Source organism: Lynx rufus, unplaced genomic scaffold (assembly GCF_022079265.1).
Source record: "Lynx rufus isolate CCGP_SWC_20201006 ecotype Redwood Valley unplaced genomic scaffold, mLynRuf1.p SCAF_14, whole genome shotgun sequence".
NCBI classification, from domain to species: Eukaryota; Metazoa; Chordata; class Mammalia; order Carnivora; family Felidae; genus Lynx; species Lynx rufus.
Genome location: NW_025814828.1, coordinates 42102286 through 42171603, shown reverse-complemented (window position 1 = coordinate 42171603; position 69318 = coordinate 42102286). Strand labels below are relative to the sequence as shown.

The window sequence follows — 69318 nt, the reverse complement described above, 5'->3', positions numbered from 1 at the left end:
TTTCTTCACTGGATTATTTGTTTTTCGGGTGTGGAGTTTGGTGTGTTCTTTATAGATTTTGGAGACTAGCCCTTTGTCTGATATGTCATTTGCAAATATCTTTTCCCATTCCATCAGTTGCCCTTTAGTTTTGTGGATTGTTTCCTTTGCAGTGCGGAAGCTTTTTATCTTCATGAGGTTCCAATAGTTCATTTTTGCTTTTAATTCCCTTGCCTTTAGATGTGTGTCGAGTGAGAAATTGCTACGGCTGAGGTCAAAGAGGTTTTTTTCCTGCTTTCTCCTCTAGGGTTTTGATGATTTCCTGTCTCACATTCAGGTCCTTTATCCATTTTGAGGGTTTTTTTTTTTTGTGAATGGTGTAAGAATGTTGTCTAGTTTCATTTTTCTGCATGTTGCTGTCCAGTTTTCCCAGCACCATTTGTTAAAGAGACTGTCTTTTTTCCATTGGATATTCTTTCCTGCTTTGTCAAAGATTAGTTGGCCATACGTTTGTGGGTCCAGTTCTGGAGTCTCTATTCTATTCCATTGGTCTATATGTCTGTTTTTGTGCCAATACCATGCTGTCTTGATGATTACAGCTTTGTAGTAGAGGCTAAAGTCTGGGATTGTGATGCCTCCCACTTTGGTCATCTTCTTCAATATTACTTTGGCTATTCGGGGTCTTTTGTGGTTCCATACAAATTTTAGGATTGCTTGTTCTAGCTTCGAGAAGAATGCTGGTGCAATTTTGACTGGGATTGCAGTGAATGTGTAGATTGCTTTGGGTAGCATTGACATTTTAACAATATTTATTCTTCCAATTCATGAGCACGGAATGTTTTTCCATTTCTTTGTATCTTCTTCAATTTCCTTCATAAGCTTTCTATAGTTTTCAGCATGCAGATCTTTTACATCTTTGGTTAGGTTTATTCCTAGGTATTTGATGATTCTTGGTGCAATTGTGAATGGGATCAGTTTCTTTATTTGTCTTTCTGTTGCTTCGTTATTAGTGTATAAGAATGCAACTGATTTCTGTACATTAATTTTGTATCCTGCGACTTTGCTGAATTCATGTATCAGTTCTAGCAGACTCTTGGTGGAGTCTGTCAGGTTTTCCATGTATAATATCATGTCATCTGAAAACAGTGAAAGCTTGACTTCATCTTTGCCAATTTTGATGCCTTTGATTTCCTTTTGTTGTCTGATTGCTGATCCTAGAACTTCCAACACTATGTTAAACAACAGCGGTGAGAGTGGACAGTAAGTAGTAAGTCATACAGAGAAAGACAGATACCGTATGTTTTCACTCTTATGTGGATCCTGAGAAAGTTAACAGAAGACCATGGGGAGGGGAAGGAAAAAAAAAGTTAGAGAGGGAGGGAGCCAAACCATAAGAGACTCTTAAAAACTGAGAATAGGGGCGCCTGGGTGGCTCAGTTGGTTAAGCGTCCGACTTCAGCTCAGGTCACGATCTCGCGGTTGGGAGTTCGAGCCCCGCGTCGGGCTCTGTGCTGACTGCTCAGAGCCTGGAGCCTGTTTCAGATTCGGTGTCTCCCTCTCTCTCTGACCCTCCCCCGTTCATGCTCTGTCTCTCCCTATCTCAAAAATAAATAAACGTTAAAAAAAAATAAAAAAAACAACAACTGAGAATAACCTGAGGGTTGATTGGGAGCGGGAGGGTGGGGAGGGTGGGTGATGGGCATTGAGGAGGGCACCTGTCAGGAAGAGCACTGGGTGTTATATGGAAACCAATTTGACAATAAATTTCATATAAAAAAATTAAAAATAGAATTACCCTACAATACAGCAATAGCACTACTAGGAATTTATCCAAACAATACAGGCATGCTGATTAATAGGGCACATGTACTCCAATTTTTATAGCAGCACTTTCAACAAATTATGGAAAGAGCCCAAATGTCCATCAACTGATGAATGAATAAAGAAAATGTGGTTTACTGAGGGTTGATGGGGGGTGGGAGGGAGGGGAGGGTGGGTGATGGGTATTGAGGAGGGCACCTTTTGGGATGAGCACTGGGTGTTGTATGGAAACCAATTTGTCAATAAATTTCATATATATATAAAAAAAAAAGAAAAGAAAATGTGGTTTATATATACAATGGAATACTACTTGGCAATGAGAAAGAATGAAATCCTACCATTTGCAACAACGTGATTGGACCTGGAGGGTATTATGCTAAGTGAAATAAGTCAGTCAGAGAAAGTCATATATATGTTTTCAGTCATATGTGGAACTTAAGAAACTTAACAGAAGACCATGGAGGAAGGGAAGGGAAAAAAAGACTTTCAAACAAAGAGGGAGGCAAACCATAAGAGACTCTTAAATACAGAGAACAAACTGAGGGTTGATGGCAGGTTGGGGGGGGGGGAGGCGGGGAAGAGGGGAAAATGGATGATGGGCATTGAGGAGAGCACTTGTTGGGATGAGCACTGAGTATTGTATGTAAGCGATGAATAATGGGAATCTACACCTAAAGCCAAGAGCACTGTATACACTGTATGTTAGCTAACTGAATGATAAAATATATTTAAAATAAGTAAACAATGTTTTAAAAAATTTAAAAAAAAAGGAAGGCACATTCAATGTATCCATTGACCGAAATGCCTAATGGTGAATTTGGCCCCATGAAGGTTCCATTTTCCTTGTAAGATTTTAAGCAAACAAAAAGGACATGGGCAAATTTGCAGACAATCCTGATCAATATACAGAAGTGTTCCAAAACCTAACTCAGGTTGCTGGAGAAAAACACAGGCCATCCCTAACGAAGGGGACTCTAATACTCTATCTCTCTCTCACTGTTTCTCCTAATACACTCTGGTTACTCTAACTGTATGTGAGGGCTTCTCCCTCATCCATTTCCTGGGTCAATGACTATGATGATTAGGGCCAACTGTCTCTGGTTGGTCTACCTCGGGATGCAGACTTTAAGGAATGTTCCTAAACATCTGCCGAAAATCGTTTTGTTTCGGGGAAGTTCCCTGTCTTCTCTAGCCTAACATGGACTGCCTAATTCCACTCTTTGGTGGGAAAAAACCTGGTGTCTGCTCATCTGTTTGAGTGGACAGGCTTTAAGACCAGGAGACCTCTCTCTCTCTACCCTCTGGGCTTTTATTTGCCTTCAGGCTTTAGGTCAAATCTGGCCTCTTCTGCCTTCCTCTCCCCCTCCTCCTCCTTCTGCACCACCTTGGGTGCAGCCTGCATAACTGATTCCACTACCATCCTCAGTGCCTCAGGCACCATAGGCTCCTCCTCCCACCCTCAAGGTCAAGGAGCAAAGAACACTCCCTTGGACTGCCCACTTCAGATTTCCCATTGGTGTCCCAGGTAAAAACTAATAATGGGGAACAAATTGACTTTTAAATGGACGTGGGTGGGACGTATTTGGCATTTAAACTAATTTAAGTTTATTGGTTTAATTAAGTTATCAGCATTAAATATGAAACTTATTCTACCTAGGTTTGCTAAAGGTTAAATAAGTTCATGTTGTCTCTGTTGCAATTTGTTAGCAAAAAGTTGACTTAAAATAATGGTTAATTTTGTCTGTCTCAACATTTTCAAGGGTAATTCTTAAGATAACTTTCAGGGTCTTTGGTAACCTAAAATTTTAAAGTTTTACTTGCATAATAAATGGCATTGAATTCATTGGACATCTAGGTCTTTTCCAAATAGAATGGAATGCTAAAGAATTGCTTAAGCATAGGTTTCTGTTTTTGGCTTCTTATGGCAAAAAAAAAAAAAATACCTAAGCATATTTAAATCTGTTAAAAAAAACATGCTTTATGGTTAATGGATTCATAATTTGCCATCTAAAAAAAATTCTGATGTAGCACAGAGTTAACAGTTGGTTACTACTTAGTTTTCACTGGAGACTAAGGTTTCTAAGAGTTAAAATTCTGCTAAGCATAATTAAGACTAATAAAAATAATGAAAGTAATTCTGTAGGTAGAAAAGTAGGAGATATGTAAGAAAGATATATGGAATGGGAATACCTTTTTGTTCAAAGTAAAAGAAAGTAATTTTGTCCTAAATGAGTCTGGTTGTTTGGAGAAAAAGGGCTTAGGTCAAAATCTGAAAGCAAAGGAATTTTATATGTGGTCAGGATGGACTAAGGTTAAAATAAATGGATTTTACAAGAGCACTAGTATAAGATTAAAATTCTGCTTTACTTTCTGGTAAAAAGGCAAAGTTTTCGTGGGTTGTTGGTATATTTTTGATAAAAGAAACAGGTAAAAAAAGACTTTTTCTGCCCCAAAAGATGGAAAAAATATGATTTTAACCAAAAGTGCAGGGCAGCATGCCCTTGAGTGTTTTACGCAAGCCTTGGTTGAAATTGCCCTTGAAATTGTCCTTGAATTGCCCCTGAAATTGTCCTGTGATCCAAAGGCTGGGGAGCCCTTGACGATGTCCTTGCTGCCAGCCTCCAAATGCTCCACATTTGTGTTGTTTCTGTTTAGCAAAGGAATGGATGCATGTGCCATATAAGGAATACATGACTATGATATATAAAAGACTTTCACTGGAATACATAGGAGCCATTTTGCTACACTTAGCCCAGTGTGTACCAATTTGTAACAACCCAGATACTAAAAAACAGATAGCCACATGGCTGAAACATATTTATGTGGGCATTGCTGAAAAAGGCAAGGGAATAGACCTCAACTTTGGCAGTTTTAGCCCCCTTGATGGCCAATTTTATCCTTTCAAAAAATGGTTTTCACCAGCCTTTTAAAACATAGTTGTAAAGAGGATTACTGTTGGGCCAAAATGAAATTAGTGCATCCTTCTACAACTAGGGAAGTCCTGCTTGGGCATAGTCGATACCCTCAACGTCCTGCAGATGAAAAAATAGAGGGATAGGAGAAATCAGGGAAGACAAGGTCAGCTCTCAGAGGTAGGGTCAAGCCTGGATAAGAGCAACTGCTCCCAGCACCTCATGAGACTGACAAAGCTTTTGGCTGCCAGTTGAATAACCAGCCAAAATGCAGGGCCAGGAGATGAGGTTTCTACTGGCCAGCTATGGAAAATTAAGATAAGGGACACTTCTTCCTCCTTTTTCCTTAGATGGGTAATTCCCCAACCAGGCCAACACTCCTTTGGGATGCATTCTAAAAAGCTGGGATAATTTTGATCCATAAGCTCCGAAAAAAACCACAAACAACTCATTAATTATCTTGGGGGCTGGATGCCCTCTAGGGAACTTCCAGTTTCCCACCGGGGCCCAGGGAGTTTCATCCCAAGATCCTAATTGGGACTATGACCATCCCATTAAGAAATGGTAGCGCCGGGGTGCCTGGGTGACTCAGTTGGTTAAACATCTCACTTCAGCCTTGGTCATGATCTCACCATTATGAGTTCAGGCCCCGCATCAGGCTCTGTGCTGACAGCTCAGAGCCTGGAGCCTGTTTCAGGTTCTGTGTCTCCCTCTCTCTCTGCCCCTTCCCCACTCTCACTCTCTCTCAAAAATAAATACACGTTAAAAAAATTTTTTTTAAAGAAATGGTAGTGCCATGGCACAAAAACAGACACTCAGATCAATGGAACAGAATAGAGAACTCAGAAATGGACACACACAAGCATATGGGCAACTAATCTTTGGCAAAGCAGGAAAGAATATCCAATGGAATAAAGATAGTCTCTTCAGCAAGTGGTGCTGGGAAAACTGGACAGTGACATGTGTAAAAATGAACCTGGACCACTTTCTTACACCATGCACAAAAATAAACTCAAAATGGATGAAAGACCTCAATGTAAGACAGGAAGCCATCAAAATCCTCGAGGAGAAAGCAGGCAAAAACCTCTTTGACCGTGGCTGCAGCAACTTCTTACTCAACATGTCTCTGGAGGCAAGGGAAACAAAAGCAAAAATGAACTACTGGGACCTCATCAAAATAAAAAGCTTCTGCACAGTGAAGGAAGCAATCAGCCAAACTAAAAGGCAACTGACGGAATAGGAGAAGATATGTGCAAATGACATATCAGATAAAGGGTTAGTATCCAAAATCTATAAAGAACACACCAAACTCCACACCCGAAAAACAAATACTCCAGTGAAGAAATGGGCAAAAGACATGAATAGACACTTTTCCAAAGAAGACATCCAGATGGCCAACCGACACATGAAAAAAATGCTCCACATCACTCATCATCAGGGAAACACAAATCAAAACCACAATGAGTTATGACCTCACATCTGTCAGAATGGCTAACTAACAACTCAGGCCACAACAGATGTTGGTGAGGATACGGAGAAAGAGGATCTCTTTTGCACTGCTGGTGGGAATGCAAACTGGTGTAGCCACTCTGGAAAACAGTATGGAGGTTCCTCAAAAAACTAAAAATAGAACTACCCTACGACCCAGCAACGGCACTACTAGGCATTTATCTGCAGGATACAGGGATGCTGTTTCAAAGGGGCACATGCACCCCAATGTTTATAGCAGCACTATCAACAATAGCCAAAGTATGGAAAGAGCCCAAATGTCCATTGATGGATGAACGGATAAAGAAGATGTGGTGTATATATACAATGGAGCATTACTCGGCAATCAAAAAGAATGAAATCTTGCCATTTGCAACAACCTGGATGGAACTGGAGGGTATTATGCTAAGTGAAATTAGTCAGAGAAAGACAAATATCATATGACTTCACTCATATGAGGACTTTAAGATGCAAAACAGATGAACATAAGGGAAGGGAAGCAAAATTAACAAAAGAGGGAGGGGGACAAACCATACGAGACTCATAAATATTGAGAACAAACAGGGTTACTGGAGGGGTTGTGGGAGGGGGGATGGGCTAAATAGGTAGGGGCATTAAGGAATCTACTCCTGAAGTCATTGTTGCACTAGATGCTAACTAATTTGGATGTAAATTAAGAAAACAAAATAAGATTAAAAAAAAATGGTAGTGCCACCACTTCTAAGCTTGTGCTTTAGAGAAATTAAGGAGGTCTAACATTAAGCTCTAAAATTATGCTAAATTAGTCACTATTTTAGAAACACAAAATGAGAGCCTGATGGACTTCCTGGAGAGGTAGAGGGAGGCTCTCATTAAATATATGGCTATCTGCCCTGACACCCCTAAGTCTGAGATGATTTTGAAGGACAAATTTGTCACTCAATCAGCCCTAGATATTCAGAGGACATGCAAAAATTGGCTGTTGGCCTGGAAGGGACCTTGGAGGATCTCTTACAAGCTGCCAATCGGGTAGGTTACACCCAAGATCAAAATTAAAAAAAAAAAAAAAAAACGGAAAAGGAGGCTTAAGAAAAATCTGGGGGCACCTGGGTGGCCCAGCCGGTTGAGAGACCAACTTTGGCTCAGGTCATGATCTCACGGCTCATGAGTTTGAGCCCCACATTGGGCTCTGTGCTGACAGCTCAGAGCCTGGTGCCTGTTTCATATTCTGGGTCTCCCTCTCTCTCTCTGCCCCTCTCCTGCTCATGCTGTCTCTCTCTGTCTCTCAAAAATAAACAAACATTAAAAAAAGAAAAAGAAAAATCTGAGGCCGGGGGCACCTGGGTGGCTCAGTGGGTTAAGTGTCCGACTTTGGCTCAGATCATGATCTCATGGTTTGTGGGTTTGAGCCCCACATCGGGCTCTGTGCTGACAGCCTGGAGCCTGCTTCGGATTCTGTGTCTCCCTCTCTCTTTGCCCGCCCCCCCCCCCAACTTGCATTCTGTCTCCCTCTCTCTCAAAAGTAAATAAACATTAAAAAAAAAGGAAAGAAAAATCTGAGGCCTTACACTCTATGTCAGACCAAACTTCCTGAGGTCCTGGCACCAAATGCCACTTATGTGGCCAGTCGGGACACTGGAAACGAGACTGCCCTCAGAAGGGACAACAGAAGTCAAAGCCCTGTAAGCCATGCCCCTTGTGTGCAGACAATCACTGGAGGTCTGAATGCCCTCGGGGACCTCTATCTGCAAGGGCTCAGATAACCAGTGTCCCTGAAAGGGACTGATGGGTTCTGAGACTCTTCAAGGTGGCTTCGGGAGCCAACTGTCTATTGGAAGCCCAGACCCTCGGGGAACTCTGGAAAACTCAGGTAACTAAAAAGCTGGTTCGTTTCCTTCTTGATACCGGAGCCACCTTTTCAGTCTTCCTTTCCACTCCAGGCCAACTATACAGACACGGTATACTGATTAGAGTCATTTCCAGAACACTTATGTCTAAATTTTTCTCTCAGCCCCTGGGCTGCATACAGCGAAAACTAACTTTCTCTCATTCTTTCTTGATAATGCCAGAGAGCCTTACTCCCTTGCTAGGAAGGGACATTATAACTGAATTAGCGACTATAGTGCTACTAACTCCAGGACAGAAAATCGTGTGAGTTTGGGGGAGTTACTGGATATTGTAGGCTGTGGATACCAGGGTTCAGGAAAATAGCTCACCCGCTCTATCAATTATTAAAGGAGACTCAATCCCACCTACTCTCCCAAGGAAATGAACTGGGGCTGCCTCCTAGATACTGTCTCCAGCCCTCGGGATGGTTACAAACAGAGCCGGGCAATTACTAATACCGAGCTCCCAGAGCTGGAAGAGCATTAAAGCACTGCATCAGGCCTTTCATTTAGGGAGGGATAAAACTTATCAAATGGCCCAAAGGATGTTTACTGGGAAAAATTTGTCAAGGACAGTTCGGCAAGTAGTAGCGGCCTGTGAAGTCTGTCCTAGAAGCAATCTTCTCAACCACAGACTTGCTCTCCTGGGCAATCAAGGACCTGGAGGCTATCCAGGGAAGACTGACAATTAGATTTCACTCACATGCCAAGGTCAAAGAGGTCCCAACATCTGTTGGTACGGGTTGATACTTTTACTAATTGAGTAGAGGCCTTCCCCTGCGAGACAGAAAAGGTGCAAGACGTAATAAAAGCTGTGCTTTATAAAACAAATTTTTAGGCCGGGTTCAGTTTACCTACAAATTTGCAAAGTGATAATGGTAAATGGCTGTCTTGGCTCTTTCTCCTGGTAGGACTCCCGGCTTTTGGAAAAGTTTTACACTGCAAAATAGAGCAAACTGTCTGCTTGCTCAGCAGAACACCAAATGACACCTCACAAGCATTAGATGCTTTAAATCAAGAATGAAACGAAGTTAGGGGCAGACTCTTGGAAAATCGAGCCACCACTGATTACTTACTGCTCCTCCATCGCCTGGGTGGTGAGAGATTCCCTGACGTGTGTTGTTTCAAGATGACCAATAATTCCCGTAATCTCACCGCTGATAGATGACATTTGGACACAATTAGGCAAAGTTAGGGTCTCTCCTGGATTGTTTGACCGGTTTGGGAACTGGGGACATCTCAGAGGTGTCATCTTGGTGGTCCGTGTAATCTTTAGTTTGTGTTTTCCTCTTTGTGTCTGCCATTGTTTGTGCCGCCTCCTGCCTGCCAGCCTTCCTGTAGATCCACACCGTGGGCCACCCGACATACCCTTGAGTAGACTCTGACTGCTGTACCCCCACACTGTCCCTTGTCAGCTTGAAGAAGCCAGAGCAGTCATCATCCCTGTTCTCTAATGGCAGTTAGGGACCCTATTCCAGGGGGGAGAAACGAGTAGGGAAAGGGTTACATTAGGCAGGGGGAGATAAGGGACCTTCAGGGAAGCAGGCTGCAGCTACAGGTGGGAGGCTGAGGGAGCAGTGGGGTTTGAAGGGGGGAAAAAAAGGGATAAAAGTGTTCTGGACTCGCCTGGGCTAGGTGCCATGCGTGGAGTCTCACTGACTTTCTGATAAGGTCCCAATAAAAAGCCAGGGACAGAAATCCTCAGCGGCTACCCAGTTGGGACCCCTGTCACTCTTGAGAGCTTTATACTTGCTTCCAATAAACTCTATGGCTCTGCTCACTCTCTGTTGTCCGTGAAATTCATTCTTTGACTCTGTGACAGACAAGGACCAGCGTCTCTCCCACCCTCCTGTAACACTAGGAGTGGTGCCAGTCAGCTGACCATTTTTGTTTGCAAAGCCTCAGAGAACGGTATGGTACAAAGGGGAAATTTTACTGTATGTAAAATATACCTCAATTAGGGCGCCTGGGTGGCTCAGTCAGTTGAGTGTCCGACTCTTGATTTGGTTCAGGTCATGTCCCAGGGTCGTGGGGTCCAGCCCCACATTGGGCTCTGCACTGACCATGGAGCCTGCTTGAGATTCTTTCTCTCTCTCTCTCTCTCTCTCTCTGTCTCTCTCTCTCTCGCTCAACTTTTTTTATACCACAATCTACACTTCCTCTCTGCCCCTAACTCCTTATCATATAACATGTCGAATCTAACATACCACATAATTCATGAGCATATTTCCTGTTTATTGTCTGTGGGCATGTACACTTCTCTAGGATGGGGATCTCTGTTTTATTCATGAATTATCTCAAGCATGTAGAGCACATAGCAGGTGTTCGATAAGTGCTGTGAATCAATGAATTAAAGACTAGAGAGAATCTACACATTTTCCACAAAACTGATTAGAGGCAAATCTTCAAATGCAGGTACCAAAACAGAGATTTATTGTAAGGATCTTCTCTAAAGGTGAAACCAGAAAAGCTAAGCAAATCAAGCAAAACTAGGTCTTTAGGTTGTTACTTTTGAACTCAGAGAAATCCATATTACGACAATTTTTACTTCCAATAAGATTACAGCATAAGAACAAAATTTATAGGTGTGGAATTTTATGGTGCTGATACAAAAAAAACATACGTTGACTAAGAACAAGCTTGTATTTGTATTTCTCAGTATTTTATTGCCTTGGCCAGGATGTCAACTAACTATATAAATTTCAAACATTTAAGAGGTACAAATTAACTCACTAAAATATCTGTCAGAGCTTTCTGCATTAATCAAATTTGATGTATTATAACCTACAGGGGAAAAATATGTGTGACAGAAACTCAAAAATAATTGAATGAGCATAATATTCAAAAGCATGTACTTGAATTATTACGCTTAAGTGAAGAGAAAAAGAGCAATTTCCTACATGTGGTGAAAGATTTTAATCCAATTGGACACCCTCAAGTTATATTAAAAATATGTTTCAGTCTCTTCCAATTGCTTTAAAGAATAGTTGTAAGTTCAACACTCAATGCTCACTAATTTTTTCAGTATTTATTAATTTTGTAAAAATTATTTTAAGTTTTGACCAAAGATAATTCCTCAATTTGAATAAGCAGTTTCTCTCTTTAGCCAAGAACCAACATTATGTTTGATGGTGAAACACCAAAGGCATTTCCATTAAAATTTTCAAGCAAGAAAAGTAAAGGATGTCCCATCTCAAATATTATATAACATTTTCTGAATATTCTGGCAAACTCATAAGGTATGAAATAGAAATAAGAGACCTAAGTAGTGGAAGGAGGAGAGGAATTATTATTTTTAATCAAAAAAATGATATAATTGGCCGGTGAAAATCTCTTAGAATCTTTAAGAATTTCACTAAAGTGTTGGTAAAATGCAAAAACTTACTATTGTAAATAAATATAAAAATGCTAAAAATATCAAAAAAATTCTCTCTCTCTCTCTCTCTTTCTCCCTCTCTCTCTCTTGGCACTTGGGTGGCTCAGTCAGTTAAGTGTCCAACTCTTGGTTTTGGCTCAAGTCATGATCTTGCAGTTCATGAGTCTGAGCCCCAAATTGGGCTCTGTTCTGGTGGTGTGGAGCCTGCTTGGGATTCTCTCTCTCTCTCTCTCTCTCTCTCTCTCTCTCTCTCTCTCCCCCCCTTTCTGCCCCTCTCTCAAAATAAATAAACATTAAAAAATATTCTCTCTTTACCCCCTCTGCCCCTCTCCCCTGCTCATGCTCTCTCTCTCTCTCTCTCTCTCTCTCTCTCAAATAAAAATAATATGGGGTGCCTGGTTCAGTCGGTTAAGCGTCCAACTTCAGCTCATGTTTTGATCTCGCAGTTCATGAGTTCGAGCCCCGCATTGGGCTCTGTGCTAACATCTCAGAGCCTGGCGCCTGCTTCAGATTCTGTCTCTCCCTCTCTCTCTCTGCCCCTCCCCCACTCACGCTCTGTCTCTCTCTTTCTCTCTCAAAAATAAATATTTAAAAAATTTTTGAATAATAATAATAAAGTATACCTCAATAAATGTAACTTCTCATATGCAATATTTTGCAAGCAATAGAGAGTTCTTTGTCTATAAAGAGGGCACTCGTGGGATACCTGGCTGGCTCAGTCAGTAGAGCATGTGACTCTTGATCTCAGGGCCATGAATTCAAGCCCCACGTCAGACACAGAGATCACTTAAAAAATAAATAAAGATTTTTTTTAAAGGGCACTTGTGATGAGCACTGGGTGTTGTATGGAAGTGTTGAATCACTATATTGTACACCTGAAACTATTATTAAACCGTATGTTAACTAACTGGAATTTAAATAAAATCTTTAAAAAGGGGAGGGGTGCTGTGATTGTGCCTCATCTCCACGTGGTTTCTGCACAGACCTGTCTCAGGAATGCACCTGAGGAAAAGAAGGAGCCGTGGTCATACTGCTGCAACTCAACATAGTGCTTTGTTGACTATCAGGACCTGAATTGTGCCCCCTGTACCAAAAAAAATTCATATGTTGGGGCCCTAACCCCCAACATGACTATATTTGGAGATCAGGCTTTTAAAGAGGTAATAAAGATTAAATGGGGTCATAAGGGGGGGGCCCTAATGTTATAGGGCTGGTGGCCTTATAAGGGAAGTGAAAGAAATCCCCAGGCACTTTTTCTGCACACACGGGCACAGAGGAAAGACCATGTGAGGTCAAAGCTAGAAGGTTGCCGTCTACAAGCCAGGAAGAGAAGCCTCACCAGAACCAACCCCGATGGCACCTTGACCTTGGATTTTCCAGCCTCCAGAACTATGAGGAAATAAATGTCTGTTGTTTAAGCCACCCAGTCTGTGGTATTTTGTTATGGCGGCCCAAGCAAACCAATACATTGCTTCTCAGTTTCGGATCTGACTTCAGAAGACTCATCTTGGCCACATGCGAGGGCAGCAGTGTTCAAGTGGAAGAAGAAAGATGTGACATATCTTCCTTGTCTAGGTATGAAGGGGCCACTGGAGCTCAGAGAGGGGATGTACAGCCCCGGGGGAAGCCCAGGGATGAAATCCGCAGCACTCTCGTGGATCAGTTTCCAGGAGCTGTGTCCACACAACATCCTGGGCCATGCTGCAGTATGCGTAAGAATGGTTTGGGAGATCTCAGAACTGCCCCAAGTCTCCCTCTAAAGCCCCACCCAAAACTGGATCATGCCAGACTGTTCTCCCGCAGAACACATGTGCAGTTTTAAAGCCATCAATGCCTTGCTTCAGGAGAGTAGCCATGATGCTGTGATCTCAGGCCTGGTGGGAGCCCAACGGACGGGACTAATGTTGGAGTCTCTCTAGGTGACAGGCAGGGGCTGGGGAAAGCTGGAGTGAATCGTGGGTCACATCTCATGTGAAACTTCTGCCAGATGCAGGATCTGGGACCGATTACCAGCTGGGCTGGGCTGGGCTGGTGAATGAGAGGCTCAAAGGGCAATTGGGTGTGTGCGTGCCTGCATGGATGTGTGTCTGGGTGTGTGTGCATATCAGCATGTGTAACGTTATGCGCGTATGTGCATGGTGCACTTATGCCTCTGTGTGCATATTTATAATGCTTCCATACGTGTATGCGTATGTGGTACGTGTGTGCGTTAAAGCTGTGCTGCTTTGGCTACAGGAGATGCTAGGGTGCAGAAAAGGCCAGCAGATACAAACGGGCCTGTATCCTGACAAGGGTGTTTGTGAAAAGCAATTGTGCATAGGCATGAGGACATGCTTGTGCATGAGATTCCAGTTCAAACCCCTATGGCCACGGATGCACGCCTGAGTGTCTGTGTCTAGGTGTGTACACGTGTACCCGAGGGTGCACATGCATGGCTATGTATGAGCACACAGGTGCAGGGGAGCCCAGTGGCCCAGGCTTATGTGTCTAGGGTCTGGGCACGTATACCCTGGGCGGCCAAGCGTGTGCAAACGTGAGTAAACAGGTGCATACGGCGGGGTGGAAATGGATGTGGGTACACATGTGGCCCTGGGAGCCTGTGTAAGGGCACGGGTGTGGCATGGTTGCAAGTCATTGTTTATTTATTTATTCATTCATTCATTCATTCATTCATATATTTTAATCTAATTTAACTTATTTGTTTTTTAATTTAAATCCAAGTTAGTTAACATACAGCGTAATAATGATTTCAGGAATAGAATCCAGTGATTCATCCCTCACATAGGACACCCAGTGCTCATCCCAACAAGCGCCCTCTTTAATGCCGATCACCCATTCAGCCCATCCCCCCACCCAACACCCCACCAGCAGCCCTCAGTTTGTTCTTTGTATTTAAGAGTCTCTTATGGTTTGTCTCCCTCTCTGTTTTTATATTTCCTTCCCCTCACCTATGTCCATCTGTTTTGTTCTCTTAAATCCCACCTGTGAGTGAAATCATATGATGTCTGTCCTTCTCTGACTGACTTATTTCACTTAGCATAATACACTCTAGTTCCATCCATGTTGTTGCAGATGGCAAGATTTCATTCTTTTTGATCACCGAATAATACTCCATTGTGTGTGTGTGTGTGTGTATATATATATATATATATATATATATACCACATTTTCTTTATCCATTCATCCATCGATGGACATTTGGGCTCTTTCCATACTTTGGCTATTGTTGATAGTGCTGCTATAAACATGGGGGTGCATGTGCCCTGTCAAAACAGCACACCTAGGGGTGCCTGGGTGGCTCAGTCAGTTAAGCGTCCGACTTTGGCTCAGGTCATGAGTCCACCATTTGTGAGTTCGAGCCCTGCGTCGGGCTCTGTGCTGACAGCTCAGAGCCTGGAGCCTGTTTCAGATCCTGTGTTTCCCTTTCTGTCCTTCCCCTGCTTGCACTGTCTCTCTCAAAAAAATGAATGTTAAATTTTTTTTTTTTAAATGTCAGAGTTTGGTTAGCGTTGCTGAGCTGTTGGGGGAAAGGAGGAGGGATGGGAAATAAGTTTAAGCTAGAACCTGAATGAAAAGGAGCCAGATACACACAGCTCTGCAGGCTGAATGTGCAGATAAGGTCGGTGAAGCTGGTGAATGACTGACTCAGAGAGGAGGCAGAAATCACTTCACAGGACTAGAAATGGGGTCCCTATGCTCTCAAGATCTCAATTCCATTTACTTGGTGAAGGATTTGTGGCCAGATCATGGGCTTGGGAGAGACTGGACCCTGGGTTTAGGTACCTCAGTCCTCGGCAATATAGGTAAATAGTCCCTGGCCTTGCTTCTTCTTGTTTGTTCTGTTAATACACTGAACTACATCTCATTGCTTTTCAAAATGTCAAGGCACCCCAGCCAGGTTTTGGGGACAGCCTGAACTTACCAGGCTCTGACTACATCCATCTTCTGTAACTGTCACAACCTCCCCAATGAGAAAGGTGTGACATTTAGCGCCACTTTGAAGATGAGGGAAGTGCACCCTGGAGGGGTTTACCGTCTGTGGTTACAGAAGTTGAAGACATGAGAACTAGCATTTGGACTCAGGCAAGAAGTCGAACTGGATTAATTTTCTTATCCTGGATACTGGAGACCACCAACCCCTGGTAACCAGCCGGCAGTGTTGATGGAGTGCTCCATTCTTCTCCTTTCTCTGTACATCCCCAACAGCAAGTCTCAAGTCCATTTCCACTCCTGTCTCTTTGACCTCCTGCGCTGGTAGGTCCACACTGAAACCCACAATGGCTCCTAGCTGCTCTCAGACTTCCTCTGCAACTTTGCCTCTTGTTGTTCTTCCTCTATCAGGTTAGGTTCCAGCCATTGTGTTTCTTGCACATCCTTCAAAAACTGCTCAAACTGTAAAATTGCTACATCCCTTCTATTACCTGTCACACTTAACAAATGCTAACATTTATTGACCACATCTAACTACCACTGTTCTAGGTGCTTCCTGTATCTTAACTCATTTAATGGGCTACCTTTATTATCTCCATTTTATAGGCCAGGAGAGAGTTTTTTTAAGTTGATTCATTTATTATTTCTGAGAGAGAGAAAGCAATCACAAGCAGGGGATGGGCAGACAGAGACAAAGAATCCAAAGCAGGCTCCAGGCTCTGAGCTGCCGGCACAGAGCCCAATGTGGGACTCGAACTCACAAACTGCGAGATCATGCCATGAGCCGAAGTCGGACGCTTAACCGACTGAGTCCCCCAGGCGCCACGAGGCGAGGAGAGAAGTTTTAAGAGTTCATCGGTATGGGGCGCCTGGGTGGCTCAGTTGGTTAAGCAACTGACTTCAGCTCAGGTCATGATCTCATGGTTGGTGGGTTCGAGCCTCACATCGGGCTCTGTGCTGACAGCTCAGAGCTTGGAGCCTTCTTCAGATTCTGTGTCTCCCTCTCTCTCTGCCCCTCCCCTGCTCACGCTCTGTGTCTGTCTCTCAATAATGAAAAATAAACGTTAAAAAAAAAGAGTTCGTCGGTATGGAGGTTGGAAGGCAGGACCTCTAGGGCTGGGCAAAAAGGTAGTGCTTCTGACTGGAAAAGCCACAGAGGTCCTGAGATCTGTGATTGAGGGCAGGGAACAGGATGGGGTTCTAGGGCCAGTATCTGGAAAATAACAATGTCAGATGCGAAGAAAAGGAAGCTAGTAGGGAGAAAGGGAGGGGGGAGAGAAGACGGGGGATAGAAAGAGAGAGAGAGACAGAGAGAGAGAGAGAGAGAGAGAGAGAGAGAGAGAGAGAGAGAATATATCCCAAGCAGGCTCTGCACTGACAGGGTAGACGCAGGGCTCAATCTCACAAACCGACTTGTGTGCTCTCTCCCTCTGAAAGTAAATAAACTTAAAAAAAAGATACCATAAAGTAGGAAACACCAGGAACTCTGCACATTTCATTCACTCAACCTTTCTTCCACTACATAGACCAATGGGAAGACTGGACTCCAATGAAGAAAAATATACCTCTTATTATGGATTACAATCATAAAGGTTAAAATAGAGACTGCAAATTGTGGGTTCAGATGACTATTAAGAACTTAAAAAAGTAAAGGAAATTTCCAAAGAGTTTTACTTAAAGAAAGCTTAAGGGTGCCTGGGTGGCTCAGTTGGTTCAGCATCCAACTTCAGCTCAGGTCATGCTCTCCTAGTTCGTGGGTTTGAGCCCCGTGTCGGGCTCTGTGCCAACAGCTCAGAGCCTGGAGTCTCCCTTTCTCTCTACCCCTCCCCTGCTCATGCTCTCTCTCTCGCTCCCAAAGATAAAATAAAAACATTTAAAAAATAAAAAATACAAAATTTAAAGGTTAAAAAATTTAACTCAACACTGTACTAAGAATGTTTACACAGAACACCATGGACTGTTTTTAACAATTTAGAAGCCTTAACTTTCTTTGTGCATTCATTGTATGTGAAGACCATGCAATAGAATCTAGGGTAGCTGTCCATAATCAAACTTTTCTGCAGTGTATTGTATGCATATTCACGCTAACTGGAAAAAATAAAGGTTATCAAAAGCTCTGGGGCACCTGGCTGGCTCAGTCAGAAGAGCATGCGACTCGTCACCTTGGAGTTGTGAATTTGAGCCCCTCATTGGGTGTAGAGATTACTTAAAAAATAAACTTAAAAAAGAAAAAGATTACGGGGTGCCTGGGTGGCTCAGTCAGTGGGGCATCTGATTCGGCTCAAGTCATGATCTCATGGTTCGTAAGTTCGAGCCCCACATCGGGCTCTCTTCTGTCAGCACGGAACCCACTTCAGATCCTCTGTCCCCCCTCTCTGCCCTTCCCCTGCGAGTTCTCTCTCAAAATAAATAAACTTGTTAAAAAAAAAAATTAAGAAAAGCTCCAAGTCAGGTCTTGTACCAAATTTGAAAAAAAAAAAAACCCCAAAACCAAAAAACACCTGCTTCTAGTTTCTCAGATCTTTGTGCACTCTGAATGGTAAAGGATCACAGCCTTTATGTTAGCCTGGGGAGGGATGATGGGGTGAAGATGGAGCCTGGCAGGGACTGTAGGTTTTGTCCTGAGAAGCAGAGTGGTAGAACACTGGCTAGTGATCATTATCTAATATGTCTTTTTACGTCCCTGAAGTATTCACAGCAACTTACTTTGAAAAACCTTTTGGGGGTGCCTGGGTGGCTCAGTCGCTTGAGTCTGACCTCGGCTCAGGTCATGATGTTGCGGTTTGGGAGTACCAGCCCCGCATCAGGCTCTGTGCCAACAGCTCAGAGCCTGGAGCCTGCTTTGGATTCTGTCTCCTCTCTCTGCCCCTCCCTTACTTGCTTTCCCTCAAAAAAACAAACATTAAAAAATATTTAATTGAAAAGAAAAACCTTTTAAAAGTTTCCTACACCTGGGGTGCCTGGGTAGCTCAGTTAGTTAAGCGTCCAACTCTTGGTTTTGGCTCAGGTCATGATCTCATGGTTTGTGATTTGAGCCCTGCATTGGGCTGACAGCTTGGAGCCTGCTTGGGATCCTCTCTCCCTCTCTGTCCCTCCCCTGCTCTCAAAATAAACAAATTTCCTACACCCCCAAATCCAGAGTGCATGGGGGCATGGGTGTGGGTGTACTATCAGTAATTTGCCATGTTCTAAAAGTCCATGAAGTGGGCATTATCATTTCCCATTTTACACCTGTTGAGCCTGAGGCAGAGAAATTTAAACTGTGAAGCAAGATCTGAAAACAGTTTTTAGCCCACATGGAGTGGGAAGAGCAGGGCCTTGGATTTATTCTTGGAAGGGGTAAGGAGGCAGGGTGTCTAAAGTAGAGGTTTGTATCAAAATTTGGGGTATAGGCAAGATCCAAGGCTTGAAATATTTGCAAGCCAGGGACTTACTTGGCCTTCACGGGCCTTAGGACAGAGGTTTCCAAGGCACCTCTGCATTGGAGTTTCTGGTCTCCATGGGTTCTTGAGGAACTTGCACACTAGAGAACACTAGGTAACTTCTGGTCAAACTGAAAGCAGAGGACTGACTGATAGGTCTGCATCCCATTACCTGGGAATTTGGATTGGCAATTACAAAGAAAACCAACAGGAGTCCTCTTAAGCCTTTTTCTTTAGAGCAAATAAACAGCAAGAGACTGGGCCTCCCTGGGCTTGATTACAAGGCACCTTCTGTTTTAAGTAAGCTCTACGCCCAATGTGGGGCTTGAACTCACAACCCCGAGATTGAGTCACATGCTGTACAGACTGGAGCCAGCCAAGACACCCCTGTTAAGGTACCTTCTAACATCAGATCAGGTCAACCAAGTTTTTTAGGTGTAGGAAGCTATGGTCTTCATGGGTTTCACTTAGATCACTTTGTTGCAGTAACTTTGTGGTAGGTTATGGGATCCTATCTTGGGACACGTCAAGGGTGAGGACGTTTTACTTCCTGACAGGCAGGGAGCAGAGGTGCCCCCTGCTGTAGCCTATCTACAAGGCAGTAGTGGTATTCTTCCTGCCAGCCTCCACTGCCTTAGTCCTCCAAAGACCCAGCACAGAATATCTCCTCAAATACCCAATATCCAAGTGGTGGTGGTAGCCATGCCTTTACCTGGTCCTGGCTCAGTGGGCCAGACAGCTCTGAGAAGTTCTCCACCTGCTAAAGAAGATTCACAAGTGCTTGGGTGAAATGGTCCTTGAGGCCTGTCCCAACTAGCTGGGACCAGAAGGCTTCCACTACTGGGACTCTCACAATACAGGGACCCATAGTCTGTCAGGGTGCTGTAACAATACCAGACTGGGTGGTTTATAAACTCAGTTCTGGAGGCTGAAGTCTGAGTTCAGGGTACCAGCTCAGTTTAGCTATGGTGAAAGCCCTCTTCTTGTATCCTCACATGGCTGAGAACAGAAGAGGGAAGGCACCACCCTTTATGACTGCACCTAATCTTAACCACCCAAGGGCCTCACCTCTGAATACCATCATATTGGGGAGGGCAGAATTTTAACATAGGACTTTTGAGGGAACACACAGAGTTCACTAACACTCTGCATAAATGAGGGAATAAGGCTGTTCATGATGTTCTGGAACCTACAATCTGGTGGTACTTGGCTTTCTATCAGCCAGGTGGAAGCCACAGACTCACTGGAATCAGGACTGAGGAATGAAGACGAGCTAAGGTACAAAAGCAGACCAGACTGGGGCACCTGGGTAGCTCAGTGGGTTAGGCATCAACTCTGGATTTTGGCTCAGGTTATAATCTCCAGATTCATGAGTTTGAGCCCTGTGTCTGCCTCTTCGCCGACAGCAGAGCCTGCTTGGGATTCTTGCCCTCTCTGCCCACCCCTGTGCTCTCAAAATAAACTTTCAACATTTCAAAGAAACCGGAAATGCTGTTTATGCCAATGTTTAAATCCCATCTGATGCTTTAATTCTCAGAACAATCCTGTGATGGCACCCACCTGATGCTCAGAGAAACTAGGGAGATGCAAACCCAAGCAGTCTGATTCCCAAGCTGACAGTATTTAAAACAATGGGAAGAGGTCATCTCAGGGACCCACCCCCACACTTCATGTATATATATCCGAACCAAACTCAGAGACTCTTTTGGCAACCACTGCTTACCCCCCAACTAAATTCCTTCCTGAAAGCCTCCCCTCTTGATCTCCTATTTTAAGTTTGAAAACTAGGTTGAACAAAGAAAAAGCACTATCAGTATCAGTTTGTTTTCACATTTCAACTTTTTAATCAGCTCCGTGAAAGACATCCTAAATGCTAAGTGAAACACAACAGAGTATTTTTTCTTCCAGTATTAAAGAAAAGGACATTCACAAGTTCTAAGAAACTTCTGTGTATCAGGGTGGTGACCTTGAATAAAAACAAAAAAACCCCAAATCACCTCTAATCATGTTATTGCAGCTGCATTTAGAAATTGCTTCCTAATCACAATAAACATTGTATACAGGTTTTTAAAATGTCCCTAAATGCACATCATTTGAAAAAAAAAAAGTGACCAAACATTTTTTGCCATAGCCCGTAATCCTGAGAGCCCAAACTAAAAAACTGGTAAAAAGAAAAATACTCAGACTCTACAAATGTCCCAGGACTTGTCTTTAAATGGGAGGAAAAACTTTAAAAGACATATGGAACTTTCTAAAAGGTCTTTGTAACAAGCTACCTTGGGAGCTCAATTCAAAAATAGAAGTTGATGTACTAAACAGATTTTTCAGTGCAGCTCCAAAAATCTTTATAAATACAGCCATTTGGAAGGATGATCCTGGATCAGAAGTTTTATTCCTTGTGTATCTGAGAACAGTAAGAAGGGGGAGAATTGTAATGTTGGGAAGGCACAGGCAAACATGCTCACCTCCCAGGGTTGACAAGGAGTGCTGAAGGCTGGACAACAGCAATACCGCTTCATCTCCTCCATGCCCAGCAAGTGTAGATTATAGGGGAGACAAGTTTTTAGACATGCCCCACCCCCAGCAGACTAGCCCTGACAAGGCACCTGAGAACAAAGAGGCCTAGGAATGGTGTCAGGTGGGACAGGTGAAGAATGTGCAGGCAGAAGGGGAGTGAACGAACAGGACAGGGCTGGTGGACAGAGGTCTGCTCAGTGGCAACATATAAGCCTCACCTACATTAGGTGCACATGCCTCATCTCAGTTGTCATAATTGTCTCTGTAATTTCCTCCTGAGTAGCGGTCATAACCGCCCTGGCTTCTGGGAAAAAACACACGTCAGCATTAACAAGAATGTATTATATACACCTTGATATTAACAATCATACTTATTTACATATCCTGTCATTTTTGACGTATTATAACATACGCTTCAGTGTGTAAAATGGGATATATTCAAGCACATGAATACCGTATAGAAATCACATTACGTGTAGGATACTTACAGCATAAATGCAATATACACAACTAACAAATGATATGTGTTATGTACATTATGTCTACGCCATCTTACAATTAATGCGCTATACAGAACCCAGAATGTGTTAAATTTCATATTTATACTTTCATTGCATTTTGTAGAAATAAATACTAGTAACATTAAAATGGGCACGTATGAACTCTCAGGCAGCTGAGCTCTTAAGAAGGAAGCAGCGCCACCAGAGTACCCCAGTCCCTTGGCTACCCACCTGCCACCATAGTCTCTGGACCTTCCATATCCATATCCATATCCATACCCATATCCTCCAGGTCGACTGTCGTATCTGCCACTCCCATAGCCCTGGTCCCCACCACCTACAGCAGATCAAGAAAAAGTTAAAAGGCAGTTGTCCAGACAGAGGTCACTAACAAGTGGCTCCCTCCCATACCCAAACTTACCACTGCACCTACCTCTAGAGTAGCCGCGACCACGCCCATGGGCCCCAAAGGCACCCCCTCTAGCTCCCCTGGCCGACTTGCCCGCGTGATCCACACGGATCTGGCGACCATCCAGAGACTAGGTGTGGGGAGACACAAGGAGGATGGATTGGTGGTCAGACAGGACAGTGGTAAGGGAAGAATGGGTAGGGCAGGCGGGCAAAAGAGCCCAGAAACTCCTGCTGGGCACCAGGTTCTGGGTGCCATGTTCCAGAACAAGCTCCTTTGACCGCAATGGCTTTATCAGGAGCTATAGAACCCCACAAAATGACCTGAATCCACCGTGTTCCCCCTGCTACTACTTACATCTTGACTGAACTCAGGCCGAGTTCTCCTCCCCACTCCTATAAGCTGCCCCACTATTAGGGCTAGACAGACACCTCTCTTGGTTTGAGACTTCAGAGTCCATCCCAGAAGACTCACGAGGTCCTCTCCGGGCCAGGCCCGCAGGTCTGCAGACTCTACTACCTAAGCCCAGGGCAGGTCAACCATCCACAGGTGGCTTCTCGGCCTCATGCAGGACCAGTCGTCGCCTCCCAGGCAGCCCGGCTCTGTCTGCCGCTGCCCTCCACCCCCTAGAACAGAAGGCAGTCACGCTCCTGTGAGTGGGCACTGCGGGGTTTGGTGGCCGCGCTGCCCCTAGCAGACACAGAAGGAAAAACAGAAAGAATGCTGGAAGTGGCAGATGGGGGCAGGGCCCCTATGCAGGCAGGAGGCCTCACCTCTCCATTCATGGCTCTCATGGCATCTGAGGCATGCTCTGGGTTGGTGAAGGTGATGAAACCAAAACCCCGGGATCGCTGAGTCTCCCGGTCTTTGACAACGACCACTGGGGGAAAGGAGAGAGAATGTGAGTAAAAAGAAATGAAAGCGACAAAAGACCATCGGGTAGACAATGAACATCTCCCACCAATCCTCAATTGAAAACTATGGAATTCCTGTAAAACTACACCTTAGGCCTAGCAACAGGAAAAGCAAAATGTAAAAGCCTAGGGTCCTGATTTTTCTTGTATTTCTTGAAATGCAAGGCTCCCAAGACTTTCACAAATACCCCACTCATCACGCATCTGGCTCATGTCTCACCTTCAGAAATAGGACCGAAGCTGCTGAAGTGGTCTTCCAGAGCCTGCTCATCAGTGTTGAAATTGAGCCCTCCGACGAAAAGCTTCCCTTCTTCAGAAGACATGGCAGTCAATTCGGGTACTACGGGGAATATGAAAAAAAGGTGGGAGAAACCGTGGACATGGGAAGAAAAAAACTGAAAATAAGAAAGAACGGGAAAAAAAAAAGGGAGCAATAAAAAGTAGACAGTAAACAAGAGGCAACTAAAGAGAGAACACGAGCAGAAAAGGCGGGAATCCGCGGCATTGAACCAGGCAAGCGGCCATTTGCGGGCCGCCTTCGCGCATGCCCAGACCACCCTCCACCACCACGCCCGTCATTTTGTCCCGTTGCGCAGGCCCACAACATCCCCGCGTTCCCTCAGTGCCCGGAGAACAAGATGGCGCCGGTCACGTGGGGGAAGAGGAGCCCACAAACTTGACTGTCGCGCGGCCACTACCGCCACAAACGTCGCCAACCCCTCCCAGCATTCCTCGCACTCGGATATAGGACACCAGCCTCCCACCAACAGCAAAGTTTCACTCCTGAGCACGGGACCCGCCCACTCGGGAGAAGACCAAGCCTACGTGTCAGAAGCCGCTGCTCTCCCCACTCGTGCACCTCGCTCCTAGCCGGCACGGCAAACATCAGTGAGGCGAGGAGCAGCTAGCCCGCAAGACATGCACTGCTTACCTGCAAGTTAAGCAAAAAGACCAGAAGAACAGCTACCGCCGTGGAGAAGAGAGACTGGGAAGACTGCCGCGCGGGAAGACGCTTGATAAAGCCTACGTAGCGAGTACGTCACGGAACGTCCCCCGCGCGCACGAGCGTGCATGTTCATTGGCTGAAGCCAGCAAGGGCGGGGTAAAGGGGGGGTGCGAAGAGTAAGGGGGCGTGGAAAGGGGTGGGAGGAAGGTACGGCAGAGCAAACGGACCAATATCCTCAGCACGCTTCCGGGCTTGGAGGCAAGCTTCCTGTAATTGATGCGCCCTGCGGTCCACATCCCTTCACTGGCCCAGCGGTCTCCATCCCTTTTGCACTCGGACCTTTCGCTTATACCCCTTTCCGTCCGTGACATCACCCTCGCTATCCTTGACCTGATTTTCCCCCTTGGTTCCGACGTGTCCCTCGCCATCTCAATCGTCTTCCTGAAGGGCCCTGACGACATAATTACCATCTTCAGATAACTTCCTTCACCTCTCAGTCCTCTCATATACCTGAAGGGCCCGATGTTTTATCCCTCACTGTCCCTGCCGTTCTAACCCTTCACAGTCCTTAACGTCAGACCCTGCGATTTCTCAGTGTCTAATCCTGATCCCTATTTTTACTTCTTTGTACCCAACAGCTAGCTGCCTGTCGTGGGATCCTTTTTCCTGGCGTCATTACTTCTCATTTGACTTGAGCCCTCCTCCTTATCTGACAGCTTCCTGAAGCCAGTCTCTTGATTTCCCTGCTAGTAGACTGCCTGCGATACCTTCTACAAGACAGGATGCTCCAATCTTCAGAGGGAATAAATCCCAATCCACAGAACCATTTTTGCTATCACTCAGGGTTCCCGAGCCCTTGATCCGCAGAAAGGACTTTCACAGTACACAGTGGAATTATCTAAAGCAGAGGCTGAGCTCACTGCTCATGATTTGGTCTTTTCCAGCCTTCAGGGTGTCTGAGCTCTGCATCAAGGAGGACCGGGTTAGTCTGCTCTCAGAAACTAAATTTCTTATCCATAGAATGAACCCCTTCTGAGGGTCAGCCCTCCCAACACAGACTAGATTTGTTAACTTTCAGATTACGGTATGGTACACATCCACAAAATGGACTTGTCTGGCTTTTGCCATATCCAGACCTCCTATGCCCGGGATGGATATGAATAGATTTCACATTGGCCACATATATAATGGCCTTAGATAGCCCTCAGAGAATCTGAACCCCCATGAAAAAAGAAGTACTTGTTTGCCTTTCAAAGTGTCTGATCTCTGATCATATTCTTACAGTTCATGACACATCCTCCTTGTTGTTCCATGCAAACCCCTCATTTTATTTATTCTTTTAATCCTGCACCCAACTGTTGTTCTCTTCCTCCCACAAGTAATCATTTTATTGGACTTAAAGTGTGTATTTTTCAACTTCTCTTTCCTGATAAAAGTATTGAAAGCTATAGGTTTCTCTTATTAACTGATTTTGCTGTGTGCTACAATTTTTTTTTCGGGTAGTGTTATATTATTTAGCTGTAAATATTTCTTTTTTAACATTTTATTTATTTATATTTTTAAGTAAGCTCTATGCCCAATGTGGGGCTTGAACTCTCAATGCCAAGATCAAGAGTTTCATGCTCTACTGACTGAGCCAGCCAGGTGCCCCTAGTTGTAATTTTTTTTTTTTTGAGAGAAAGAGTGTGGGCACGCGGGGGGGGGGGTGGGGAGGGGCAGAGGGAGAGAGAGAATCTTAAGCAAGCTCCATGCCCAGTGCAGAGCCCAACAAGGGCTCCATCTCACAACTGTGAGATCATGACATGATGAGCTGAAATCCAGACTCAGATGCTTAACTGACTAAGCCACTCCGGAGCCCCTGTAAACATTTCTAAGGTTTCTTTATGATTTCTTCTTTCATCCAAGGGTTATTTAATAATGTTTGTTTCCAAAACTGGGGGCTTTTTTTTTTTTTTAGCTTTTTGATGTTTCTAACTTTATTGTATTATGGTCAGAGATAATGCTTAATATTGATACTTTTGAACTCATTGAACTTTTCTTTGTGCCCTATCGTGGTCTATTTTTGTAATTGTTAAGTATAAGCATAAAAGGAGTCTTCTCCGTTTGTTAAGTGGTGGGTTATACAGGAATGTGTTTTTATAGGGGCACCTGGGTGGCTCAGTCAGTTGAGCATCCGACTTCAGCTCAGGTCATGATCTCAAGCCCCATATCGGGCTCACAGCCTGCTTCAGATCCTCTGTCCCCTTCTCTCTGCCCCTTCCCTGCTTGGGCTCTCCCAAAAATAAATGAATATTTTAAAAAAAGAAAGAAAAGGAATGTGTTTTATATATATGTAATGACTATATATCGAGCTTAAAAATGTATTGTTCAGCACTCCTTAGGAGTATATGTGTTTATGGTAGACGTATCTTCCTTGTCAATCAGTCTATGTCCTTCTCTTTTGTGATCTTAAATTGTATTGTTAGCTATTGGGATGGTTAGCCCAGCTTTCTTTGGGTTATTAGTCTGCCGTATCCTTTCTTCATCCTTTCATTTTCAACATTTCTTAATCTTTGTGTATGTTGTTGGACCTTTTTTTTTTTTCAACGTTTATTTATTTTTGGGACAGAGAGAGACAGAGCATGAACGGGGGAGGGGCAGAGAGAGAGGGAGACACAGAATTGGAAACAGGCTCCAGGCTCTGAGCCATCAGCCCAGAGCCCGACGCGGGGCTCGAACTCACGGACCGCGAGATCGTGACCTGGCTGAAGTCGGACGCTTAACCGACTGCGCCACCCAGGCGCTCCATGGACCTTTTTTTTTTTTTAATCCAATGAGTGTCTGTGTTCTAAATATTTGTGTTATTGCTATTATATTAAAACTTCTGACATCCCATTTCATATTCTCCATTTACAGTATTTTTCTGTTCCTTTTTTCCTATCATACTCATACCTAATATTTTCTTTGGGTCCTTTTTATATCACTTGTTCTGGTTTTATTTTTTCTTTTAAAAAATTTAAAAAATTTGAGAGAGAGAGAGAGCGAGCGCATGAGCAGAGGAGGGGCAGAGAGAGATGGAAACACAGAATCCGAAGCAGGTTCCAGGCTCTGAGCTGTCAGCACAGAGCTGGACATGGGGCTTGAACCCATGAACCCAGAGATCATGACCTGAGCCTAAGGTCGGATGCTTAACCAACTGAGCCCCCCCAGGCGCCCCACTTGTTCTGGTTTTATATTCTAATATTGTCTCTTATTTATTGTACTTAAAATTCTTCATGTCTGTTCCAGTACTTCTGCTTCAGATATTATATGTCATCCAGTATGGTAGCCAGCCTCTAATATAGCCCCCAGTGATCCGTGCCTGATGGTATTCACATCCTGTGTAGTTCCCTCCAATGTTGTACCAGGGTTGGTCTGAGTGACCAAGAAAATACAGCAGAAGTGATGGTATGTCATTTCTGGGGTTAGGTTATAATAGCCACTACAGTTCTGTCTTGGTCGTGGTCTCTTGCCTGCTTGTTGGGCCCACGTGTTGTGAGAAGCTGCATGGAGAAGCTCAGGTGGTGAAAGACCGAAGCCCCCTGCCAACAGCCTCATGAGTGGGCTACATTGGAAGTGGGTCATTCAGCCACGTCACACATTCGGCTGACTGCAGTTTGGGCTGACAATTTGACTGAAGCCTCAGATGAGACCCTGAGTCAAAACCACCCAGCTGAGTGGCTCCCAGATTCCGGACACTCAGAAAATGAGAAAATAAATGTTTGTTTTAAGCTGTGAAGTTTTGGGGGTAATTTGTTATATGTCAATGGCTAACAAATACATCCAGTTTATTGTTCTCTGGAGGCAGTTATGCTACCCTGGTGTCTAGTTGCTTTGGTGGTGAGCTCTTGTTCTCCTGATGTAAGTGGCTGTTCTGGCATATACAGCATATTGAGGGAAGGCTGAAGGCCAGATTCAACTCTGCTCAGTCACCTGGAGTGAGTCAAGTGGTGTCCCTTCTAGCACACCACTTGACAATTCCTCTGAGAGGTTTCATCTTTAAACCCCAAGAGGAGCCCATCTCCCTAGGTGTCACCACCAGCTCTGGTGTCTGAAGGGGGGCGGGTGGAGGGGTGATTGCCTCTGGCTGCTCATTTCTTCCCCTCAACAGGGTTCTTGCTGCCCTGATGGTAGCTCCCCAGTCAACTGTAAGTGGTTTGGATGATGTCTGCAATGAGGGGCATAGAAGAGCCTTCCCAACACAACATGGGGGAGAGGTAAGAGCCAGAATTTAAACCTATCCCATATTTGCTGCCTGCAGCCATCGCCACTCAAAACATAGTCCATTTAGAGACAGCCTTCCATTTTCCCATAGGTCTTCATAGCTGTGCTGTGGTTTCTGGAACTCATGTTTCCCTCTAGTTACTCCAGGGTTGCTTTCAGGCAAGGGAGTCAGTGGCTTGTGCTGTTTGCCACCTTGGCAGGGACGAGAAACCTCAAGTGTCCTCCGGGACTAATAGAGGTTTCTGCCCTTCAGGGTATCCGAGCTTCCTATTCACAGAAAGGACCCCTCTGACCCTCAGAGGTCCCAAGCTGCTATACACAAAATTGACTTGTCTGACTCCTCAGATATCTGAGCTCATTACTCACAGAATGCACCCAAAGGGTATCAGCTGGTGACTGACAAAGGGGACATTTCAGGTCCTCAGAGGGCCAGATGCTCAATCTTGGATAGCCCTTGGATGGCATATGTCTGAGCACCTTATCTGCACTTGGGAGTACCCTAGACACAGAATGGTCTTGTCCTGTTTTTCCGGTGCCTGAGCCCTCATCAGAGTAATGGTCAGCTTCCCCTCCAAATACCGGGTCATGATGGGAACCTTTTAAGGGTGATCTCCAGCTTTATATGGCATTCTTGAGGGAGACAGATGAGAGGATGGCTGCCCCAATGCCTCTCATCTCAGCCTAGTGCAGCAACTTCTGGCCAGGACCTGAAGGAACCCAGTTGCCTAACCCATCATTTGCCATGTCCTTTGGGGAGGACAGCAACTGGCCTACAGAAGAATCCACCTTCTGAGAAAGTAAGTGGGGAAAAGGGCCTTCTTTTGATCATTATCTTCTCAAATAAGTGGGTGACTTCTTTTAGGGCCTGAGTTTTATCAGTGCTTGATTTGTGTGCCAACAGAAGTGGGAGAGAGAAAGCTGAGGAGTGGTTTCTATTGCTAACTTGTTAAGACAGGCCCTCGTGAGCTGGAAACCCAATTTAGGGCTTAGAGCCCGAGGCATGGCAAGGCCACAGTCCCTCAGGCTGGTCCCAAAGCAAGTGACAAGAATAGCCTCAGCCCCCTGCCCAGGACTGCCAGCAGTAAGACTCACAGGGGAGGGTCTGGATCCTAGAGATGGTGACATGTGGAATGGCAGAAGTGGCTGGCCCAACATTTCTAAGTAGCCTATACCGTCCAGTCTGTGTGATGAGTCTTGCCCTTTTGGAGTCAGGAACTAACTCTCTCATCCCTCATTTGGGGCCTGTCCTGAAAACATACATTCACAGCCATAATCCAGTCGCTCCCAGGCAGACAGATGTACCACAAAATAGCCTCAGGCCATCTCCAGGCAGTCCTTGACCTGGGCTCTCCTTTGAGAACCAAGCCTCAGCACCCACTCTCCTGCCACTGGGGGAGCAGGAACCACCCTCCACCAAGTGAAGTTATTTCAGCTCCATCAGGTTAAGAGCCCCTGGGGACTCCATCTATAACAAAAACCAGGGAGAGGGCGGAGAAATACACAAGACCACAGCAACGTTCATGTGTGCAAAGTATAGTTGTTAAAAATGAAACAACATAAACTGAGAAAAGAGGCCGTGGCCTCCACGGGGCAGTGCCAAAGCATAGTCCCATACTCTCAGACCTGGGGAGAGAGGACCCTGCACTCCAACAGGTCAAGGGCTGACAGGCAGGGAGGTGGCGTCTTATGTGTAGGCCCTCATGGCAAAGAACAGAGACCAGGTGGGGCTGATAGTAGGCTGCAAGCAACCTGATCAAGATGGGGCTGTGGCCTCAGCCCCCTCCTCTGAGTCCCACACCTCTGACTGCAGGTAATCAGCGAAGAGAGACTTGGCCCGGCGAAGGACACGCCCCAGGTGGTGTTTTCGCACGAGGCGGTCAAAGTGCATGGCCAGCTCATTGTAATCTAGCCCGTTGCGCATGATGTGGTCGCGGTGCTCCAGCAGGATGGCGAGGCAGAGGAAGAGCATGAATGGGTTCCCCCGACCAAACTCCTGGGGTGGGGGCAGGCCCAGTGGGGGTGGGGGTGGCAGGGACTTCCCAGGTTCTTGTGGGGAGCCCAACTCTGGCATCAAGGGGGATCCTGCAGCCACATCACCAGCAGGAGAGGCCTCTTGGGTGGATGGTGGAGATGAGGAGGATGGGGAATCAGGGTGGGAAGAGGAGGAGAGCAGTGGGTCTGAGGAGTTCAATAAGGGCTCGGAGAGGGACTTAGAGCTGATAAGGGCAGCTGGGTGGGGCAGCTGGACCCGAGGGTCCCTCCTGGAGCCCGTGTTATCCCTGAGTTGCTGAAGGTCATCCAGACTGGCTTGTCTCAGGAGACGCCCCCCGCCACCAGGCCCCTGGCTGGTCGTGACCAAGTGGTCAACAGCATCTTCAAAAGCACTGCTTCCTCCACCAGCAGGCCTCAGCATGTGCCTCTGTCGCATGGGCCTTCCCCTGTGGCCACTGAAGCCAGTGTCTGCCACTTGACTGGGGGGTCCGACGAGCTCTACTTCATGTTCAGGAGGATCGGGTGGCAGCGAACTCCAGGTGACCTCAAGCATGCGGAGGGCATCATCAAAGGCGAACTCACGCTTCAGTTCAAGCAACAACCAGCGGTAACAGAAGAACAGGTCATCAGCACCAGCTTCTTGTAGGTACTGATAAAAGTCAGGGTCAGCGTGTTGCAGCAGCAGCTTAAGGTGGGCGAACTTGGTGGCCATGGCTCGGCCGTCAGGATGGAAGTTCGCGGCCAGGCGCTTCATGATGCCACAAAAGCAGACGAAGGCATGGCCTTCATGGTCCATGACGGCGAGGATGGGCGAGGCAAGGTCGCTCATGCCCTGGCAGTAGGACACCTGTGGGTGGGTAACGGCATAGGTGGTGAGCAAGTCGTGCAGTGCCCGCAGGTGCGGGCCATCCTCAGGCCCCGCATAGTAGGGGTGGGCCCGGTCCGTACGCAGCACATCCTTGAGGACTGTGCTGCGTATGAATTCCAAGTCCTCAGGGCTTGCTCGCTGTGCCCACTCGCTCTTGAGCTGTTCATACTCGCGACTCTTGCGTTTCATGTAGTCCATCCGCTCGCGGCCTGTCAGCCCATCTGGGTACACATTCAACAGGTACCGCCACACCACCTGGCCAGGGACAAAAGGGATAAGGCTGAGGTTCTACAAACGAGCCACCACATCCCAGTGTATATCCGATACCATCCACCCTGTGGCCTTGGGGCCTTTGTCTTCCTTCAGAAAAGTCTGCCTTCCCACCTCTGCCTCTAGCCCTCCTGAAGGAGAGCTTGCTGCTCTGGAACATGTCCATGCCATCCCATGATGGCATGGTCCGCTGCATGTGTCTCATGTGCTGTTCACGACTGCACAAGTGATGGATCTGATGAGTGACCGAGGCGGCTCACCTTTCGCAGGGAGGGTTCAACACCACCGTGATAGATCCGCAGGCGTAACTCCTCGGGGCGGGAGAGCTGGCCCTCGTGGTTCAGGTATGTGTGAAACTCAGCATCGCTCAGGGGTGGCTTGAAGGGCTTGACATCTTCCCCATATGACCAGCTCAGCACCTGTTGGACCTTAGACAAGGTGCGGCCCACCTGTGAAGGAAGGAGGGGGAAAGGCCACCTGTCAGCTGGGCAGGTGCCAAACAGCATGCTCAGAGTCTGGGGCGCCAGCTACAGCTGGCCACAGGGGTCCCTGAAACCACCTGAGAGAGGATAGACTGCGTGAAGGGCAGGGCAGCTGTCGTCAGCGATGACCGTTTCTCAGCCAGCAGCACATCAGAACCAATGACATCTTTGGGGCTGATTATGTCCCAGTCTTCCAGCAGCGGGCCTAGGCACACAGAATGACACAATATGAGAATGGGGGTCAGAGTCCCAGACCGCAGGGCTGGGTTCCTCTCCTACTACAGCCAGGCTACCCACGGGGCAATGAATGACTCCCACCTTCTCTTCCCATGTCATCCAAATCAGGCGAAAATTAAACCATGAATAATTCTTTTGTAACGGTCTCACAAAATGGCTGGGTAGACTCTAAGCAATATTTTAATGTATGAAGTCATAGTTATTGAGCACTTACTGTGTGCCAGGCACTGTGACAAGGGCTTAAGTTTAATAGAAATAATAAGAACACTAGATAACATTACCAGTTCCATGGTGCTAAGTGCCAGGAAGTATTCTGAGCCCTTTGCAAATATTGACTCATTTAACATTCACATCCATAGTCTCTAAGTTAGGCACCATTATTATCATGATTCTTTCTATGAGGGAACAGGCACAATCAATAGAAGATAGTTACCCAAGGCCTCACAGCTAGTGAGTGAACTGAAATTTGAAGCCCAGGCCCAAAGCTCAAGAGCCCAAACTCTTTTTTTTTTTAAATGATTATTTATTTATTTTGAGAGAGAGCACGTGAGCAAGGGGGGGGGGGAGGGAGAGAGAGGGGGAGAGAGAGAGAGAGACAGAGAGACAGAGAATCCCAAGCAGGCTCTGCTCTGCCAGTGCAGAGCCTGTCATGGGGCTCGAACCCACAAACGTGAGATCATGACCTGAGCCAAAATCAAGAGTCAGACCCCTAACTAACTGAGCCACTCAGGTACCCCAAGAGCCCAAACTCTTTTTAAAAAATGTTTAGTTATTTTTGAGAGGGAGAGTGAGTGAGCGAGCATGGGAGGAGGAGAGAGAGAGATAGGAAGACACAGAATCTGAAGCAGGCTCCAGGCTCTGAGCTGTCAGCACAGAGCCGGATGCGGGGCTCAAACTCACAAACTGCAAGATCATGACCTGGGCCCAAGGCGGACGTTTAACCAACTGTGAGCCACCCGGGTGCCCCCAAACTCTTAATCTTCTATTCACAGTAGCCTTCACCCCACAATCGGTAGAGATTACCATGATGATTCTCATTTTGTAGATGGTGACAAAAAAGGTTGGAACAGTAATTGGCCAAGACTTGACAGCCAGGAAACGGTACGGCTGGATCTGAATCTTGTTTACCGGACTCCAGAGCCCAGACAGATTTTAGAGAAAGTATTTGTGTCTTAGAGGAAATAGCGCTATACTGGCTCTCTCCAGTTTTGACCCTTGGAATATCAATAGAAATTTGTCTCTTTCCTCTCTTCTTTACTTCCCCTCACATCCTGTCTTCCTACCACAAATGTGATGTGGTGGCTGAAGTGGCAGTGGCCACATGAAGGGAAGTTTGAGAAACTTAAGAGATGTCAGCCCTGGAACCACAGAGCTGCTAAACTCACAACAGCAATGTCAAACTCTATAAACTCTACAATATGAAATCTTACAATACTTGATACAATATCAAACTCTACAATATGAAGCAAATCAACTTTGGTTTGTTTAAGCCATTGTAATTTGCAGGCAAATGCTGTCCCTAAGCAGCATGTCCATGGAGTCCACTGTGCCTTCTGCCACACAGCTGAGGGAGGAGCAAACTCGAGGCCCTATTTGGATGTCACTGCCTCTCCCTGGATGTCTCATAGAGCACTGAAAACCTAAGGGATCCAAAAAGAGAACCCAAGATCCACTTGCGACACGACCTCCTCCTCTGCTCCTCATGTGAATAGACAGTGTCTCTATCTGTTCATCTGCTTGAGCCAGAAACCTGAGAGACATCCCTGCAGCCTCCCACTCTCAACTCCCAGGGCCAAACTGTCACTAAGTCCTGTGGCTTCTGCCCGCAGAACATACTTAAATTCCACCTCTTCTCTCATCTTGGCTTTGTAGCCTGAACCACCACATCTCTCACCTGAAACTCCCTCTTTGTTCCTCTCCACTCTCTCCCAACAGCTGCCAGAGTGGTCTTTCCAAGGCATGAAAACACTTAACAGGTAAAATGATGAAGGTCAAACCAATGATCTGAAAGACCAAATATTAAAAAAAAAGAAAGAAAAAGAAAAACAAGGGGCACCTGGGTGGCTCAGTCAGTTAAGCATCCAACTCTTGGTTTCAGTTTAGGTCATGATCTCATGGTTCGTGGGTTTGAGCCCCACATCGGGCTATGCGCTGGCAGCACAGAGCCTGCTTGGGATTCTCTCTCTGCCCCCCTCACTACCCCTTCTCTGTTCGTTCACTCTCTCTCTCAAAATAAATAAACATTTTTTTTTAATGTAAGACAAAACAGAAGAACCCCTTCAAGGTGCAGAGCTCGAGCTTGACGATTTGAGTAAAAAAAGTAGAGATACCTGGAGGACTAAGATGCAAATAGTTCTGTTCCTCAACTCTGGAAGCAAGAAGACAGTGGCCTGTAGCACCCAAGGAGCGCTGAGAAGAAACGCTTGAGATGCATGGGCCCCCCACCCAGGCAAGACAGCACATATCAATCAAGGCCAAAGAAAGACATTTTTGGTCAGAGGAGTACATGTAACCTGTGCACCTTATTGGAGAATAAGAAGTTCTCTAAGCAAATGACTACTGAATAACTTCAGGGGATCAAAGTGGGGGAAGGCAAAAGGGAGAGTAAATAGTGACAGGCCACCAGTTTTTAATATGTATAGTGAAACGTGAAATGACAAAGATACCACTGATGAGGGAAACAAAGGCAATAGAAAATGTAGCTTCAATTAAATCTCCTTACAGCTTGCAGCCCACTGATAGATATCTGAAACATGCAGGGTGACCCTGTCCAAGGAACTCATGGATGCCTTACTTCCTTCATGTTTTTGTCTAATTAAAGACTAAAAGTAACCTTATGTTAACAGCAGCTAGCCCCTCAAGGTCCTAAAAGCTTTACTTTCAAATTCCTTAGAGACTTACACTATCCCTAACTCCCATTAACTTAAAAGTGTATAGTCAGTCACTTCTCACAACCCCAGTGCAGCTCTTTTTGCCCATGGGTCCTGTCCCTGTGCTTTAGCAAAATCCCCTTTTTGCACTAAAGACGTTTCACGAATTTTTAGCCGTTCGCTCAAGAACCCCATCGCAATGATTGGGAGTTTGTAATATTAAGTGTTACATTAGGATTCCTGGGACACAAGTGACCTACTATAAAGAAAATATAATGATAGCCTAGAATTTAAAAAGAAATTACTGGGGCGCCTAGGTGGCTCAGTTGGTTGAGCGTCTGACTTCAGCTCAGGTCATGATCTCATTCATGGTTCATGGGTTCGAGTCCGTGTCGGGCTCTGTGCTGACAGCTCAGAGCCTGGAGCCTGCTTCAAATTTTGTCTCCATCTCTCTGCCGCTCCCCTGCTCACACTCTGTCTCTCTCTCAAATATAAAATAAAACATAAAAAAAATTTATAAAAAGAAATTACTAACTAACCGAAACCCAGAGGTTAAAAGTTAGGGAAAAGAGGAAAAATAAGAATTAAAAGTGTCCCAAAGCTTCCATTTCAAGGGCCTGTGAGGGTGGGAGAGACTGGAGGAGAAAAGATTTCACTGTCAATTGTGTAAAAAAAAGCATAAATCCTGCTATGGGGTTTCTATGAGAGACATACCTAAAACTAAATGATAGAGGAAGGCTGAAAATTGAAGAAATCTAAAGGTATATGTGGTAAACACTAACAAACAGAAAGGAAGTGCAGCCATGTGAATGTCAGAAAAAGCACTGTTCAAGACCAAACATATTACAGGAAAAGAGAGAGATATCCTATATTGACCAAAAAAAGAAAGAAAGAACCCATTAATAGAATGAGCAAAGGATTTCTATGAGCACAAACTTATCCCGTGGTAAAGCCTGATCTGAACTGCCATGAGACTATATATAGTCTTTATGTAATCTACTAAGTGGGAATGCGCACACATTTCCCTGAAGAAGCATCCAAGTGTTTCATTATGGGGTGCTGTTCCAGGCTCTGCTTGTGGTATTACATAATATATGGTATGCGTACTACATTTTCTTATAAACTTGTCAAACTTCCCAAACCCTGAATTAATATACAAATTCTGTGCAATGCCAATCAGAAGCCTAACAGGGTTTTTCCTGGAATTGGATACAATTATTTTAAGGATCATATGAAAGAATTCACATTTTTTAAGAATAGTTAAGAAAAAGAAGAGCCAAGAAAAAGCACAGTGGGAGGATGGCAATGCTTGCCTTATCAAAATTAACCACAAAACCAATGTGATAAAAATATGGTGTTAGCACAGCAATATAAAAATGGAGCCAATTAGTAGAATGTGATAGAAAGCCCAGAAATCCAAGTACACATGAGAATTCAGTGTATGATAAAAGTGTCATTTCAAATCAGTGTAAAAAAGGTGTATCTTTAATAAATGATACTGGCATAATTAACTGTTTATCTGGCATTTTTTAAGAGCTAAGTGTACTTACCACAGTGTTCACAGAGTAGAGATTTATATGCAAAAAATGAAAATAATGAGCAGGGGCACCTGGGTGGCTCAGTTGGTTGCATGACTTCAGCTCAGATCATGATCTCACGGTTCATAGGTTCAAGCCCTGCGTTGGGCTCTGTGCTAACAGCTCAGAGCCTAGAGCCTGCTTCAGATTCTGTGTCTCCCTCTCTCTCTGCCCCTCCCCTGCTCGTGCTGTGTCTCTCTCTCTCTCAAAAATGAATAAACATTGAAAAAATTTTTTAAAGAAAATAATAAGCATATAAGAATAAAATGTAGGAGAATATTTGTATAAGCTTGTGGATGGGGAAGATGTTCCAAAGTAAGAGGTGATACTCAGAAATCATACAGGTGTGTGTGTGCATATATATATCTCCACTGTTATTCAACATAGTGTTGGAAATCCTAGCCTCAGCAATAAGAAAACACAAAGAAATAAAAGGCATCCAAATCAGCAGGAGGAAGTCAAACTTTCACTCTTCGCAGTCAACGTGATACTCTATGTGGAAAACCCAAATGACTCCACCAAAAAACTGCTAGAGCTGATTCATGAATTCAGCAAAGTCGCAGGACATAAAATCAATGTACAGAAATTGGTTGCATTTCTATACACCAATAATGAAGCAGCAGAAAGAGAAATCAAGGAATCAATCCCATTTACAACTGCACCAAAAACCATGAAATACCCAAGAAGAAACTTAAACAAAGAGGTGAAAAATCTATACACTGAGAACTATAGAAAGCTTATGAAAGAAATTGAAGAAGACACAAAAAAACAGAAAAACATTCCATGTTCATGGATTGAAAAAACAAATATTGTTAAAATGTCAATACTACTCAAAGCAATATACATACTCAATGCAAACCCTATCAAAATAACACCAGCATTCTTCACAGAGCTAGAATAAACAATCCTAAAATTTCTAAGGAATCAGAAAAGACCCCCAAAAAGCCAAAGCAATCCTGAAAAAGAAAACCAAAGCTGGAGGCATCACAATTCAAGACTCCAAATTATATTACCAAGCTGTAATCATCAAGACAGTATGGTACTGGCACAAAAACAGACACATAGATCACTGGAACCTAGAAATGGACCCACAAACGTATGGCCAACTAATCTTTGATAAAGCAGGAAAGAATATCCAGGAAAAAAGATAGTCTCTTGGGGGCACCTGCTGGCTCAGTTGGTTAAGCATCCCAGTTCGGCTCAGGTCACGATCTCACAGTTGGTGAGTTGGAGCCCCGCATCAGGTTCTGTGCTGACAGCTCAGAGCCTGGAACCTGCTTCGGATTCTGTGTCTCCCTTTCTCTCTGCTCCCTCTCAAAAATAAATAAAACATAAAAAAAAGAAAAGAGAAAAAGACAGTCTCTTCAGCAAATGGTGTTAGGAAAACTGGACAGCAGCAACATGCAGAAGAATGAACCTGGACCACTTTCTTACACCATACACAAAAATAAACTCAAAATGGATGAAAGACCTAACTGTAAGACAGGAAGCCATCAAAATCCTATAGAAAACAGGCAACAGCCCCTTTGACCTTGGCCGCAGCAACTTCTTACTTGACATGTGTCCAGAGTTAAGGGAAACAAAAGCAAAAATGAACTATTGGGATCTCATCAAGATAAAAAGCTTCTGCACAGCAAAGGAAACAGTCAGCAAAACTAAAAGGCAACCGATGGAATGGGAGAAGATATTTGCAAACGACATCAGATAAAGGGTTAGTATCCAAAATCTATAAAGAATTTATCAAACTCAATACCCAAAAAACAAATAATCCAGTGAAGAAATGGGCAAAAGACATGAATAGACACTTTTCCAAAGAAGACATCCAGATGGGGGCGCTTGGGTGGCTCAGCTGGTTAAGCGTCAGACTTTGGCTTAGGTCATGATCTCATGGTTCACGGATTGAAGCCCCTGTCAGGCTCTGTGCTGACAGCTCAGAGCCTGGAGGCTGCTTTGGATTCTGTGTCTCCTTCTCTCTCTGCCCCTCCCCTGCTGGTGCTGTGTCTCTCTCAGTCTCTCAAAGACAAAAAAAACGTTAAAAAAAAAAAAAGGATATCCAGATGGCTAACAGACACATGAAAAGATGCTCAACATCACTCATCATCAGGGAAATACAAATCAAAACCACAACGAGACACCACCTCACACCTGTCAGAATGGCTAATATTAACAACTCAGTCAACAACAGATGTTGGCGAGGATGTGGAGAAAGGCTAACCCTTTTGCACTGATGGTGGGAATGCAAACTGGTGCAATCACTCTGGAAAACAGTATGGAGGTTCCTCAAAAAATTAAAAATAGAACTACCCTATGACCCAGCAATGGCCCTACTAGGTATTTATCCAAAGGATATAGGAGTGCTGATTTGAAGGGGCACATGCACCCCAATGTTTATAGCAGCACTATTGACAAAGCCAAAGTATGGAAAGAGCCCAAATGTCCACTGACTGATAAATGGATAAAGAAGATGTGGTATGTGTGTATATATATGTATATATATACACATGTATATACATATACATACATGTATGTATACACACACATACACACACAACGCACCATAGAATATTACTCAGTGATCAAAACGAATGAAATCTTGCCATTTGCAACAATGTGGATGGAACTAGAGTGTATTATGCTAAGCAAAATCAGTCAGAGAAAGATATCATATGAATTCACTCATATGTGGAATTTAAGAAACAAAACAGATGAACATAAGGGAAGGGAAGCAAAAATAAGATAAAAACAGAGAGGGACACAAACCTTAAGAGACTCTTAAATACAGAGAATAAACTGAGGGTTGCTGGAGGGGAGATGAATGGGGGGATGGACTAAAATGGGTGATGGGTATTCAGGAAGGTGCTTGTTGGGATGGGTACTGGGTGTTATATGTAAGTGATGAATCACCAAATTCTATTCCTGAAATCATTATTACACTATATGTTAACTAACTTGTATTTAAATTAAAAATAAAAATAAATAAAAATAAAAGAAGTTCTTGTCTCTGGCTACCTTTTTCCATTTGTCTCTCTGCCCATCTCTGTCATTATCTTTCTCTCTGACTCTAGTTTTTTTCTCTCTCTGCCTCTCTTCTTTTCAAGGCTGCCAATCTTAACAAGCCCATAATTTCACAGAATCAAATGGTTAAGAACAAGGACTCTGGAGCTAGTTTAGCCACCACTTGGGTTCAAATCCTGCTCCTCCACTTACTGTCTGTGTGACATGTACAAGTCCTATCCCTTCTCTGAGACTCATCTATAACATAGGGATAACCATCATGCCTACCCTGTAGGATTGTTTTGACAATCTAATGAATATTATGGGTGTAGAATGGTTCTAAGTGTTCGACACATGTTAGCTATTTGTGTTAGTATGACGTTAGTAATACCTTGGTCATCCCAAATGGGCATGTGAATTTTCTGAGGCTTCCACTCCACAATTTTTTATTAAAAAAATTTCAATCTACAATAAAGTTAGAAAGATGAATACATTGAACACCTATATGCCCTTCATCTAGCTCCCCTGTTCACATTTTTGCCACATTTGCTTCATCTCGCTCTCTCCGTATAGATACCTGTTTTTTTTTTTTTTTTTTGCTGAATTATTGACAGACATCATGACACTTTATCTCTTAATAGTTAACGGTGTTTTTACCAAGGACATTTTCCTTTGGCAGCCACGATACCATTACCATACCCAGGACATTTAATATTGATACAATATTAGCATCCAATATATGGTTTGTAATTAAGTTTTTGGGTCCCTGTCTTAATTTATCTGTGTGCTCCCAGGAACCAACACAGGCAAGAGTCAGGGAACAAATATAAGAAGAGATGAAGTGGCTGAGAGATCAAGGCAATGACGAATGAGTGAGCAAGTGTGCAAACAAATGAGTATGAGTCAGGATGAATGAATAAATACAACCATCATTATTATAATCAGTATTGTTATATTTATGTGTTATTATAACGGAAACATACAATACTACACCTCTATTGTTATACTGCATTATATAATTATAACCTATATCACTAGGTTATATGTTATAACAGTAAATATAATATAATTATGGTTGTTAGAGGTAATATTTTTTGAGCTTTCACTATGCAACCATGCAGTGTTCCATGATTTTCCCTGTTTAATCCTCACGATGGCCCTAAGATACCATTTTTTCTACTTTACAGATAAAGAAATTGAGGCCTAGTGGCCAAATCAGCATTTGGACCTAATATACCTTGTTTCCAAGCCCACTGTGAGGGACTGTACTGTAAGGGGTGGAGTCATCCTTTAGGGAAAGGGTGGGTCCCAGAGCAGTGCCCCCAGGGTGCCAGATACTCACTGTCCTCAGTGGGCCGAATGTCTACACGCAGCTGCAGGTAAGGTTTGGAGGCTGTGGCGAAGGCTGTGCTGAGGTCCCAGTCAGACAGGAGTGAGAGGTAAGTTTCCTGCCCGAGCCGATCCCGGCCTAGGTAGCTGATGCCAAAGTTCTTCTTCCTGGATAGAGGAAGTATGGCAGCTCTCAAGTGCCCCAGTGCCCCAGAGGCCTCAGGGACAGTTTCCACAAGATGCCAGGGAAGACCGAGACAATGCTGAACAACTATCAAGTGTTGGGTACTGTGCCAAAGACTGTGGGCAGCTTGAGATCAGATTGATTATCTCTACTTTGTTACACAAACCCAGAAGCAGATACACACCTGCTTGAATCTAGAGGGCACACTGAAAAAGAATATTGGTCCCCTCTAGGGAGGGTAACAGGGTAGTTCAGGGAAAGAGGTGGGAAGAAAGCAGCCTTTCTACTGCATAAAAAATAAAGCAATCTGTATGTTTATTTTTCACAACAAAAAATGTTTATGCAAAAAAGTCAAACAACAACTAAGAATTTGTTCTTCACTTACACTTGTGCAACCATGCAATGAAGTATGTTGTGTGATAACTAAGGTAACCATGGACACAGCCTAAGTATTCAACACTTTTGTTCTCTTTGAATTTGCTACCATGTGCACGTATTCCTCCAAAATAACAACCACAACAAAATAACCATCACATTACACCTGTCCCCAAGAGACACCACTTTTCATGTATCAGGTTGGCAAATTTTCCAATGTTTTCTAGTAACCAATGTTTTTGAGGAAAACAGGCATTTTATATGCTGCTGGTGAGATTGTAAATCAGTAAAAAAAAAAAAAACAAACCTGTCTGGAGAGCATTTTGGAAACATCCATTGAATTTTTAAAAAGCATACACCCTTTAACCCAGAAATACTACTGCTAGGAATTTATCCTGAGTACATTTCCCCAAATATTCCCAGATAGGCAAAAGTGGCAGTTCACTGGGGGAGTGTTTGTAATAATAAAAAAAAAACAAACAAAATCCCTACCAAACAACAACTTAAAAGCCAAACAACCACTGTTGAGGTGGGTGGCCTAATGGTTGGTCCCCCAGCATCCCATAACTCACCCGTTTAAGTCAAAGGCTCGGATGAGGATGTGCTGTAATACATCGAGCGAGGTGATCTGGGGGTCGACAGCGAAAGAGCGGAACTCGGGTGGCAAGAAGTTCTCACACTTCTGGGGAGAGAAGACACAGGGTAGGCCACCAGGGTCTACATCACCACGATGAAGTGGAGTGAGGGATAGGAGGCAAGGTCATACAAGTTGGGGGAGGGGCAGATGGAGGCAGATGTTCTGGGCCATGGTGAGGGCTTTGGTTTTTGACTTGGAGGGTCCTGTGCAGAGGAAGGATGTGATCTGACTTAGGATTTAACAGGATCCTCTGGATGCTCTTGGAGGAACAGACTGTTGGAGGCAAGGGAGAAAGCGGCAGTCTAGTGAGGACGAGGCTACTGCAATAGTCCAGACACCCAATCCTTCTTTTTTAAAAAATGTTTATTTATTTTTGAGAGAGAGGGGTGGGCAGAAAGAGATGGGTACAGAGGATCCGAAGCGGGCTCTGTGCTGACGGCAGACAGCCCAATGAGGGGCTCGAACTCACGAACCACGAGATCATGACCTGAGCCGAAGTTGGATGCTTAACCAACTGAGCCACCCAGGCGCCCCCACCCAATCCTTCTTCTGTGTCCCCCCAATGGTTGTCAGGATCACCATGTCCAGTCTGGCCTCCATTAAATCAATACTCCATGCTGCACCAATTTGGCACATCTATCGACAATACTCCCCTGCTTAAATCTCTTCAAAGGCAATCTGAGGGTCCCCAGAAGGCGGGTCTATAGGACCCTAGCCAGCCTCTCTTCAGTCAGCTTTTTTGAACTTTACACTCTGGTACTACCAAATGGCTGGAAGTTACTTTGAATACATCCTGGCTCCAGGACTTTGCTTGTGCTGATTCCCCTATCTGGAAAGTCCTTCCTGCTTTCTTCAACTGGCTCACTCACAGCTCAGGTATCAACTCTTCTGAATTCCCAAACCTCTACCTTAGAGCTTCCTGTATTACCCTGAGGTGATCTGTTTACTTCTTTCCAGAATCTACCTTCTTCTCATCAACACCAATGCCACCACCCTAGTCCCAGCCACTATCACCACTTGCTGGAACTATCGCAACAGCTTTCTTAGAATACATGCCAGAGGCCCTTCACAATCTGCCCCTCTTTTAATTCTTTGCTTTACCCCCCTACCCACTCTTGACCTTGCCCTCTCGCTCCAGAAATATGGGAACCTAAGGGAACATACCAAGCTCATCCCCACCTCCCAGCCTTTGCCCTTGCTGTTCTCTCTGCTTCCATTCTTCCTCCGGTATGCACATAGCTGATTCCTTTTTTATTTGGGTCTCTGCTTCTTCAATATCTCTGTAGGGACTTCCCGGTACAACCTTGGCTAAAGTAACTCCCTAGTTCAGAGGCTTTTTCGTTATTTCCTCATGGCGTTCACCAGTGTCCAAAGCATCTCATTTATTTAGCTGTTTGTCTTACCGACAAGCGTGTCAGCTCATCCAGGGTGGGGACACGCAAGAAAAGTGTAGTCTTAACACATATGTTAACTGACTTCAGCACCTCCTTTTCAGACACCAGCAGCTCCCCCTCATTCCTCAGGGCCTCACTTCTTAACTATTAGGGCCCCTCCCCCAGCCCTAGAGCCCCTCCCCTCTACCCATAATCTCCACCCATCCATTTCTGAGGCCCCTACCCCTCCATTTTCTCAGGCCCTGCCCAGCACTCCCAGGTCCTGCCTCCCCCCCGCCCCACCCCCGTCCCTACCACTGTCATTCCGCCCTCAAGCCTCGCCCCTCAGGTAACACCCCAGATCTCGGGTCCCGCCCTCCAACCTAGGGCAGTCACCGCCTTCCCCTCCTGTGGACACCCCAGTCGGGCTGGCCGACCAGCTGTCAGCCTCACCTTGACTCGGACCCGTACCACCTCTCGCTCCTCCTCCTCAGCCGCCGCCGCCTGGGCTCCCCCACCAGGTGGGGGCGCTCCAGAGCCGACCAAGTCCGAGGATCCTGAGGCCGACGCCATCCCGCCGCCACCCGTCTCAGGGCGACGGTTGACCGTTGCCCCCTACTCTCGTGAACACTCTAGAGTGCAGGCGCCCGCGGCCCCACCTTGCGCCTGAGCGCAGGCGCAGAGGGCGCCGTGCGACCCTGCCCCCCCCACTGCCCCTCCCACCTGGCACAGGGTGGAGACGGCCTCTACGCATGCGCATAGGATGCCGTTGCCAGGTATCCCGCCCCCAAAGCCGAGTGTATTGCCTCACTTCAGCCAGTGCGCAGGCGCTTACTGAGGTCCCACCTCCCCTCGTCTGCGGTTTGGTTGTTTGGGCACTTTACTTCCGGATTCAACTACTTGTGTTACAGTAACCACCCATTCAGGCGAGAGGCATGGGCGGGGAAAGGAAGCTGCTGCGCTTGGCGTCAAGACCCCCGCGTCCCGCCCCTAGTCGCCTCCCTCTTCTGCATAGCAGATGATGTCATCTATTTCAAATGCCTGTGGCCCTCGCTTCAAAAGAGTCTGCTGAACGGAAAAACAATCCTCTTTCCAGAATCTTTTAAGAATAGTTTACTTTGTGAAAATTCGTGGAGCGTGACTTTTACAGTTTCTGCCTGCATAATGTATTTCAATAAATAACTTACCAAAAAAAAGCGATTTTTATGCTCTCTGGAGGTCCTGGTTTTTTGTTTGCCTTCGTTTTACTTAATCCTCACAACACGTTGAGGTCAGTCCTGTTATTAAATAACATTGTATGTCCACTAAATATCAGCTGAATGATTGAACATATTTTAGATCCTTCGAATCACAATATGCATGAAGGCATGCTTCTCACTTCATTGCACATCCATATGGTTTGACAAAATACAGACAAAATACATTTACGAATGTAATTTCTAACAAAGGAGTCCTGCAAGATGCCTGGACCTCAGTTATGGTTGCAGTGTTATATGAATGCTACTCTTTAACATTAATTTTTTAGGGAAGTCTGCAATTTTATTTTGGTATCTTTTTGTTTCCTTGGTATTAATATTAGATAATCAATTTTCTAGAAGGTATAAAATAATGGGGAATTTTTGAGAGCCAGCTCAGAGCCTGGAGCCTGCTTCAGATTCTGTCTCCCTCTCTCTGCCCCTCCCCTGCTCGTTCTCTTTCTCTCTCAAAAATAAAAAAAAAATTAAAAAACTTTCAGTATGCTTCTCATTAAAATTATCATAGGGTGGGATGAACAAAATATTAGCCTGGATTTTGGAGTTTAATCCTGAGGGCACTGATGCACAGGTTTTAAATGGGGTATAATGTGGTCAGATGTCTGTCTTGGTTGTGGAGGGGGCCTTGGATGGAAAGATACTGCTGGAAACAAGGAGATAAAAAAATTCCTTGTCAGGGGCGCCTGGGTGGCTCAGTCGGTTAAGTGGCCAACTTCAGCTCAGGTCATGATCTCGCGGTCCGTGAGTTCGAGCCCCGCATCAGGCTCTGTGCTGACAGCTCAGAGCCTGGAGCCTGTTTCAGATTCTGTGTCTCCCTCTCTCTGACCCTCCCCTGTTCACGCTCTGTCTCTGTCTCAAAAATAAATAAACGTTAAAAAAATAAAAAAAAAATTCCTTGTCATAGTCCTGGGGAGAACTTTCTGTTTCATCTGTTTATTTATCCTTCCATTCAACAAATACAAAGTGTATTCCAGATAGTCTACATGTAGTAATTGATTTAATCTGCATAAAAACCTTATTAGGGAGGTACTATTATTAGAATTTTACAGATGAAGAGCACTGAAGGTCAGGGAGAATCATGCTCAAGGTCAACGGGATAGTAAGTGGCACAGAGGGTAAGTGCAATGGACAAAAGGTGGGTTGTGTCTGGCTTTAGCGTTGAGGCATTTGTCAAAAGCTACACTGTAGGCTTGAGTAGAACCAGGAATTGATCTGAAGTCCTGCTCTGCACAGGTCACCAGGAGCCAGTCTACGGATATCTGTAGTTTTTTCATCCTTTGTCATCTCCCCCAAATCCCTCAAGTACCTGTTTGTTTTATGACTCAAGGTCTATGAGGTTAATGAGAGAAATTGTGGGAGAAGTGACGGGGGCAGGTCTGTAGGGAGAGGGGTATCTGTGGGTACGTCATAGGTGGTTTGTAGGATGACAGGATGTGGGGTGAGTGATGGAAGATCTGTGGGGTAATTGGGGATCTGTGGGGTATGAGGTGATAAATTCTGCAAGGTGAGTTACGGGGCTTTGTAGGGTAAGTAATGACACCCTATAGGGTAAATGATAGGGAATTTGTGGGAAGAGTGAGAGGGTCTGTGGAGTCAGTCATGGGGTTGTAGGGTACATGACTGGAGGTCTGTTGGGGTAAGTTATGTGAAGTGAGTGATGGGTCTTGTGTGAGTTTTGTGGGGTCTCTGGGGTGAGTGATGGAGATCTTTAGGGTAGAAATAGGTGAGTCTGTGGGGTGAATGATGGTGGGGTCTTTGGAGTGAGTAATGGGGATTGTTTGAGGTGAGTGAGGAAAGATCTGTGGAGTTATTGATGGGGTGTCTGTAGGGTACCTGATCAGGAGACAAGAGGTTGAATAAATTGAAGAACTTAGAGATTTGGAAAGTTCTCAGCCTGTCCATATTGCAAAGGATGAGAAAGTGTGTTCTGGAGAGAATACCAAGGGTGTGAGTGGACGATTACTTCTTCAAAGAGATAATGGGTGTCTCGTGGATCTAATTAGCCATCAAGGGATGCTGTGGGGTCAGTGATAGGGGGTTTGTGAGGTTATAAATTAGAGGTCTCTGTGATGATGATGGGGGTCTATGGCTGAGAGAACGGTTATCTGTGAAATGAATGAGTGATGGAAGGGTTTGTGGGGTCAGTCACAGGGCATCTCTGGGGTTAATAATTAAAGATCTCTCAGTGTTAGGGTCCATATCTTTTATTTCCTGATTCTAAAAACTGCCATCATCATGGACTGCCTAGGTTCCTCTGTACCTTTGTCCGAGTGCTTCCTGGCAGTAGCTCCACACACCTCCTTTCTTGCCTCTGCCTCTGGCCCTTCTGGTGCTTACCCATCAGCAGGCATTTGCCAGATCAATTCATTTTGTGCCTCCAACCTGTGGGAGTAAGGACTGGACTCTTCTGACTGGTGGAGGGTTCCTCATCAGCCAGTGTTTGAGCTTGGCTTATATTAGTTCTGCTTGCTCTTGCCTTTTGTGGCTTTGGCATCCAGCATGCTCTGGGCATGAGCGAGCTGCTTTACAGAATCAAGCACGAGGATTCCAGGTAGCACCAGCCACAGAGCATTCATGAAGACAAAGTAAAACCAGAAGTAGAGTGGATGGCCCAGCTCCCCATGCTGGAATCCGTCCCGGTGCTCTGTCAGGAAATAGAGCACATCCCCGTAGATCTGACCTGTGGGGGGCAGAAGAGGAAAGGGAAACCAAAGTGAAGAGGAAAAGCTATTCTGAGGCATTTTATAAGTCATCATTCAAGGTCTCAGAGCTCAGGATTCCCAAATCTAGAGAGCTAAGAATTCTGAAATCATATGGCTGAAAAATTTGAGGAATTACAAAAGTGAGAATTCTAGAAATCAGAAGCTGAGCATTTCTGAACTCAGGAGAGTACATTATCACCAGAATTTAAGGAAGCTCAAAGTGCTTTCATTCAAGACAGATCAGGATTCCAGAACTAAAGAAATCTAGCCATGTAAGAACCCAAGAGGACTGAATGTCAGATGAAGGGAGCTCAGAATCCTGATCCTGGAGGATCCAGGGGCTTCCCACCATGGTGGGCCACCTCATGTATCCTTCACAAGAGACTTTTTGATGAAGGAGGAGGAGAAATGAACCCTCCCTACTTGAGAATACAGACTGAGGGCGTCATGGCTGTTCGAGAACCTCAGGAATATGTCAGTCAGTCTGACTCAGCCCTAGATGGGCACGGTTGAGAGACCCTCTCTGCAGGAATGCCTCTGTGTCTGGAGATCCCCCATCAACCCCTCCAGCACTCAGTGTGGGCCCTCTCCTCACCTACAGAGACCACAAGCTGTAAGACAAAGCGGAGGGGCTGCTGGCGGAGAAAGGCGATCACAACCCATAGGCTGAGTGGTCCCCATAGGCAAGCTGTGATGGTTTCCATGCATATCGTGAAGTTGTCACTCCTGTGGGAGAAAGGATTGGAGAACGCTGGCATCCCTGTGCTCTACCCACAGGGCACCCCATTAGTGCTCCTTGACTCATCACCACCCCAAACCAATGCAGGTTTCCCTTGATGGAGGCAAACACTTACAGGATATATCGGCTGTCTCCCTTGGCATACTCTTTCCCTGAAGAAAATAAGAGGCATACATGAAGAATAAAGGCAAGAAAGGGAACTCAGACTTGTGAGAGATGAGGGCCCATGTAAGCTGGGCTTTATAACCTCTCTATGCCTCAGTTTCCTCATTTGTGAAATGGGGTAGCTGTCTGGATTCTAGAGTTAACATATATATAATGATAATTTATGCACACCTGACATAGAACAGTAAGTAATGCTGTGATTGTCTAGTATTCAATAAATGTGGAATGAAAGGAGTTAAGTGTAGGTGATGGAGTGAGTAAAGTAGCCAATGAGTGAGTAAGAGTGAGTGAGTGAGTGAGTGAGAGAGAGAGAGAGCACACAAGCAAGCGAGCATGCAAGCATAGAGGTGAACAGATTAGTGAATAAAAGAGTGGGAGGAGAATTAGTAAGAAAAAGACAGACCACCCAGTATAAAAATAGGCAAGAGACAATAATAGTTTCTTCACAAAAGCGGATCCCCAAATGGTCAATAAATATATGAAAGGTGCCCAAACTTTCATTAGTCATTAAGGAAAAGTAATGAGATACCACTCGCATCCACTAGGACTAAAATTGAAGAAACGCCTGACCATACCAAGTGTTGGTGAGGATGTGGAGGAACTAGAACTCCCATATACTGCTGGTGGGAAAATAAAATGGTGCAGCCATTTTTAAAAACAGTTTGGCAGTTTTTCATAAAGTTAAACACACATCTACCATTCTTCTCCGCCGTATTTACAAGAGAAATGAAAACAGATCTCCACACAATCTTGTGTATGCTAGATCAAAGTGTTATGGAAGAATAGTAGTTTTATTCATGAGGCTAAAAAGGAGTATTATCTATAACAGCAAAAGACTTGGACAAGTCAAATAATTCTGTAACATCTATGCTTTGAAAGTTCTTCATGAACCAATGAGGAGTAACCCCATTAAAAAAAAGCAAAGTTCAGGGGCGCCTGAGTGGCTCAGTCGGGTAAGCATCTAACTTTGGCTCAGGTCATGATCTCATGGTCTGTGAGTTCAAGCCCTGTTTTGGGCTCTGTGCTGACAGCTCAGAGCCTGGAGCCTGCTTTGGTTTCTGTGTCTCCCTCTCTCTCTGCACCTCCCCCTTCTCTCTCTCTCTCTCTCTCAAAAATAAATATTTTTAAAAATGTTAAAAAAGGCAAAGGTCAGAGGTGTCTATAGTATATTACCATTTGTTTACACAAAAGGAAAAAAACGATGATGATGATGATAGTTATGGCATCTACTGTCTGCCAACACTGTTCTAAGCAACTTACATATATTTGGATATTACTGTTATCCCTCTTTTGCAAATGGTAAACTGAGAATTATGTGTGTAATTTTTGTGTAAATAAACCCTGGAAAAAACATATTCAATTATAAATATTAGTTAATAATTGGGGACACTTGGTGGACAGAAGGTAGATTTTCATTGCATACCTCTTTAAATGTTTTTTTTTTTGACCCATATGAGTATATCCCCAACAAAAAAGGTAAACAAATTGTTAAAATAATGTTAGACTTGGTGGTTGGATAAATATCTAAGCCAATCCCTGCCCAGAAAATTCCCTCCCACAGCACATCAAAGAACTCAGGACTCACAGAGTTGGGACAAGAAAGCTTGGTCTTCAAGAAGATCTTCGTGGTAGAGGCTGAACCAGCCCTCAATCACCAGGTGAATGAACCCACAGACTGCAAACCAGCACAGGGACAGTCGCCGCCAAGTCCCCAGGGGGACAACTGCAGCACGACCTGACAACAGCCACGTGGTCACAACCAAGACTCCAGAGACAGAGAAGAGGCCAGCCAGGAGATGCCAAGTGGGGCAGTCATTGGGCACAAAGTTGTCCAGCCTCAGGTGCCGAGGCCAGTATGGGTGCAAAGGGCTGGCATTGGTGGTCATGTCTTTGTAGGTTGATGTCTGTAAGCATAAAGGAGAAAAAAGGACAAAAACTTGAATAGAAAGCACAGCATGAGACCATAAAATCAAATTCAAATATTTATTATCACCAGAAATGTAAATGGATTAAAATTATCAGTTAATATACTGTAAGACTGGATTAAAAATAATCTACATGCCCTCCTGGAGCCATAAGATGTGGGAGGTACAGTAACCAGGTCAGATCCTGGACCTCGGGGGCCACAGTCAGCTAGAGAAGATATAGAAACCAGGCCTAGCCCCTGCCCTCATTGGTCACAGCCTGGTGGGCAGACACAAGAACCAGATTAGGTCCCAGCTCTCATTGGTCTTGCTCTGATAAGGGAGATACAGGGGCCAGGCGTGGTCCTCGCCCTCAGGAGTCACAGTCGGCTGGGGAGACCCAGCGATCAGGTTGAGTCCCATTGCAGGGGTCAGGGTCTAGCATCGTTCAACAGAAAACTATTCCCTCCCCGTAGTCCTGGAAACTGCAGGACAGAAGAGAGAAAACTAATCAGCACTACAATCCTCAGGTTCAGTGTATGGAAAGGCAGACTCTTCCTGAAATCGCGCATAAGGGTACCAACCTGCAAGAAAGAGGAAAGCGGAAGGCGGGGGTCTTGGGCGCGGTGCTAAACATCAAAAAAAGGATCAAATACAGAGACCACCAATTAGAACTTGAAGCCTGTAGGCCAGCTGCCCAATGAGAAAGCAGTTCTTCTGTTGTCCCAACAACCGCGCTGTAGCAGAGGGTCGCGCGCAGGCGCGTTTGGTGGGCGGTGGGAGTGTGTGTAAAGGGGAGGGTCTCTCGCAGGCGCTGAGGGCCAGCGGTTTAGCAGTTGGGAGCTAGGGGATGGAGTGGCCGACTGGGGGGGAGGACACTCACCCAGCGGCGCGGTCGCAGTCGCAGCGGTCTCCCTCAGGCTCCAGGCTAGCTCGCTGGCGGAGTAAAGTCCCTGGTTCAGACTCATCCTCTCACAGGTCCTCGCCTTACGGAGCTAACCAATGGAGGGGCTGGGAAGGCGACCAGTGCCGCTCCTAACCAATAGGAGCTCTCTGTGTGCCGCCGGCCCTGCCCCCATGCGTGGTGCCATTTTCGCTGTTGGTTGAGACCGAGTCAGGAGTTGGGTGAAGAGGTGGGACTCGCCAAGGTTGGTGGGCGTTTTCGGGCTGAAGCCTGTCTGCAGTGAGTCTTGGCTCCGATTTCCCTATCCCATTATCAATCATATCAGAAACCTGGTGTTTATCTTCCTCATCTGCTGTTGAGTCAGCATTGCTTTGTGTTCTCTTACCTTTGCCCTCGTTTTTTAGGCAGAGCAACCGGTTCCCAGAGCAATCTTCAATCCTCACGCCCGAACCGGCAAGGACGCTTAATACGACAGGCAGATCACATTTGTACACTGCGCCTCTGCCCTCTACCTCAGCGCTCAGAACTCCTCAGCGGTCATTCTTACCTCTCCCGACTTCAAGTCAGAAGAAGCAGTGAAAGCCCAAGCTCCTCAGCCTTGCTGACCAATTGCAATGGAGACCCTCAATCTCCCTGTGCCAACTCTGAAGAGCCAATCCGAATTTCCTAACTCTAAGCCAGCAGGCACCCCAGACCGCGCAATCAATCAGAACCCAGACCTTCCTTTCCAATTGGAACCCACAAGCTTCGGTCCTAAGGACCAATAAGCAGGAACTCTTCATCTGTCTTGCTTTCCCCCTCTCTGTCCTTGTCAGAGCAACCAATCAGAATAGGGATCCCTCAGTTTTCCAGCCAGTTAAGTATCAGGACTCGCCCACATCCAACTATCCAATCTGTCCTGGCCCCACTCAAATCAAGCTATGCGGTCCTCAGGCTCATCATCCAATCGTGAACAATAATAAATTAACCACGAACCAGTCACAATGTACTCTTCATGATTTCCAGCTTCCAAACCTTTATCCATGCTGTGCCCATTCCTCACTCACCTCTATTCCCCACTGGTCAGTGAAGAAAGAGCCTTTTGTATCTTTCCTACTTTTATTTGACAATAACAAACTGTATATAAAAAGGGAGAAGGAAGGCGGGGAGGCCCTGGATCTCCCCCTCTCTGATTCCCCAAGCATCCTCCACCCCTAGGCCCCAGCAAGGACCACCCCCTTCCCGCCTTGTGGTGGGGTGGGGATAGACAGGCATGGAAATTGTGTGTGTGTGTATGTGTGTGCACACATGAGCGTGTGTGTGTGTGTGTCTGCATGTGTGTGTAGGAGTGTTGGGGGGGGTTAAGGATGGAGAGGGATCAAGAATTAGAGATAGGGCCTTCCCTCATCCTCCATCCTGAGGAGGGGTCTTGAGGGAGCTTTGAGGATCCACAGATGTGCCTCAGCCTATGAGACGGTAGAAGATCCAACATCCAAAAGTGACCCAGTGACTGGCCCAGCTGAGCTCTGACCACTTGTGGACAGTGTATGCCATGCCGTAGCCCTGTGGGAGAGAAAGAGGTGACAATCCCACTCGGCAAGAATAAAAAAGATCTCCAAAAAACTCATCCTTTGCTCAAGGACATTTCTGTGACTCCATGGTAACCCTAGGTGAGGCCCCAGAGAAGAGACTGGGTACATATGAAAGAGGGTTTTTTTTTCTTTCATGTTTTCTTCTTCTTTAAAAATTATTTTAAGAACAAGACAAGGCAGTCCCACTCTCTGACCTGTACTCTCCTTAATATACAAGGAGCTCCTAGAAATCAATCTTTCAAAAAGAAAAAAAAAAACTGGCAAAGGAGTATGTCATTCTCACTAAGGAAAAAAACCAATGGCTCTTAAACAAATGAAAAGATACTCCGCTTCACTCATAATCTTCCTCCTCTTAAACTGGCAAACATATCCAGGAAGTGTGAGAGGCACCCTGTTGGCAGGGCGACAGATATGGTCACACAATGCTGGTGGGAGGGCAAAAAGGTAACTTCTCCATTGTAACTATGAAGGCTAGATCCTATAGTTCTGTCTATACCTGTGAATCCACATGGGTATGAGGGTATTACTTACTGCAGCACCATTTGCAATAGGAAAAGGGCTGGAAATCACCTGGGTGTTCACTGATAAGGGGCAAATTACACTGGGTCCTATCCTCACAGTGGAAAACAAATGAATGAGGACATTCCATGTACTTTTGTGGAAGATTTTCAAGAATTATGTGAAAACAGCAACACGCAGAACGGTATCATTCACGAGTTACTTTAGGGCAAAACTTGGGGTGGGAAAGGGAATTAAAATATATTTTTATATTTGTGCTTACATTTTAGAAGGATATTTTAATAAAACCACTAAAAGTAGTTACTTGTAAGAGGGCAGGGGGTAGACAGTAGGAGCAAGACTTTTCCTTGACTATCTTGAATACTGTTTGGTTTTTGAACCTTGTGATATATGTATGAACTATTTTTAAATGTTTTAATAAAAATAAAACAAGAGGGGCGCCTAGCTGGCCCAGTTGGAAGAGCACGCGATTCTTGATATTGGGGTTGGGAGTTGGAGGCCCACATTGGGTGTAGAGATTACTTAAATAATTTAAAAACTTTAAAAAATAAAACAAGAAAAAATAAAAATAGAACAAAACCTAGATTTTGCACCCAACGTTAATAAAAATTAAAAATTGTTTTTAGGGGCGACTGGGTGGCTCAGTTGGTTGAGCATCTGACTTCGGCTCAGGTCATGATCTTGAGGTTCATGAGTTTGAGCCCCATATCAGGTTTGCTGCTGTCAGCCTGTCAGCCTGTCAGCCTGTCAGCGCAGAGCCCACTTTGGATCCTCTGTCCCCCTCTCTCTGTGCCTCTCCTGCTTGTGCTCTCTCAAAAATAAATAAATAAACATTAAAAAAAAACTTATTTTTGAGAGAGACAGAGGCAGAATGCGAGTGGGTTGGGGCAGAGAGAGAGAGGGAGACACAGAATCAGAAGCAGGCTTCAGGCTCTGAGCTGTCAGCACAGAGCCCGACGCAGAGCTCGAACTCACAAGCCATGAGATCATGAGCTGAGCTGAAGTCAGACGCTCAACCGACTGAGCCACCCAGGCGCCCCCAAAATAAATAAATATTAAAAAAATAAAAAAATAAAATTTGCTTTTAATGACAGAAAGCATAAAATAAAGTAATAAAATAAAGTATAAAATAAAGTTTTATTTTCAATTAAAAATAAAAAATTTAAAAGAGAAGCAACACCTGAATCCTGCAAGAGCCATAGGAAGAAACAGTCTTTTTAAAATTGCTTTTCATTTAAAAAGGAGTAAAATCTGGAATGTGCATACTCCACATGAATAAAAATAGTATATACATTTTAATGTACATTCTTAAAGCAGAATCCAGACTTTGGACACTCAACCTGAGTAAAAATACTTTTTTAATTAAATAAGAAGGAAACCATGCGAATTCTACCTAAACAAAAATATGATGAAATAATTAATTCTTTGACAAGTTAAACTTGGATTTTGCACTCTATCTCTGTGAAATCAATTCTATAAGTAAAATAGTTTGCACACTTCGCCCTAATGAGAGCCCCAACCATACGAATCAACCAGAAGGACAATGGGAAAGAGCGACTGAGGAGCGCAAGCTTCACAGGCTAGAGATGCACGACACAAGGTCCTCATGCCTCGGCCTCTTCACCTTTGTCCTCGTGGTTCCCATGAGCAGGTAGCACAACCCTAAGTAACCTCCAGCCCAGGGCCCCACCTCACCTGCTCCTCTGTGGTGTCATCCACATCGACATCAAACAGGGAGCCCAGGTAGGCCAGATGGAAGATGGCCAGGGCCCCAAAGAGCAGGTTTAAGGCTCGCACCCCCAGGCCCTGTGGGGGACAGATGGATATGTTTGGCAGCTGGATCTACTCGCTGTCTCCCAGCCCCACCTGGGCAGGGGAACCCAGGGAGATGCAAGGCACAGTGGGTCCCGGGAATGAGGATGTCTAGTGCACAGGGCATGCCCTGGGGTAGGAAAAAGATGGTTCAGATCTTCCCATGGGAGCTCATCCAAGGATGAGGGTACTTTAGCCTAAGGGCATCCAGGGGGAGATATTCAGGAAGAAGAGGAAGAATGGAGAGACTTGAGTTGGGGGGCTTAGGGTGATAAACATCAGTTGCTGGGTGGGACACAAATCTGAGGTTGTCCATATTTCTCATTGCAAGCAAATGAAAAACAAAAACAAATCCTCACCATGACCTACAAGATCCACCACTCTCCCCACCTCACTCGCTCTGCTCAAGCCACACTAGCCTCCTTGTTGTTCCTCAAATATTCCAGGCTCTCTCCCATCTCAGAACCTTTACACGGGTTGTTTTCTTTGCCTGGAATGCTTCTCTTCCTCATCTCCTTCAGTTAAAGAGCTGGAAAGTCACCTCCCTATCTAAAATTAAAACCACTCATGCTCCTCGATACTTCCCCTCCCATTTCTCTTATGTATTTTCTCCTTGGCATGAATCACAATCTAAGAAACTATTATTCTCTACTGACTTTTAAAAAATTTACTGTCTCATCTGTTAAAATATTTGTCCCATAGGGCTGGCACTTCAGTCTGTTTTGTTCACCATTGTGTCTCCAGTGCCTAGAACAGTGCCTGATACCAGTAGGTACTCAATAAATGTTCAGTGAGGGGACAAATGCCAGGTGTGTATAGAGCAGGTGCTTGATAAATGTTTGTTATAGAAATGGATGCTAGTGAATAAAAGCAAGGTTCTGGGGATAGCTCAGGTGCCAGAAGAGGAAGCTGGGCATCCTGAGACAGAAAGAAGATGGAGACAGATGTAACGATTTTGAGGGGGAGTGTTGGGCTGAACCCTCACCAAGCGATGCTGGTGCGAACAGTTTGGTGGACACCGTTTCGACAAGACGCAGGCACTGAGGATCCGAGCCAGGCGCTTCCGGAGGACTGGGGTGGATGTCAGGAGATAAGGGGGTCAGGTTAGCCCCAGGGGACAGTGGTCCAGCCCTGTCCCACCTTCCATCCCATCTGCTGGGCTGGGCTCTGTGCTTACCATGTTCCACGTAAGTGATAAATGCCAGGGACAGCAGCACCGCAGCCAAATGGAAGCTGAAACCCTAGGGGGCCCCGGGGGTGATGAAGTGAGTGAGGAGGTGCTGCCACCCCTGCCCAGCTCCCCCCACTCAACATCCCGCTCTGCCCTGCTCACGTGCAGGAGGGCACTGGCTGCATAGGTGACCAGCACGGCAGAAAAGGTCCCCAGACGAAGAGCATTCTTGAAAACATCTGGAAGGGGGAGATGCGGGTCAAGAGGCTCCTGGGATACCCTCTGCCCTTCCTGGGGGGCCGTAGGGCAAGGTGAGGAACCCATGACCTGCTGGAGCTCCCGGGATAAAATCTTTATAATGGCCTCAAACTTAGCGCCTGATCTTCCCTCCCAACCTGCTCCTCCCACGGTATCCCCAAGTTCAGCTGATGTCAACTCTACTCTTTTAGTTCCTCAGGGTAAAAGCCTAGGATCACCCTTGCTCTGCTCTCCCCCTATTCCCACAACTAAACTCTCAGCAAATCCTGTCAGACTTACCCTCAGAATTTTTCCAGAATCTGACCTCTCCTCTCCATGGCCACTGCCACTACTGCCATTGCTCACTTGTGCTGCTGCCATGGCCTCTTTACTGCTTCCACCCTTGCCCCCTTCCCACCTGCTCTCATAGCAGCCAGAGGGTCCTGTTATGACCCAAGTCAGCCCTCAGCCATCCTCTGCTCAGACCCCTGCTTTGGCTCCACTTCCCAGAGAAAAAGCCAAAATCCTTCCTGTGGTCAGTGAAGCCCTAGGGGACCAGGCCCCTATCACCTCTCTAACCTCACCTCCTTCCACTGGTTCCCTCACTCACTCTGCTCCTGCTGCACTGGTTTCCTCCCTGTTCCTCCAAGTGCCAAGTATGCTCCTACCTCAGGGCCTTTGCACTGGCTGCGCTTTCCATCTGTTACACTCCTCCCTCCATCTGTTACACTCCTCCCTCACACATTTACATCGCTTGTTCTCTCACCTTGCTCAGGTGTTTGCTCAAATGTCACCTCCTCAGGGGGGCTTGCTCTGGCTAATTTATTTAAAATTGCAAAACCCCCTCCAACACACACACACACACACATACACACACACACACACTCGTGCCAACATTCCCAGATTATCTTTACTTGCTTCATTTTTTTTTACCATAGTACTTGTCACCACTTGAAATATGTATTTTTTTCTCTTGCTGTCTGCTCTCCCCACAAAACTGCCACCACCACAGGGGCAGAGATTTTGGTTTTTCTCCCCCCTGGTCCCTGCAGTATCTTCAGTGCCTAGCACACAATAGATTCTCAGTAAATGTTTGTTATATGAATGTGGGGAAGGGCCTGGGTTGGGGACTCTCAACTCTTGGAGTGGTGACTTGGTGACTCACAGTTATTTAGCCAATAAGACATTGGCAAGTTCCAGCTTGTAACAACTTCCACCATGGACCGGGGCAGCTCCACGTTCAGTGGCTTGGACACCGTCAGGTCCCTGTGGGCAAAAGAGACATGCAAATTCATGTGGTGTCTCACGCCAGCTGACCTCCACACCTCTGTCTTGGCTGTTCCCTCCCCTGGGAGCACCCTCCCCCTCCCTGCGGCTCCTCTAGGCAGCACCCTGTGGGAGAGGGGGGCCCCCCCAGCCCTCCCCACCATTCCAGGTGATCCTTCTCCTCGGTGAAGCCAGCCCCTGCCAACGTGGCCGTGGCCTCGGACAGAAAGCCCACAAAATAGTTGCTGAAGTGGAAGGAGACAGCACTCTCGTAGGCTCGCAGCCACCTGAGGAGAAAGGGGCAGGGGAGAGAGGGATCATTCCTAGGCACCAGCATGATACCCCACCATGTGTCAGCATCCCCAGCCCCACTCTGTAGACTCACCTTACCATGGTGCCCCTAGGGCCCCCAGGGGTCAGGAAGGCAGCAGAGAAGAAAGGAAAGAGAGTCAGAGAGGCCCTGGAGGCTGGCCTGAGTTGTTTGCAGACAAGACAAGACAAGACAGAAACATGGTGGCAGAAGAGGGGCACTGTGACAGTCACACGCATCTACACACCGTCAGTTTGTTTCACGTGCCTCAAACAGATGTGTGAGCTGCCCTATAATAGGACACAGCCCTACAGTCTCACAAGGCCAGACATCTAGACCCAGCCACTGTCGGAGACTTGACCTCACCACGCTACACACTGACACAGCCATGTGGCCAGACACAAATACCATCAGACTCCCAGCCTCATAGCTCCCTAGTCTGACTCAGTCACCATAAGATACACCGAAGTCCTTTATTTAGGCACAGACACCACCAAGCACCCTGCTATGCACATGTACATGATACTACACTCAAGACAGTCATCCCATCCGTTGTACAGTCAGACACGGTGAGAAACAGACAGCATCCTGGAAAAAGCGTAGGGTCTGGAATCATTCCTGCAAATGATGCCTGGCGGCTTAGCTAGGTGACACTGGGCGAGGCACTCCACCTTTGGGAGCCTCATCCAGCATCAGACACCATCAGCAGCGAGTGAGTGGGAGACAGGGTCATACAATCAAACAGTTGGATTAAATCCTACAGTCACACCACAGGTGGATGGATGGTCCTGCAGCCAGGCACAGGTGCACGGTCAGTCACAATCCCTCAGCTAGACGACACCAGGCAGCCAGAGAAGGCTGACTCACCAGTGGAATCCATCACAGACAGGCAAACAGCATGCTACAGCCAGACCCATCCCCAGCCAGAGTTCCAGTCAACCCAGCTTTATCTTCTCCAAAGACAGACACACAGCTCATCATTGACAATGGCACAGCTAGACAGCCAGAACACCAGTCTCACACAGTGAGTGAGCGGCTGATAGGCAAACAACCCATATACGCCCCTAGCTAGAGTCACAGACAGGTCAGCATCACCCACCAACACATACTTGTCGCTCCCCATTGTGGTTGCATAACTTGTTCCTAACAGTGGAACAGATGGATAGCCAGACCCAGTTATGTGGTACGATGTCAGTCATACAAAGTCACAGAGCCAATCTTGGTCACACAAGAGCTACAGGCATTCAGTCTATGTCTAGTCACGGGATAGATGGTTAGATAGCCTCAGATTAAAGAACAAAGTGGTCACAGACTGTGCCCCCACCCCCCGGTCAGCCCCGCTCGCCCTCAGCACCTGCCCTCATTTACCTGGCTTTGCGTTTCTTGCTGTAGTAACAGAAGACAGATAGAAGCATTAAGAGACAGGCTCAGAGCTGGGGAGACCCCAGGCCCCTACCCAACCCCCTCACTGTGGGGCAGAGGCCTCAAAGGCTGTGCTCACTTGCGAAGGAGGCGGTCACCATCAAGGGGGATGAAGTATGGGAAGAGGTAGGGGCCCACACAGGTGGACAGCACAAGGCACAGCAGGGCCAGCGCCAGGCTCCGGGCCACCTTCTGCAGCCATCGGCGGCTCTGTAGGGATCAAGGCTCCATGAACACTGCCCCGTGGTGGCTCCCACAGTCCCTGCCCACCTGTCTACCCAGGACCTCACCAGTGGGCGGCCTTGGACAGCCTGTAGGTAGCTGTGGAAGGATATCCAGGGCCCAAAGACGATGGTGCCCACGAAGTAGAGGTAGCCCATGAACTCCACGGGCGAGGGCACTGCACCCACCTCGCCCCGGTCCAGGTCGAAGCCCAGAGACACCGCCTTCATGGCCACGATCATCTGGGCCCCTATGTGTGGCGCCCGTGGTCAAGTGGGCAGGCAGAGAGCAGGTCCGCGTGGGGAGATGGGGCGGGGGGCACCAGGTGAGAGGTGGTAGGAAAAGAGGAGGACAAGTGTGGACAGGTGGGCACAGTGTCAAAGAGGCAGGTGAGCAGGTGGGCCCAGGACCAGCAGACACCCTTCCTCACGTGTCAGGCATGGACATGAGATAGGACAGACAGACGGGAGGGGGAAGTCATGGTGGAGAGAGAGAGACACAGATGTGAGGGGCATCAGAGGCCTGAGTGTCCACTGGGGTGGGCGGATGAGGGAGAAAAGTGGGGAAGGAAAGACAGGGTTGGGGAATTAGGAGATGTGGAGTGGAGCAGGAGGGCTGGGGCAGGTGAGAGGGCCAGGGCTGCCTACCTCGCATCTTGTGCCATGTCACGGTGTCCACCATGTGCATCTCACTGAAGAAAGAAGGTGGTCTTGGCCCATGACTCCCATGGTCTTGGAGACCACAAAGGAGAGGGTTTTATCTTCCCCAAGCCCGCATAATCTCCTGGAGGAATAATTCTCCAGGACTCCCTCCTCCAGTGGGGAGAGCCCAAGCCCAGCCTGTCCCGCACAGCCTTTAGAAAGGACACGTCTCCCAGATTCCCCCTCCCCCATCCGGGAATACCCCCATGCCCTCCCCGTCCTGATCAACCTCACGAGGAGTGACCTGGGGGGCCCCACTGGCCCTTTTGCCAATGGTGTGGGGATGAGGACTCGCACCCGTACCCCATGAGTAGGTAGATGAGGATGGTGACGGAGAGGAAGACGCCACGATGGGAGGAATGTCGGCAGAGGAACAGCACGAGGTAGCACAGGAGGCTGAGCAGCACGACCCAAACCATGTGCAGCTGGAAGAAGTGGTAGAGGCTGAAGAAGCCACCTGCCACGGTGCTTGCATGCTTCAGGTAGGATGGCAACCCTTCAGGTGTGAGAGAGAGAGAAAGAGAACAAGAAAGGGAAGTTGGGGGCTGCCTGGGTGGCTCAGTTGGTTAAGTGTCCGACTCTTGGTTTCGGCTCAGGTCATGATCTTACGCTTCATCAGTTCGAGCCCCACATTGGGCTCTGCACTGACAGTGCAGAGCTGACTTGGGATTCTCTCTCTCGCTCTCTGTCTGCCCCTGCCCCTGCCCTGCTCACGCTGTCTGTCTGTCTCTCTTAAAATATGTAAATAAAGTTAAAAAAAAAAAGGGAAGTTAAATGGCCTGGTAGGGAAGGGAGGGCAACCCAGGCAGAGGGCACAGCATGGGCAAAGGTCTAGAGGTTGGAATGGGGTGAGATTGCAGGAGGCCCAGAGCTGATGTTGGGTGTTGGGGAGCTGGATAGGTGGTAGGGCCTGGGTTTAAAGAAAAGAAACAGGGGTGCCTGGGTGGCTCAATTGGTTAAGCATCTGATTCTTGATTTCAGCTCAGGTCATGATCTTGCAACTCGTGAGATAAAGCCCCACATCAGGCTCCACACTAGGTGTGGAGCCTGCTTAAGATTCTCTCTCTCCCTCTCCCTCTGCCCTTCCCCAGCTCATGCGCATGCTCTCTCTCTGTTAAAAAAGTTTAGGGTGGCTCAGTCGGTTAAGTGCTGACTTCGGCTCAGGTCATGATCTTGCAGTTCATGAGTTTGAGCCCCGTGTCAGGCTCTGTGCTGACAGCTCAGAGCCTGGAGCCTGTTTAGGATTCTGTGTCTCCCCCCCCCCCCGCCCCTCCCCTGCTCTCAAAAATAAAATAAACATTAATTTTTTTAATGTTTAAAAAACTAAAGAAAAGAAACATCTATAAAGGACATTTTGGGAACTCTGAAAAATTTGAATATCAATTTATGTCGGATACTATTACTGCATCCAGATTAAATTTCTTGAGAGATGATGGGTGAGGGTGCAGTTGTTGGGGGAAGATGTTCTTGGGGGACACACATTGAAGGATTTGGGTGTAGTGTCAGCACGTTCTTCATATGATTCAGGAAGATCATAGGTAGATAGATAGATAGGCAGATAGAGCTAATGTGTCAAGATGTTGACATTTGGAGAATCTGGAAATGCATATATGGTTGCCCATGACATTCTTTCACCTTAACTTTTCGGTAACTTTGAAATATTTCAAAATGATGAACCTGGGAAAAAACAAAACATCCATTTAAAATAAAAGAAAAAAGAAGGAGTGCCTGGGTGGCTCAGTCGGTTAAGCATCCAGCTTCAGCTCAGGTCACAATCTCACAGCTTGTGAGTTTGAGCCCACATCGGGCTCTGTGCTGATGGCTCAGAGCCTGGAGCCTGCTTCAAGTTCTGTGTCTCCCTCTCTCTCTGCCCCTCATCCACTTGCACTCTGTCTCTCAAAGATAAATAAACATTAAAAAATTTTTTTAATACAAGAAAGAAAGCAGAGTAGGAGTGCCTGGCTGGCTTGGCCAATAAAGCATGCAACTCTTGATCTCGGGGTCATGAGTTTGAGCCCTATGTTGGGTGTAGAGATTACTAAAAAAATAAATAAATAAACTTAAAATAAAGAAAATAAATTATAGAATCTCTGAATCTCAGATTTCTAAAATTCTCAACATCCAAGAGGAACCTTGGGAACTTGGAACCTCATCATTTGGATATAGGCTTGCCATCATTGTGGAAACAATTCCAGAATCCTACAATCCAGAAATCTCATCATGCCCTGATTTTAGAAATCCAGAATGCCAGCATTTTGGATGCCTTGAAATGTGAGAATTTCAGTTTGTCAGAATGCCCAAGCCCTGCAACATGATACTTTGGGACTCAATAACTCTGTGACATCAGCATTCCAGAATCTAATAACCTTGGGATGTAGACATTTCAGGATCCCAAGACTCAAGAACCTTAGCTTTCCAGAATCCCAGAACCCAGGCGTACTGAAAAACCTGGCTTGCCATGGCAGGATGTGGCTTGGCATGGTGTGGCATGGGGTGGCTGAGCATTAAGGACGTGGTGTGGCGGAATGGCACTTGGGCTGGTGGGATGCAAGGGGCTAGACATGTTGGAGTATGGCTTGGTGTGGCAAAGATGTAGCAGGGTAAGATGTGGCTTGGTATGGATGAATGGGATATGTGTGATATGGCCTGGCATGGTGGCACATGGTGTGGCAAGCACTTACCAAGCCTCCAGAGGAGGCGGCAGGCGAGGCAGATGGCAAGGAGCAGCCAGATCTGGTCAAGGCCCTGCTGGGCAGTGGGCAGGAGACAGCCCTGCAGCAGCTGCTGGAAAAATTCCTGGCGGCTGAAGGTGGCCATTGCTGACCCCCACGGATGGATGGACAGATGGATAGACCTGTCAAAGTGGGGACATAGAAGGAGCCAGGATGTATCATGTTCAAGATGGACTTGAACATTCAGATTTCAGTCTGGGGCCCTTCACGGAGAGACATGGTACCCGGGGACTGGGGGAGGGTGTGAATGTCGGGTACATCAGACTGTGCCACCAACTGTGTGTGTGTGTGTGTGTATGTGTGTGTGTGTGTGTCCTGGGTGTACACACACAACCCATGACCTGTGGTGAATGTGTTTCTCCATTGCTGTGAACAGTCCAGGTCCGATGGTAATTAAATGGTGTACATTCTAGGCCCACATAGCAAATGGGGGCAGGGGGCTCCCTGGTTTCTAAGGTAGAGTCATTCTGTGTGGAGGGCAGAGAGGGAGATCCTGTGACACTTGGGAGCCGTGTGCATCTCTTCTTGTACGGATGTGGGGGGTGTCCTGTATCCCCCGCGTGCCCCATCTCACCCCCACCTGGCCTCTTGCAGCCACCAACAAAGCTCTGCCCAGGCCCGGGGGACTGCAGGGAGGTGGAGTTGGTAGTAGGGGATGTAGCAATTGGAGGAGTGGGAAAGGTGATGGAGAGGGGCCCCAGGACGTGCGCTGCAGACCGGCGCGGGGAGGCCGGCTCAGGATGGGAGCCCGGCAGCCGCACGCGCCCTGCTGGCGACTTACCTGGCAGGAAGGAAGCCGCGGTCCTGGGGGCCAGGGACGCACCGGCGCCGCCACCGTCGCCGCCTCCTCCGGGCAGCCTCCCCCGCAGGCCGCAAGGCCGGGACCAGCTGCGGTTCCCAGGGCGGCGCGGAGAGCGGGCCCTTTAAATCCCGGGGAGGCCTGGCCGGCCAGCTCGGCCAATGAGAGGGCAGGAGAGGGGCGGGGACGGAGGAGGAGGGGAGCCGGAGGATGGAAGGAAGGAGGAGCGGGAGGTTGAGAGGAGCCGGGAGCAGGAGGTTGAAAGGAGCCGGGAGCGGGAGGACGTCGGCGCGCGGAACGTTGGCGCCAGCACCTTTCCGGCCTCTTGGTGCTGATGCAGCCCCTTGAAGGTTCGCTTCGGGAGGTCTTCTGACGATCCGAGAACCAACTTTCAAATCGTCAAATTCCTAACCTTTGGAAGCTGAGATGGGAAAGATGGGGGAGGGAGAAGGAAAGCCTGCTCCCGCGAGCCGGCCAAACTGCCCACCAGCGCAAGTCCGGCTACTTTTGTCCCCCCATTTCACAGATGGGAAAATAAATCGAGATCTCTCCTTCCCCCTCCGGTGAGGGAACTAAAGGAATCTTCAACCCTACCCACCCCCAGAGACGGGCCAGAAGCGTTTATAATTACTGTGTCACCTAGGGGCACGAATTAGGCGCCTGTGCTTCCCCTGGGGATTCCTTGTCAGCACTTAGCTTGTCTTTGAGAACTGATTTGCCTGCTTAATTCCCTACTGGGTTCACATCTGCCTTGAGGGAGAACCCAGCAACTAGTTAGTGTTCCCTGTGAACTGGGAGGCTAGAACAGAGCATCCATTGGGAGCATGTTTAAAAAGCACTTACAGGGGCGCCTGGGTGGCTCAGTCGGTTAAGCGTCCGACTTCAGCTCAGGTCGTGATCTTATGGTCTGTGAGTTCAAGCCCCGCGTCGGGCTCTGTGCTGACAGCTCAGAGCCCGGAGCCTGTTTCAGATTCTGTGTCTCCCTCTCTCTGACCCTCCCCCGTTCATGCTCTATCTCTCTCTGTCTCAAAAATAAATAAACGTTAAAAAAAAAAGCACTTACAGTGCCCCCAACAATGATTGGCATTGGGTTCTATCTGTACCAACACTGAGGATTTATGCAGCACCTGCTGTCTACAGCCCTTACCCTACAGCGTCGAGACACTCCCCTCTGTCCTTATCCTTAGGCTGACGAAGGGCTTTACAAAGGGGCATTTATTGGGTACATACTGCATATTTAGCATGAGTTGGAAGGAAGAAGAAAGCCCAGGTCAAGTTGCACCCCACCATGACCTGAGGAGCTAAGGAATACAGGATCTAATCAGATTAATACCTGCCAATATGAGCTGGGCAAGTCATGCCCACTCACTGGGCTTCAATGTCCCTTTCTGTTGAACAAAAGAGTGGGATTACCACTTCTTTGCTTGGAAATACCAATGGCAGTTGAAGAGAAATGTATGCCTCGTCTCTTTAAAAAGTGTTAACATATGGGTGCCAGGGTGGCTCAGTCGGTTAGGTTAAGCGTCCAACTTCAGCTCAGGTCATGATCTCAGGGTTTGTGAGTTCCATCCTCCCAGCGGGCTCTGTGCTGACAGCTCAGAGACTGGAGCCTGCGTCAGATTCTGTGTCTCCTTTCTCTCTCTGCCTTCTCTCTCTCTCTCTCTCTCTCCCTCAAAAAATAAACATTAAAAAATGTTAGCATAAAGTTAGAGTTTTAACTCATAAGATTGATACTCATGTATTACAAGTGAAAATATTTAACATTACAAGTGAAAATATTTAATTATTCATTAAATATATAATAATAATAATAATTATTATTATTATTATATAATAGTCCAGATGCACAAACATTATTTTCTTTCCTTAACAGCAGAATACAGACTACATTCTATGAATTACCATTTTAATTTTTCCCTCAGTTTTCAAACATACGCAAGTAGAGTCAACAATGACCGACAGCATATGCCAGAAATATTTCCCTTAGTTGCAAGACCTGGCATTTAAACTGGAAGATCCTCACTATGGGTGACCCTGAGCTTCACAGACTTGATTGTTTCCATGTAGTCTTTTGATGTGTATGACAAAGAACTAGCATCTAGACTCTAGGACATATAAAAGATGTCTACAACTCAGTAAGAAAAAGACAAACAATACACTAGAAAATGGACAGTGGACATTCAGGTAATTTACAGCAGAAGACCCCTGAAATGACCAATATATATAATATATGAAAAGATAACCCAATCTCTTTAGTTGTCATTGAAATGCAAAATTAAAACAATAATTAGATACCATTTCACATCTACTAGATGTGGTATTTTATGTTTTTATCACTGGAGCTTAGTAGAGGGTGGGTGTATTTGTCAAATCTTTTAGTTAGCCTTTGTGGTCATTATGGATTATGATTTCTGAGGCATTTTAAATAGTCTCTCCATAATTAAAGAGATGCAAATTAAGACAATGAGATCCCATTTTTCATTATTAGTTTGGCAAGTCAATCTAATGTCAATGCCAAGTCTCATAATAACAACATATTTTCCCTGTTTCTTTCTGTCTCTGTCTCTAATCTCTATCATCTATATCTATCTATAGTTCTTTTAAACTATTTGATAGTAGTTGAAGAGGTGATACCTTTTCAACTCAATACTTCAATATGAATTTTCTAAGAACGAGGACATTTTCTTCCATTCCTACCAGCAGAGTATGAATGTTCCAATTTATCCACATCTTCACCAGCACTCATTGTTATTTGACTTTTTAAAAAAATTTTCTTAATGTTTATTTTTGAGAGAGAGAGAGAGAGAGAGAGAGAATGAATGGAGGAGGGACAGAGAGGGGACACAGAATCCGAATCTGAGCTGTCAGCACAAAGCCTGATGCGGGGCTCGAACTTAAAAGCGGTGAGATCATGACCTGAGCCAAAGTCAGACGCTTATCTGACTGAGCCACCCATGTGCCCCCCATCTTTATTTATGAAAGTAGCTTAATTGAGATATAATTTACATACCATAAAACTCACCTGTCTTAGTTGTATAATGCAATGGTAGTTAGTATATTTTATAGACTTATGTAAAAATCACCACAGTCTATTTTTAGGACATTTCAATCACCCCCAAAAGAAGCCTTGTGCTTGTTAGCAGTCACTCCCCATCTGCCCCTGACAGTCCTAGACAATGTCATTGATCTCTTCATGTCTCTGTAGATTAGCTTATTCTGGACATTTTGTATAAATGAAATCATACAATATGTCATCTTTTGTGTCTTGTTTCTTTCACTGAGCATAAGTTTTAAAATTGTGATAAAAAACATGTAACAAAGTTTACCATCTTTAAAAAAATTTTAAGTTTTAAGTAATCTCTACACCCAGAGTGGGGCTTGAACTCCCAACCCCAAGATCAACAGTCTCACTGAGCCAGCCAGGTGCCCCAATAAAGTTTACCATCTTAACCATTTAAAAAAATTTTTAACGTTTATTTATTTTTGAAAGAGAGAGAGACAGAACACTAGAGGGGAAGGGCAGAGAGAGAGAGGGGGAGACACAGAATTAGAAGGAGGCTTCAGGCTCTGAGCTGTCAGCACAGAACCTGACGCGAGGCTCGAACTCGCGAGCCATGAGATCACGACCCGAGCTGAAGTCAGATGCTCAACTCACTGAACCACCCAGGTGCCCCAGCCATCTTAACCATTTTTAAGTGTACAGTTTAGTAACATTAAATATATTCACAGTGTTGTGCAATCAACACCACCATCCATCTCCAGAACATTTTTATCTTCCCAAACTTAAACTCTGTACCCTGTATTTGTAACTCTGTATTCTATTAAACACCAACTCCCCATTTCCCCCTCCTCCAGCCCCTGGCAACCACCATTCTACTTTCTGTTCCTATACATTTGACTACTCTAAGTACTTCATATAAATGAAATCATACAGATTTGCCTTTCTGTGACTGGCTTATTTCACTTAGCATAATGTTCTCAAGGTTTATGCATGGTTAGAGCATGTATCAGAATTTCCTTCTTTTTAAAGACTGAATAATATTCCTTTGTATGTATATGTCACATTTTGTTTACCCATTCATCCATCAACAAACACTTGAGTTGCTTCCACTTTTTGGCTATTGGGAATAATGCTGCTATGAACATGGGTCTATAAATATCTCTTTGAGTCCCTACTTTCAATTCTTTTGGGTACATATCCAAAATGGAATTCCTGGATCCTATGGTAATTCTATTTTTTGCTTTCTGAGGAACCACCATATTGTTTTCCACAGGGCTGTATCATTTTACACTCCTACATTCGATTCATAGGGGTTCCAACAGGGGTATCTTTGCCAACACTTCTTATCTTTTGTTATTAAATTTTTTTTATAGTAGCCATTCTAATGGGTGTGAGGTGGTATCTCACTGTGGTTTTGACTGATATTTCCCTAATGGTTAGTGATGTTTAGCATCTTTTCATGTGGTTATTGTCCCTATATATATATATATATATATATATATTCTTTGGAGAGATGTCTATTCAAGTCCTTTGCTTATTTTATTTTGTTTTTTATTATTATTTTTAAATGTTTATTTATTTTTGAGAGAGAGAGTGAGAATGAGCAGAGGAGGGGCAGAGAGAGAGGGAGACACAGAATCTGAAGCAGACTCCAGGCTCTGAGCTGTCAGCACAGAGCCTGACGCAAGGCCCAAACCCACAGACTGCAAGATCACGATCTGAGCTGAAATTGGACACTTAACTGACTGGGCTACCCAGGTGCCCCTATTTTTTTTTAAGTTTATTTATTTAATTGGGGGGAGGGGTAGAGAGAGAGAGAGAGAGAGAGAGAGAGAGAGAGAGAGAGAGAGAAGAATCTTAAGCAGGTTCCACACTGTCAACACAGAGCCCTATGCGGGGCTGGAACCCATGAACCGTGAGATCGTGACCTGAGCTGAAATCAAGAGTCAGATGCTTAACTAAGCCACCCACGCACCTTCCATTGCTCATTTTAAAATGGGGTTGTTTGTTTTTTGTTGTTGAGTTGTAGAAGTTCTTTATATATTCTGGACATTAGCCTCTTATCAGATATATAATTTGTAAGTATTCTTACCCTATTCTGTGGGTTGCCTTTTCACTCATTTGATAGTGTCCTTTGATGAGCAGAAGTTTTTAATTTTGGCGTAGCCAACTTATTTTTACTTTTGTTGCCTGTGCTTTTGGTATCTTATCCAAGAAACCATTACCAAACCCAAAATGTCATGAAGCTTTCCCCTATGTTTTCTTCTAAGAGTTTTATAGTTTTAGGCCTTACATTTAGATGTTTGATCTATTTTGAGTTAATTTTTGTATATGGTGTGAGGTAAGATTCCAACTTCATTCTTTTGCATGCAGATACCC

At 45.8% G+C, this 69318-nt stretch overlaps 4 protein-coding genes across 9 annotated transcripts; all 4 read right to left on the bottom strand.

Annotated features, from left to right (window-relative positions):
* Positions 1-20613: 20613 nt before the first annotated feature.
* Positions 20614-24150, bottom strand: RBM3 (RNA binding motif protein 3). 4 transcript variants are annotated; one of them, XM_047076184.1, is made up of 7 exons: positions 24065-24150; positions 23354-23473; positions 22993-23099; positions 22244-22349; positions 22042-22147; positions 21529-21614; positions 20614-21197 (listed from the first exon to the last, which is right to left on the bottom strand). In XM_047076184.1, exons 2-6 carry the CDS (start codon positions 23454-23456, stop codon positions 21554-21556), a joined length of 483 nt encoding a protein of 160 aa, XP_046932140.1. In that variant the 5' UTR covers positions 23457-23473; positions 24065-24150; the 3' UTR covers positions 20614-21197; positions 21529-21553. The 4 variants fall into 4 exon arrangements, with proteins under 4 accessions (XP_046932140.1, XP_046932141.1, XP_046932139.1 ...); XM_047076185.1 differs by having other exon boundaries at positions 20614-20759; XM_047076183.1 differs by having other exon boundaries at positions 20614-21614.
* Positions 24151-29838: 5688 nt separating this feature from the next.
* Positions 29839-44174, bottom strand: TBC1D25 (TBC1 domain family member 25). 2 transcript variants are annotated; one of them, XM_047076181.1, is made up of 6 exons: positions 43963-44174; positions 42072-42181; positions 40954-41108; positions 32011-32138; positions 31712-31900; positions 29839-31436 (listed from the first exon to the last, which is right to left on the bottom strand). In XM_047076181.1, the coding sequence occupies exons 1-6, from the start codon at positions 44080-44082 to the stop codon at positions 30075-30077; spliced, it is 2064 nt and encodes a 687-aa protein (XP_046932137.1). In that variant the 5' UTR covers positions 44083-44174; the 3' UTR covers positions 29839-30074. The 2 variants fall into 2 exon arrangements, with proteins under 2 accessions (XP_046932137.1, XP_046932138.1); XM_047076182.1 differs by lacking the exons at positions 40954-41108; positions 42072-42181; positions 43963-44174 and adding an exon at positions 34065-34174.
* Positions 44175-46950: 2776 nt separating this feature from the next.
* On the bottom strand, positions 46951-51234 carry EBP (EBP cholestenol delta-isomerase). Of its 2 annotated transcripts, none has more exons than XM_047076179.1 (5): positions 51156-51234; positions 49954-50272; positions 48319-48355; positions 48060-48190; positions 46951-47442 (listed from the first exon to the last, which is right to left on the bottom strand). In XM_047076179.1, the coding sequence occupies exons 2-5, from the start codon at positions 50252-50254 to the stop codon at positions 47219-47221; spliced, it is 693 nt and encodes a 230-aa protein (XP_046932135.1). In that variant the 5' UTR covers positions 50255-50272; positions 51156-51234; the 3' UTR covers positions 46951-47218. The 2 variants fall into 2 exon arrangements, with proteins under 2 accessions (XP_046932135.1, XP_046932136.1); XM_047076180.1 differs by lacking the exon at positions 51156-51234 and adding an exon at positions 50857-50914.
* A 1109-nt stretch (positions 51235-52343) lies between these two features.
* On the bottom strand, positions 52344-63997 carry PORCN (porcupine O-acyltransferase). The gene is made up of 15 exons (XM_047076406.1): positions 63921-63997; positions 63089-63261; positions 60711-60903; positions 60354-60397; positions 59775-59956; positions 59564-59694; positions 59431-59448; positions 58138-58152; positions 57914-58039; positions 57652-57752; positions 56412-56488; positions 56256-56319; positions 56064-56149; positions 54962-55072; positions 52344-52718 (listed from the first exon to the last, which is right to left on the bottom strand). Exons 2-15 carry the CDS (start codon positions 63222-63224, stop codon positions 52617-52619), a joined length of 1386 nt encoding a protein of 461 aa, XP_046932362.1. The 5' UTR covers positions 63225-63261; positions 63921-63997; the 3' UTR covers positions 52344-52616.
* Between the last annotated feature and the right edge of the window lie 5321 nt (positions 63998-69318).

Bases quoted from the DNA above. Each gene is read 5' to 3' on its own strand.
- RBM3 (XM_047076183.1), bottom strand. From the start codon at position 23,456: ATGTCTTCTGAAGAAGGGAAGCTTTTCGTCGGAGGGCTCAATTTCAAC. The intron at 22,148-22,243 runs GTAGGTGCAGTG...GATCTGCTGTAG, and splicing joins TGGTCGCGGCTACTCTAGAG to GTGGTGGGGACCAGGGCTAT. The intron at 21,615-22,041 runs GTGGGTAGCCAA...GTTTTTTCCCAG, and splicing joins TCCAGAGACTATGGTGGCAG to AAGCCAGGGCGGTTATGACC.
- TBC1D25 (XM_047076181.1), bottom strand. From the start codon at position 44,082: ATGGCGTCGGCCTCAGGATCCTCGGACTTGGTCGGCTCTGGAGCGCCC. The intron at 32,139-40,953 runs GTGAGTATCTGG...CTGTGTGCCTAG, and splicing joins CATTCGGCCCACTGAGGACA to GCCCGCTGCTGGAAGACTGG. The intron at 31,437-31,711 runs GTGAGCCGCCTC...GTCCCTGGCCAG, and splicing joins TTGAACCCTCCCTGCGAAAG to GTGGTGTGGCGGTACCTGTT.
- EBP (XM_047076179.1), bottom strand. From the start codon at position 50,254: ATGACCACCAATGCCAGCCCTTTGCACCCATACTGGCCTCGGCACCTG. The intron at 48,356-49,953 runs GTGAGTCCTGAG...TATTTTCTTCAG, and splicing joins AGCTTTCTTGTCCCAACTCT to GGAAAGAGTATGCCAAGGGA. The intron at 47,443-48,059 runs GTGAGGAGAGGG...TGCCCCCCACAG, and splicing joins ACAGCTTGTGGTCTCTGTAG to GTCAGATCTACGGGGATGTG.
- PORCN (XM_047076406.1), bottom strand. From the start codon at position 63,224: ATGGCCACCTTCAGCCGCCAGGAATTTTTCCAGCAGCTGCTGCAGGGC. The intron at 60,398-60,710 runs GTACGGGTGCGA...TTCTTTCTTCAG, and splicing joins CTCATCTACCTACTCATGGG to TGAGATGCACATGGTGGACA. The intron at 52,719-54,961 runs GTGAGGTGGGGC...TCTCTCCCACAG, and splicing joins ATGACACCACAGAGGAGCAG to GGCTACGGCATGGCATACAC.